This window comes from Hypanus sabinus, chromosome 1 (assembly GCF_030144855.1).
Source record: "Hypanus sabinus isolate sHypSab1 chromosome 1, sHypSab1.hap1, whole genome shotgun sequence".
NCBI lineage: Eukaryota > Metazoa > Chordata > Chondrichthyes > Myliobatiformes > Dasyatidae > Hypanus > Hypanus sabinus.
The window spans coordinates 79,192,040-79,264,128 of record NC_082706.1 but is presented as its reverse complement, the minus strand read 5'-3'; the positions used below and the strand labels follow the sequence as shown (position 1 = coordinate 79,264,128).

At 41.7% G+C, this 72,089-nt stretch overlaps 1 protein-coding gene across 1 annotated transcript; it reads left to right on the top strand.

The window, feature by feature from the left end:
* The first annotated feature begins 12,583 nt into the window (after positions 1–12,583).
* LOC132402448 (dendritic cell-specific transmembrane protein) lies at positions 12,584–71,848 on the top strand. Its single transcript, XM_059985329.1, has 4 exons — positions 12,584–12,805; positions 35,157–36,203; positions 48,232–48,564; positions 71,741–71,848. Exons 1-4 carry the CDS (start codon positions 12,584–12,586, stop codon positions 71,846–71,848), a joined length of 1,710 nt encoding a protein of 569 aa, XP_059841312.1.
* The last annotated feature ends 241 nt before the right edge of the window (positions 71,849–72,089 follow it).

The window sequence follows — 72,089 nt, the reverse complement described above, 5'->3', positions numbered from 1 at the left end:
ACATAAATGCTTAGCAAGTCTATGCTGGGTCTCACAGATATGCAAGAGGCCACATTGGAAGCACCAGACACAGTATATGATCCCAACAGACTCACAGGTAAAGTGTTGCCTCATCTGGAAGGACTGTTTAGTGCCCAAGGCTACCCCTTTTGTTTGAAGGAAGTGGGAGGAGAAATTATTAGAATGAGGACAAGATCTGCTAGGGAGAGGAAAGTGGTGGTGGAGGGGAACTGTTTGGGTCTAGTGTCCAGCAAGAAATGGAGAGCTTCGAGGCCTTCCTGATGGAGGTGTATCGGGAATGGACATCCATGGTAAAAATAAGATGATGGGGGCCAGAGAACCTGAAATCATTGAAAAGATCCAGAGCGTGTGAGTGTCACGATGTAGGTAGCAAGGGACTGAACGAGGGGGATAAAACAGAGTTAAGGTTTCCTGATATGAGTTCTGTGGGACAGGAACAAGCTGAAACAATGGGTCTATATGGACGAGCAGGTTTGTGGATCTTGGGTAAGAGGTAGAAATAGGAGGTGTAGGGTGTGGGGACTTTGAGGTTGGTGTCAGTGCATGGGAGATTGCCAGACTCAATAGGTTGATGATGGTGTGGGAGATGATGGCCTGGTGTTCCTTAGTGGGGTCCTGCTTTGATTAATGACCATTAGTATCCTGTATGTTTTCCTATCCATTTTGTCTGCCTACGTTACCACCTTCAAGAATCTATGGATTTGTACTCCAAGGTCTCTGTTCCTGAATAATCCTCAAACCCACAGCATTCATGGTGCATATCCTTACCTCATTAGTGCTCCCAAACTGTATTACATCAGATTTATCTAGATTTAATTCCATCAGACATTTTACAGCCCATTTCACCAAAATATCAACTTCTCCCTGCAGCCTCACTATCTCCTACACCATAAGTATCTCTGTCAATCTTTGCATCATCCTGATCTTGGCTTCTACATCTGCTGTAATGGTATTGGATCTGCTGACCACAAAGTTCTAAATTCAACTGAAGACCTTAAACCTAATTGGATATAAATAGCTACAAGTATTCTCATTAAGGTAACTACCTAATCTTCAAATTTTATTTTCCTCTTTGTTCTCCATGGCAAGTTTAGCTGCCAATGTCCATTATTCGAACAGTGGGTCGCTTCTCCTTACCAAGGAGAAGATAGTTCCAGTTAACAAAATGGTTTAAAATACAGTTCATTTATTTTCAGTGATTTTCATTTAAATCCATACATTCTCAAAACACAATTAAAATTCACAGTGGATTTTTATCTTCAATGTTTCCAAATTCTCAGAGAGGATTTCTATCTTATAAAACATTTCCAAACTGCAAGCCATTTCTAAATCACAACCCATCTCCAAAGCACAAAGCATTTCTAAATTTCAAAGGATTTAGGATCATGCATTCCTTAAACATAAAGCATTTCTTAAGCATAAAGGATTGCTCAGAAACAGAGGATTAAGGACTACAAATTTCAAAACCACAGGTACAATTCCGATAAACTAAAAAGACATACCAAAGAGTTGCAGACATTGAAGCTGGAAGTCTGGATTCTTATTCTCCCTGTTGTTTTCATAGCTTCTGGATGTTCTTTACCCCATTCTAACAAGCCTGAACTTCCCTCTGCATTCATTCCCTTTTCCCCCCTTCACAACCATATATTTCCTCAGATATGCTTTTAACACAGTCTCAAAGGATTTTTGGAGGTACATAACTCAACTAAGGCCATAAATGCTGTGAAGCTAAATTCTTTGAGTGCATAAACCTCCTAAGCATAAAAATATTAGTTATTGATATGCTAAAAGATATTATCGATCTGTTCAGCATGCTTCCTGGAACTAAACAACTTAAGAGTCAGCTTGTCTGTTTAGAACAACTCAAATCAAACAATCTATTGTCTTATACTGCATCTTGAGCAATAATAAACCAGAAGTAGTGAGCTAGCATCTTTTCTCATGGAGTGTTTGCTATCTGCAAACCTTGTCTCCAAGGCTGTTTTTTAACTTCAAGCTGATCACTGCTTTCTATTTACATTTCAAGAACTGAAGACTGACTTCCATTTATGAACAAAAGCTACACAAAGCAATATAGTTTAAAGTTTACTCACATCTGTTTTTGATTTTACAATTGGCAAGGAGTGGGTATCTATAACATTACATGCATTTGTACATCCAAGTCATTCATTTGTATTACAAACAACAGGAGTCCCAACACTTCTCCTTGTGAGGCATCACTACTCATAGGTATCAAATCACAAAACAACCCTCTACCATCACTCTCTGTTTCCTGCTTTGGAATTTTGGATCTAGACTCCAATGTGTCCTGTATCTCATGGACAATAACATTTTGACATTGTTAAAAGCTTTACAAAAGTTCACGTAATTGGGCTAATTCCAAGAAATTACATCTAATCAATACACTTTGGTAACTCTTCTAAGAATTCTGTTAAGTTGTTCAGACAGATCTGTCCTTGACAAAGCTATGTTGGTGATCTCTGATTAGTCCTGACTTACTGACTGATTATTAATCTTCTCCACTTGCAGGCAGATTTCAGAGAGTAATTTCTCGTGACCTCTCTTTCCTCCCTAATTTCCTTATTAACCACCACCCTATATTTTTTATACTCCTGATAGGATTTTCCCTCCCATTAGCCATGACATATGTTTCATTTCTTCTTTTTATCCTACCTTCCGTCTCCCTTGATATCCAAGGGTTTTTATTTTTGTTTCCTCGGACCATTACCTTTACAAGAACATGTTGGCCTTACACTCTTGCTATTTCTCCTTTGAATAAATCCCACTGTGCAATGTAGGCTTACCTGCTTGACTGAAAGAGTGCAGCCCCAGCAACATTTAAGAAATTTGATCCAATTGAAGAATGTTGGCACCAGAATGTGGTGACAATTGGGAGGTGCACTGCACATCATTGGTTATGTTGGTTGTTAATGCAAATGATGTACTTCACTATATATTTTGATGTGCAGTACATATGATAAATAAATCTGAATTGAAAAATCTTGAAAAATGTTTTTTTCTACATTCTCTCCACTATTGGTGCACCATAGTTGTGACATGTTATGTCAGCGCAAAAATGAATCACAGAGGATTCTTTGATCATACTTCATGCACTCCTAAAGAACATCTAAATATATTCCAGTAAAAGATCTGCATGCCCTTATATCAAACTTACATTCAATTAACATCACATCATTTGTAACAAATTCTTCTGCCTCTAAACAGGCCCCAGTTGTCCAGCAAAGAAAAAAACAGTACTGAGTATCTTTATTGCTTTTCATATCCTTGAGGCTGCCAAGGAATGCTTCAGTCAAAAGGTCACTTTAGAAGTGGAATTGCTGTCCTATGGTGAATTCAGCAGCTAGTTTGTGCACAACAGGTCCAGATAGAAGTTTTTGTTGGCAATAATTCAAATTCAAGTTTGACTATCATTCGACTATACATGAATACAGCTGAATGAAGCAGCATTCCCCTGGGGCCAAGGTGCAAAACATACACACAAGATTGGGGGATTGCTTTGTTAAACATCTTAGCTGTGAAGGCTACAGAAGGCAGACTCTCACAGTGGCCACCCATTTTCATTTGGCTGTTGTTTCTCATTCTGACATGTTTGTCCGTGGCCTCTTCTATTGTCATGATGAGGCCAAACTCAGGAAGGAGGAGCAATATCTCATTTTCTGCTTGAGTAGCCTTCAACCTGTTAGCAGAAACATCAATTTTTCTAAATTCCAGTAACTTTTCCTCCCCCCCCCCCCCCCACTTCCTCTCAGCTTGTCAAGTCCACTTTGGAAAAAAACAAATGCAGAGTGGTTGACTACTTTGCTCTAACTGCTGGGTGTCCCTCAGCTTCTAGTTGCCTGCTGCTTTAACTCGCTACGATACCAAAGGCTGATGCAACTTTCTATCAGTGTACAGAGCACTCTGACTGGCTGCAACACCATCTGATATGGAAGCTCCAATGCACAGGATTGCGAGAGGCTGTAGAGGGTTGCAGACTCAGGTGGCTGCATCACGGGCATGACTCTCCCAGTGTCAAGGTCCCTCAGGAAGGAGACATCAATCATTAAGGACCCAACCATCTGGGACATGCCCTTCTCTTGTTACTACCATCAAGGAGGAGGTACTGGAGTCTGAAGACCCACATTCAACAATTCAGAAACAGCCTCTTCTAGTCCACCAGCAGATTTCTGAAAAGTCCATAAACCCATGAACACTACCTGATTATTTCTTGTTATTCACGACTTACTGATTTTGGAATTTATGGTAATTTTATACCTTTGTGCTGTACTGCTGCCACAGAACATCAAATTTCAAATCATTTAAAACATTGAAAACAAACCTTTCTGTTGATTCTGACCCAGCTCCAAATGATCAATAAAAGCTTGACAATCCGTACCTGAATTTACATCTTGGTATTTAGCGGTCTTTGGGATTCAATGAGGATTCAACAATTTTTTTTCTGTTATAATGTCACAAATCTATAATATTGTGGCGACCCACTTCCCAGCGCATTCGAACCAGCTCACAAAGTGGCACACACCAACATTGAGGCCAGTCCCAAAGAGGGCGCCAAGCTTGCTTTACCAGCAAGGGGAAAAGCCCGCACGCGGGACGGGACTGTGAATACGTGCCCCCTACAGTATTCCCACCCGGGGAGGGCGAGATCAGGATGGTTTTAAAGTGAGGCCGTGAAGTTTGAATAAACCTCTTTTGCAACTGCAGCTCACTGACTACGTGTCATTATTTCAGCGCTGCATGTAGCACACCGCTACAATTGGTGACCCCGATGGCCCAAACGATATCTGGACCGGAGATGAACGACGCCGCATCTGTTCATGCAGTTTCGTTAAAACTGCCAAGCTTCTGGACGCTGTGACCTCACCTATGGTTCCAGCAAGCAGAAGCCCAATTCCACATTCGGCAGATAACCTCGGATGCCACACGTTACTACTACGTGGTGAGCTCCCTCAACCAGGAGACAGCCACCCAGGTTGAGGAGTTCATACAGTTGCCCCCAGAGGTTGGCAAGTACACGGAATTTAAAGCCTTGCTCATAAGGACTTTTGGACTCTCATGGCGCGAGCGAGCTGTCCGCTTACCTGGATGGTTTGGGGGACAGGCCACCGTCAGTTTTGATGAACGAGATGCTCTCCCTGATCGAAGGTCACAAGCCCTGCCTCATGTTTGAGCAGGCATTCCTGGAACAGCTGCCCGAGGACATACGCCTGCTGCTGTCCAAAGTGGATTTCAGCGACCCCCGGAAGGTGGAGGCCCAGGCGGACATGCTGCGGAACGCCAAGAAGGTGAATGGGGCATCCGTCGCACAGATCACCAGGCCACGCTCCCAGCAGCAAACCAGACCAGGTCCGGCCGCAGAGCCCGCTAACCCCAGAGGCAGGGGTGGGGAGACCTACAAACAATGGTGCTTCCACCACCAGCAGTTGGGCGCAGAAGCCTGCCACTGTAGCTCGCCCTGCAAGTTCCCGGGAAACGCCAGGGCCAGCCGCCGCTAATGGCTACGGCGGCTTGCCATCAGGATAGCCTCCTGTATGTGTGGGACAAGCAGTTGGGACGCTGCTTTTTGGTCGACACTGGAGCCGACATCAGCGTCTTACCTCCGACAAGTTACAACACCCGCAACAGAGAACCGGGTCCCACCCTGAGGGCTGCAAACGGCAGCACCGTAAGGACCTACGACACCCGTACGGTGTGGCTACAGTTCGGCTCCAGCTGGTTCACACTGGCCGCCGTAGCCCAACCGCTCCGGGGACCGGATTTTACTGGTCGACCTGCCAAGGCAGAGACTGGTCTACGCCGAGACCTTTCAAACATTCTCCCTGGGTGAAGCCCAGTTGCCGGCCCCACACCTGGACTCTATCATGCTGTCTGACAACGACTTCACCAGAGTCCTGGCGGATTTCCCATCGGTTCTGGCACCACAGTTCATGGCAGTCCTGCCCAGACACGACGAACAGCACCACATCCTGACCCTGGGACCATCCCTCCACGCCCGTGCTCGAAGGCTTTCCCCAGACAAGCTCCTACTGGCGAAGGAGGAGTTCAAGAGGATGGAGGAATTGGAGATCATCCGGCGGTCCGACAGCCCATGGGCCTCCCCCCGGCACATGGTGCCCAAAGCGACAGGGGGCTGGAGACTGTGCGGCGACTACCGCAGGCTGAACTAGGCTACGACGCCAGACCGCTACCCTGTGCCGCACATTCAGGACTTTGCAGCAAACCTGCATGGCACACGGATCTTCTCCAAGGTAGACCTTGTCCGGGGAGACCATCAAATCCCGATGCATCTGGACGATGTCCCAAAAACGGCTCTCATCACCCCGTTCGGCATATTGAGTTCCTCCGCATGCCGTTCGGCCTAAAGAATGCCGCACAGACATTTCAGCGGTTAATGGACACGGTGGGACGTGACCTGGACTTCGCTTTCATCTACTTGAACGACATCCTCATAGCCAGCAGCAGTCGTCAGGATCATCTGTCCCACCTCCGTCAACTCTACGCCCGTCTTAGTGAATACGGCCTGACAATCAACCCGGCCAAATGCCAGTTCAGGCTCGACACCATCGACTTCCTGGCCCACAGGATTACTAAAGACGGGGCAACCCCTCTGCCCGCGAAGGTAGACGCAGTCTACCTTCCCCCGACCCAACACAATCAAAAGCCTTCAGGAATTCATGGGTATGGTGAATTTCTACCACCGCTTCCTCCCCTCAGCTGCCTGAATCATGCCGCATCTGTTCATGCAGTTTTGTTAAAACCTGAAGTACATTACCTGGGACGAGGAGTCCGCTTTCATTAAAACCAAAGAAGCCTTGGCAAACGCCGTGATGTAAGTGCACCCCAGAATGGACGTCCCTACCGCCCTCACAGTGGACTCATCTAACACGGCAGTCGGTGGGGTACTGGAGCAACTCATCGCGGGTCGCTGGTAACCCCTGGTGGTTTTCAGCAAGCACCTACGACCACCCGAGCTCAAATACAGTGCTTTCAACCGGGAACTGTTGGCGCTCTACCTGGCAATCCGGCATTTCAGGTACCTCTCAGAAGGTAGGCCCTTCACCGCATTCACGGACCACAAACCTCTTACCTTTGCGTTCATGAAAGCATCTGACCCCTGGTCGTCCTGCAAGCAGCAACATCTGTCCTACATCTCCAAATACACAATGGATGTCCGGCATGTCTCGGGAAAGGACAATGTCGTGGCGGACGCACTTTCCCACCCCAACATCCAGGCCCTGTCCCAGGGGGTAGACTATGAAGCGCTGGCGGAGGCGCAGCAGGCAGACAAGGAGATTCCTAGTTACAGAACCGCAGTCTCCGGTTTGCAGCTCCAGGACCTCCCCATAGGCCCAGGTGAGAGGACCTTACTCTGTGACGTCACCATCGCCCAACCCTGTCCCATTGTCCCGGCAAACTGGCGGCGGCGCGTTTTCGACTCCATTCATAACTTACCACACCCCTCCATCAGGACAACCGTCCGAATGGTCTCCAACAGGTTCGTTTGGCATGGACTCCGCAAGCAGGTCAGTGAATGGGCCAAAATGTGCATGCACTGCCAAACGGCCAAGGTGCAGCGGCACACCAAAGCCCTGCCGCAGCAGTTCCACCCCACCCACTGGCATTTTGACCGTATTCATGTGGATATCGTGGGCCCCCTGCCAGTGTCACGAGGAGCACAGCACCTCCTGATTGTCGTGGACCGGTTCACGAGATGGCCAGAGGCGGTCCTGGTCACCAACACCACCTCCGAATCCTGCGCCCGGGCACAGATTGCAACCTGGGTATCTCGCTTTGATGTACTGGCCCACATTACCTCCGACAGAGGCGCCCAGTTCACCTCCAGCCTGTGGTCAGCTATGGCCAGCCTTTTGGGGACTCAGCTGCACCACACCACTGTCTACCACCCACAGTCGAACGGACTAGTTGAGCGTTTCCACCATCACCTGAAGTAGGCTCTCATGGCCCGCCTATGAGGAGCTAACTGGGCGGACGAGTTTCCCTGGGTCCTACTCGGCATCCGCACGGCGCCCAAAGAGGATCTGCACACCACGTCGGCCGAGTTGGTGTACGGCACACCCCGGTCGTCCCAGGAGAGTTCATACCAGCCCCAAAGGGGCAAGAGGAAGACCCCACAGCAGTCCTGGGCAGACTACGCAAGAGGCTCAGTAACCTGGCCCCCATACCCACTTCGCAGCATGGGCAGAACCTGACCTGCGTACCCAAAGACCTGCAAAACTGTAAGTTTGTTTTTGTACGACGGGGCAGACATCGGGCACCACTACAGCGGCCCTACGAGGGGCCATTTACGATGATCAGAAACAACGGGACCATATTCGTGCTGTACATTGGGGGGAAAGAGGAGGTTTTCACAGTGGACTGGCTCAAATCGGCCCATGTGAACTTGGTGCAGCCAGTCAAGATTCAGGCACCGTGGCGCAGAGGCAGATCTCCCAAACAGAGTCCGACCCAGACTGAGGACATTGTGGGGTGTATCGCCAGTTCTTGGGGGGGGGGGGGGGTTTGTGGCGACCCACTTCCCAGCGCACTCGAACCGGCTCACAAAGAGGCACGTGCTGACATTGAGGCCGGTCCCAAAGAGGGCACCAAGCCTGCCCCACCAGCAAGAAGAAAAGCCTGCACGCGGGATGGGACTGTGAATACGTGCTCCCTACAGCATTCCCGCCCAGGGAGGGCGGGATCAGGAAGGCTTTAAAGTGAGGCCGCGAAGTTTGAATAAACCTCTTTTGTAACTGCAGCTCACCGACTACGTGACGTTATTTCAGCGCTGCGTGTAGCACACAGCTACAATATTACCTCAGTTCTTCTGTCTCCGCAGACACTGACTGGCCTGCTGGATACTGTCAGTATTCTCCTTTTGGTTTCATTTCTTTTCAACAGCTTTGAACTGCATTTCACAGCTTTAGTAATTCCCTTTAGTGGTTTTGTCTCTACAAATCTCCCTAATTGACCTATCAGCAAGATGGCTTTGTAAATTACAGAATCACCATAATGATCTCTATTAGAAAGATATGTTTAGTCTGGTCCATCTCCATCTGTATCTCGTTGTATCATTTACTGAGCTCTGACAAAGAGATCCAAAGTGAAACCTTAAGCTTCTTCTACAGTTGCTGCCTGACCAGAATCAGGTTTATTTTCATTGATTTATATGATGTGAAATTTGATGTTTTGTGGTTGCAGGACAGTGCTAATGTTTGTATTAATTACAAAATCAATAAATAGTGAATAAAAAGGAATAAAATAGATCACCCCTCACAATTTCCACCACCATCAAAGGACTGCCAGGTCCTTCTTCCCACCCTTTTCCCTTATTACCTGTAAATCTTTAGTCCTTAGCTCAGCGTATGCAGGAAGGTTAAGGCAATGGAATGCTCCTCCTGTAAGATGTGATATATCAGAGAATCTGACAGTCTCCCTGATTACGACATCTGCAGGAAGTGCACCCAATTTCAGCTCCTGATTGACAAGGTCAAGAAACTGGAGCTCCAGCTGGGCATCCATTCAGGAGGTTGAAAACCTCACGGATGAACGGAGGTGGTCATAGCCCAACTGCAGGCTTCAAATAATAGATGGGGACCAGCAGGAAAAGTCAGTGCAGGGTTCATCTATGGCCATTCCCCTCAGCAACAAATATATCTTACTATATATGTTACTAAACACAAAGTGCACTGCAGATGCTGTGGTCAAATCATGACGTACAAAAAAGCTGGATGAACTCAGCAGATCAGGCAGCATCCGTTGAAATAAGCAGTCAATGTTTCAGGTCGAAACCCTTCGTCAGGACTAAAGAAGGAGTGGGTAGGGGCCCTATAAAGAAGGTGGGGAGAGGATGGAAAACCAATCAGAGGAAAGATCAAGGGGTGGGGGAGGGGAAGCAGGGAGGGGATAGGCAGGAGAGATGAAGAAGGAATCTGAGGGGAAAGCACTATGGGTAGTAGAAGAAGGCAGAGTCATGAGAGGTGATAGGCAGCTAGAAGAGGAGACAGAGTAGAGGTGGGATGGGGAAGGGAGAGGGAGGGAATTATCAGAAGTTGGAGAATTTGATGTTCATACCAAGGGGCTGGAGACTACCCAGACGGTATATGAGGTGTTGCTCCTCCAACTGAAGTTTGGCCTCATCATGGCAGTAGAGGAGGCCATGTATGGACATGTCCGAATGGGGATGAGAGGGAGAATTGAAGTGAGTAGCAACCGGGAGATCCTGTCTGTTGTGGTGGATGGAGCAGAGGTGCTCAACGAAACGGTCCCCCAATCTGTATCGGGTCTCGCTGATGTAGAGGAGGCCACACCGGGAGCACCAAATGCAATAGGTGACCCCAACAGACTCACAAGTGAAGTGTTGCCTCACCTGGAAGGACTGTTTGGGGCCCTGAATGGTGGTAAGAGAGGAGGTGTTATGTTCCAGGATGTCTCAGTGGATGCAGAATATTCTCAGCCATTAATGAATTTAAGAGCATGGATCAGGACATGGACATGTTGTGGCCAGTGCAGAGACTTCATTGAGAGCGTGATATGAATGGGTACTTAATGTTTCGATGTTTTAGAAAAGATAGAGAGGGAGGTAAAAGAGGCCGAGGGGTTGCACTACCAATCAGAGAGAGTATCACAGAATGGAATAATCAGAGGGTATCTCAGAATGGAATAATGGAAGGCTCATCCACTGAGCCTATATGGGAAAAATGGTACAATCACTCTGATGGGATTGTACTTCAGACCATCCAACTGGAACATTGAGGAACAGATATGCAAGTAGATTAGGGAAACAGTAAAAATAATAGGGTTATCATGGGGGACTTCAACTTCCCTAATATAAATGAGGACCTACTGAGTGTAAGAGGCTTGGATTGGGCAGCATTTGTTAGGTGCATCTAGGAGGGTTTCTTAAATCAATTTGCAGACAGACCAGCAAGAGGAGGGGCTGTACAGGTAAAGGGGTGTTGGGTAATGAGCCTGGCCAGGTGACTGACCTTGCTGTGTTGAGCAGTTGAGTGGTTGAGCAGTGTAGGAACAGTGACCACAGCTCCATAAGTTTTAAGTTAGCTATAGATAATTGATAATAGCTGGGGTCACCTGTCTTGTAAAGACACAGCCCAGAAGCAATAGCAATAGCAAACCGCTTCTGTAGAAAAAATTGCCAGGAACAATCCTGGTCATGGAAAGACTATGACTGCCTACATCGTACAACACAGCACAAAACAAACAATAGACAAGGTTAAGTATGAACTTTGCAGGAGAGTATTAAATTGGAGCAGAGCAAAGTCCAAGACTATTAGGCAGAATCTAAGGAGAGTTAATTAGGAACAGCTACTTTTGGCCAAGTCCACATCTGACACATAGAGAGTGTTTAATGTCCAATTACACAGAGTACAGGACAGGTATGTTCCAATCAAAAGGGACAAGGGTGGCGAGGTCAGAGAACCTTGGATATCAAGAGAGGTGATGAATTTAGTCAAGAAATAGAAAAAGTATGTAACTGTTAGGAAGGTAGAATCAAACAGAGCCCTTGAGGATCATAAAGAAGCCACAAAGTAACTCAAGAAGGGAATTAGGAAAGCCAAAAGGGGCAATGAAAGGTCACTGGCAAGCAGGTTTAAAGAGAGTCCCAAGGCATTCTATACATTCATCAGAGCAAGAGGATAACTAGGGAGAGGGTGGGGCAACTCAAAGGTAAAGAGGGTAATATTTGCTTGGATTCAGTGGATGCAGGTGAGGTCCTTAATGAATACTTCTACATTGGTATTTACCAAGGAGAAGGATGTAGAGGATAGGGAGATCAGTGTCGAGAGTATTAATATGCTAGGGCATTTCAAAGTAAAGGAGGAGGTAATGTTGGTTCTTTTAAAGACCATTAAGGTGACTAAGACCCTGGTTCCTGATGGGCTATACCCCAGTTTTTGAGAGAGACAAGTGAAGAGATTGCTGGGTCATTGACCAATTTGTTTCCTCTCTAGCCATAGGGTGAGGTTCCGGAGGACTGGCAAGTAGCTAATATTCCATTATTCAAGAAAGGAACCAAGGATAATCCTGTAAGCTATAGTCCTGTGAGTCTCACAGCAATGATAGGAAAACTACTAGAGAGAATTCTTAGGTATAGGGTTTATGAGCATTTGGAAAACAATGGCCTATTTAGAGAGAGTCTGCATGGCTTTATGTGAGGCAAGTCATGTCTTACTAACTTGAATGAATTTTTTGATGTGGTAAAGAGGATGATTGATGAAGGTAGAGCTGTGGATGTTGTCTACATAGATTTTAGTAAGGTAATTAACAAGGTCCCTCATAGGAGACTCATCCAGAAGATGAAGATGCATGGGATCCATGGTGAATTGGCCATTTGGTTTTTCAGAATTGACTTGCCCATTGAAGACAGAGGGTAATGATCAGAGGAATTTACTATAGCTGGAAGTCTGTGATCTGTGCTGGGATCTCTGCATCTGTTATTATATTAATAACCTGGATGAAAATGTAGATGGGTGGGTTAGTAAGCTTACAGATAATACAAAGATTGGAGTTGTTGTGGATAATGTAGATGGTTGGCAAAGAATACAGTGGACCTGGATCAGTTGCATATATGGGTGGAATATTTGACCCAGACAAATGTGAAGTGTTGCACCTTGGTAGGTCAAACTTAAAGAGACAGTTCACTGTTAAGGGAAAGACCTTTAACTGTATCGAGGAGCAGAGGGATCTTGGGGTCCAAGTTCATAGCTCCCAGAAAGTGACTACACAGATTGACCAGGTGCTTAAGAAGGTATGTGGCATGCTTGTCTTTATTAGTCAAGGCATTGAGTTTAACAGTCAGGAAGTTATGTGGCAGCTTTATAAAACTCTTATTAGGTCACATCCGGAGTAATGCATACAGTTGTGATTACTGCATCTTAGGAAGGACCTCAATGCTCTAGAGAGGGTGCAGAAGAGGTTTACCAGGATGGTGCCTGATTTAGAGGGAGATTTGCTGATACTACACAGGAGGATTTAAACTATTCTGACAGGGGAATAGAACCCAAATCAATGATGTGGCAGATGAAAAAAAGATGATGGAGGTTAATCCAAGCAAGTTTAATAGCCAGGACAGATGGGGACAGGGCAGGGAGAAAGGAAAACTTGATGGACTAAGTTGCATTTATTTTAAAGCAAGAAGCTCTATAGGTAAAGCAGATCATCTCCAGGTATGTACAGGTACATGTGGCTATGATACTATAGCTATTACAGAAAACCATTTGAAGGATGAGCAGTACTCGCAGGTGCTCTGATATGGTATGATTGATGATGATTGATTGATGATTGATGATGATGCTCTGGTATGATTGAGGTGGATGTTCGAGAGGGGAGGGAGTTATGCATTTGATTAAGCAGAACATCACCATTATTATTCCTGAGGTGTCAACAAGTATAGATATATGAGTGGAACTCATATTCCCACTTTGATTAGACCCTTTATAGAGAAATCAGAGCAGCAAATATGTAGGGAGACAGCAGATAATAGTAATAATAAGGTTGCAATAGTAAGTGATTTTAATTTCCCGGTATTAACTGGGACCACCATAGTTTTAAGAGCTTGAATGGGGCAGAATTAGTTAAATATGCCCAGGAATGCTTTCTCAAGCAACATGTAGAAGGTGTTACTAGAGAGAGAGAGCCACAGTGGGCCTTCTGTTGCAAAAAGAGGTTGGGCAAGCATCTGAAATGTCAGTGGTGGAGCACTTTGGGACCAGTGACTATGATTCTGTTGGTCTTAAAAATAGTCATAGCAAAAGAACCCAAATTTCCTCAAATCAAAACCCTAAATTGGAGCAAAACTAATTTTGATGACATTAGAAAGCAATTTGCAAGGGCTGATTGGGAGTTGTTGACTGCAGGTAAAGGAATATTTTGCAAGTGGGAGTCTTTAAACATTAGCTAGAGAGGGCCATCATTTTTCTGATTGACAACACTGGCAGGGTCAGGGAACGCTGATGACAATGGATATTGAGCGTCACGATAGGCACTGGCAATATCGGAACCCAAGTGCAGTCAAATGATAGACTCTGATTCAGAGATGACGATGAGGGTTTATTCATAATAATTCCAAAAGAACATTGGTGGCTTGGCTGAACAACACTATGGTATACAACATCCTCAAAACTAGTACCCTGTAATTAGTGCTAATTGGCACCCATGTGGCGACCCATTTCCTGGCACATCCGAACCGGCTCACAATTAGATAGCCTACGGGAGTTTGCGAGCACAGAGCTTTGGAGCCTCTGCGCCACGGGGGGGCAGGTTGAGGGAGGCTTAAAAGTGAGGCTGAGGATTTCGAATAAAGTTTTTTCCTGCGACTGCAGTTACCGACTCCGTGTCGTAATTTTAGCGCTGTGTGTAGCACACCGCTACACCCACTTAAATAATACGATTAACGTGAAATCCCCAAGCCAATCAAATAAACTTAACAAGCTTAAATAGAAGAAATCAGGAGACCGTATTATCAAGAGTGAGTCACTCAAGAAACTCTAAACAACCGATTCAGGTGCTGTAAAAGCCTCAGAGCCCAACTCTTTCCAGCACCCCACACAAGCCTAAGAACTCATTACATTGAGGAGAAAGGAGAGTATGTGTTACGAGTGAGCAGCTGGGATGAAGCAAATCTGGATGTAAGGGGTGTAAGAGAAAACTTAAGAGGGAGATCAGAGGGATAAAAAGAGGATATGAGATAATTTGGTAAAGAAGAATCCTAACCGATTCCATTAGTGTATTAACAGCAAAGAAGGAGAGTCTAAGAACTACAGGAGGTGACCAAAGTCTTAAATAAGTAGTTGTCATTTGTATTTACTGTGGCGAAGGTCATGGAAGCTAGTGAATTCAGGAAAGAGAATATTGATTTCTTGAATTCAAAAGAGGACATCCTGGAAGTCTTACAGCATATAAAGTTGTATAAATTATGGGATTACTGAAAGACTACTGATCAATCCACTACTGAAGAAAGCCATGGAGGCTCAGACACTGTATATTTAGGAGTGAAATCAATAGGTTTTACCCATATTTAGTACATTAAGTGGTGTAGTTATAGGGAAGCAATATTGTAAAAGATCTTGAACAGCAGATCAGGCATAAGGGGTAAATTGTCTCCTCCGTCTTCAGTTTACTATGTTCTTGACCCAGTGAACTCTTAAGATGGTTGGAAAAAAACTACTTCTTGGTAAATATATATATTTCTGCAGCCTGGTAGAAATAATTTTCAGATTCTGTCTTTATTATGGTCCTGTCGGTTCTCTTGGGATCATTAATTATGCCATAAGTGCTATTCAAATTCAAGCTGTGGCAGCAGTTATGTATAGAGAGCCTGTGTTTAATTTCTATAGTGTTTCTTCATATTTTAAGGTGACATAGAGGAAGGCCAGTCAGCTCATTTAGTCTGTGTCAGTTTTCAAACAATCCAATCAATCCCTTACTCCCATTATTTGCTAGTAACTATTCACAACAATATCAAGTCACATAATAGCTGGGACCTTGACTAGAAGCAGATGCAATAGTAAATCTAAAGCAAAATGCATTTATACCTAAGGTATAAATTCCAACATACAATGTTGTCACTTTATTAGGTACCTCCTGTACATTGGACAAGGTGCTACACGTGAGGCTGCTAGACAAGATAACAGCCCATGGTGTTGCAGGAAAAATACCAGCATGGATAGAAGATTGGCTGACCAGTAGAAATAAAGCAGCTTGTCTTTAGACGTAAGAACTCTATGTACCACCTTGAATTGTAATAAAGAATGACGAGCACATAATGATGAAGAATTAACCAATTTTAAAATAGTCTTCTAGTTCTCTTCAGATATGAGAATCTGTAAATCCTTCTCCCAGTGTCCTTTAATTTTATCTAAAGAAGCCTTTTTCAGTCCCAATAGCAGACCATAAATGTGAGATATTGAACCGTTTTCAAAGAGCTTCTGATTAAAAATTGTAACTATTATACTTTTATCTGGGTTTGTAGGAAATGTATGATATTCTAATGTTATGGGGACACTTTCTGAGTTATTTTCATAATTTTTGAACTGTTATTAAAGGATGGTTCTGAGCCATCATTATTATAATATTATATGGTAAGGTTTTTTTTCTCTTTTCTTTTTCACCAGCCAGCTCATTTTGGTAGTGGGGTAGATTTCTTTTAATAAAATACAATCATTCTACTTTATTTCATTTTATAATTCAATCTTTTTTTCTACATGATTGATTTGGAATATGGGATAACTGTGATCATTTAAATGTTATGTAATTCATATTACTTGTATCCTTATGAACTTTGTATTTATATCTGTGCAATTAATATAATATTAATAAAAATACTGAAAGAGAAATAAAGCAGCTTTTTCGGGTTGGCTGCCAGTCACTAGTGATGTTCCATAGGGGTCAGTATTTTCCACCGCTTCTTTTCACAATGTATGTCAATTATATGGATGCCAGGTTTGTGGCCAAGTTTGCAGATTATATGAAAATAGGTGGAGGCAGGAAGTGTAGAAGAAGCAGATTGTCTGCAGAAGGACTTAGATAGATTAGGAGAAGGTATAAAGAAGTGGCAGATAGAATACAGTACAGGGAATGTGTTGACATGCACTTTTGTAGAAGGAATAAAGGAATTTTCTAAACAGGGAGAGAATCAGAAATCAGAGGTGCAAAGGGACTTGGGAGTCCTTGTACAAGGTTCCCTAATGGTTAACTTACAGGTTGAGTCAGTGGTAAGGAAGGCAAATGCAATGTTACCATTCATTTTGAGAAGACTAGGATATAAAAGCATGGATTTAATGCTGAGGCTTTTCTAGGCACTGGTCAGATGGCACTTGGAGTACAGTGGGCAGTGTTGAACCCCTTATTTAAGAGAAGATATGCTGGCATTGGAGAGGATCCAGAAGAGGTTCACAAGAATGATTCAAGGAATGGAAGATTTAACACAAGAGGAGTGTTTGATGGCTCTGGGCCTGTACCACTGAAGTTTAGAAGAATGAGATGCGATCTCATTGAAACCTATCAAATATTGAAAGGCCTAGACAGAGTGGAGATGGAGAGGATGTTACTTATAGTGAGTGGGGCAGTCTAGGACCAGAAAGGACAGCCTCAGAACAGAGGAATGTTCCTTTAGAACAGAGATGACATGGAATTTCTTTAGTTTAAAGGGTGGTGAATCTGCAGAATTCATTGCCACAAATGGCAGTGGAGGCCAAGTGATTTGGTATATTTAACGCAGACGTTGATATTACTAAGGCTGTCAAAGGTTTCAAGGAGAAGGTAGGAGAATGGGATTGAGAGAGATAATAAATCAGCTTTAATGGCATTACAGAGCAGACTCAATGGGCCAAATGGCCTATTCTGCTCCTATGTCATGGTCTTACATGAATGGCTGATTAGATATTTGCATTAGCGAGTAGGTGTACAGATGTACCTAATAAAGTGGCCAATATGTGCATATTCGATGCCATGAATTTAAAAGTCATACCCATATTTACTATATACCTTTGCCAACATTGAATGTTTGTCCTGGGTATGCATTTGATTCTTTTGAAACACACATTTCTAAGCAACTTCAACACGACGTCAGTTGATTAATGTTATGGCCAAATATAATTACATTACGTTAGAGGGCTTTCCCAGCACAGGAAGTTAAGCATCTGAGCTGGTATATGTGGATGGCTCAGGACTAATTTAACTGGCAACATTTGTTTCTGATTTACATGTTTACCAATTATACCAAGTATATTCATTCACTGATACTAGATTACCTATTACTGTATTCCCTCCTTTTGTATCCCACACAACTGGTTCAGTTTTTCTATCGATACCATCATCATGTCGCCATTCCTTACTTTTAATTCAAAAACAACCTGCACTATCACTCTCTGACCCCTATCACCAAGACAATATTGTATCAAAATTGGCAAGCTCACTTTGGATCCCATGCGATCTAACCTTCCTAAGCAGCCTACCACGTGGCACCTTGTCAAAGGCCTTGCTGTGGTCCATGTTGACAACATCTACTGCCTTATCTTTGTAATCATCATGCTTACCTCTTCAAATTTGTAAAACATAATTTCCCACACACAAAAACATGTGGAATAGTCCTGATTATTCAGTCTTTGCCTTTTTAATTGTAAGTAAATCCTGTTTCTCAGAATCCCTTCCAGTAACTTTCCCTCAATTGATGTTAGGTTAATTGGCCTTTCTTTCTCTTATACAAAAGCACAGCATTAGCCATTTTCCAATCTTCTGTTATCTTATCCATAGCTAACGATAATAGAAATATCTTTGCCAGGACTTGGCACATTTTCCCCTAGCTTGCTATATTGTACTAAAGTTTTGGTTTATAAAGATTAGCTTTGTTTGTCACATGCACATTGAACCATTGAAACATATAGTGAAATGCATCGATCTGTGTCAATGACCAACACGGTCTGAGGAGTGGGCTAGACAGTCCATAAGTATCTCCATGTTTCCAATGCCAGCATAGCATACCCACAAATCACTAACCTTATAAACTGTACGTCTTTGGAATGTGGCAGAAAACTGGAACATCCAGAGGAAACCCATGTGTTCACAGGGCAAACCTACAAACCCCTTACAAACCTCAGCGGGAATAGAACCACCATCAGTGATCACAGGTGCTATACAGAAATTGCGCTAGCCACTTTGCTGCCACCCACACCCTCCTGAGTACACTTGATCATATCCTGGGGATTTATCCACCTTTATCACCTCTACATGCTGTAAAACTCCCAGGACGTCCTCTTTTGTAATGTGAATATGGTGCAAGACATCACTATTCTCTTTCCTGAATTCACTAGCTTCCATGACCTTCTCCATAGTAAGTACAATTGACAACTATTTATTTAAGACCTTGGTCATCTCCTGTGGTTCCTAGACTCTCCTTATAAACTTTTTTGCTATTATTACCCTACCACCATCAGGCTTCAGAACCAATGTAGAGAACTTCACTTACCTCAACTCTGAACTGCTTCAACAACCTAGGGATTTACTTTCAGGAACTCAAACTCGTGTTCTCAGTATTATTTATTTATTTTATATTTGTGTTCATTGGTTGTTTGTCTTGAGCTTAGGTATAAGTTTTTTTTTATAAATTCTACTGTATGTCTTTATTTTCCTGCAAATGCCTGCAAGAAATGCAGTATATGGTGACATATATGCATTTTGATAGTAAATTTACTTTGACTTTGAAAATTTATCAGAAGAGGTAAGCATATTAATGCATTACATGACTAACAAATAAAATTTTCCCCACCATTAACCATTCAGCCAATGCAATTTGATGATAGAAATAATAGAGAACCATAGAAAAGTAGAAAGAACACTAATCATGTCAGGCAATATCTGTGCGGATAGAAAAAGAGATATTTCTGATCCAAGACTTATTTTCAAATCCTGGCAGTGATATAGTTGATCAAAAACAAGATGAGAAAGAGAAGCCATTGAGACTGAACTAGGTAAAACAAGTAGAAATCCCTGCAGAAGGAGATTTCTTCAAGGTGGACATTCCTAGAAGAGAAATGGCAGTCTATTATCATTAATCTAAAAACCAAAAAATAAACTGCTGAATCTTTCACTGTTCCTCTTTCATGAACTGCTGCTTGACTTTTTTCAAATTCCAAGTGCCTACAAATAATGCGCATTCTGCTAATATCAGAAACAAGGTTTAAATGCTTTAGATAATTCTGTATTCCAAAAATGTTGAAGTTCTTGAAAAAGTGTTCACAGAAATCTACATTACATTTTCAAGAACTGAAAGTAGCAGCTACAATGTAAGCAAGCTGACTGATGAGGTCTGAAATTTGCAGAGTGTAGACTAAAGAAATTTGTACTGTTTTGATTGTTGTATTTTGCTTTTGAAGACTAAGTGGATAAATTAACTGACTTTGGGTATACTTATTATAGACTGTGGACAAAGATTTTATAGTCATTAAAACAATTATTGCCATTAGATTTCTGGTGGAGAAAACTTTGTGCAGAGAACCCAAGCAACAAAAAGGGGTATGATGTAGGGGAGAGAGAATAAGTCAGGGATTCAGAGTTTAGGACCCTCACTAATTAGTTGTGAGCTCTTTTCTACCAAGAGCACTTAAGCATTATACTTAACCTCTTTCCAGGTGTCAGGTAGGTGCAAGCACACAGTGCAGCTAGATTTCATTAATAATCTCCAGAGGTAACAAACCTATTTTTCTGTCCTATTTCATCATAGTAATTTACACTCATCAGTGTGAATTAATCTTTTCAATATGCTTGCACTGTACTCAGTCTGTGTTCATTAATTTGAACTTAAAGCAAAATTAAAGCTATGTTACATGTGGAGAATTTTCTTCTGATGTATATTCATATCTCTAATCATTGACCATAAGAAATAATAAGTGGAGAAAGCCTTTTGATATTTTGTGTCCATTTTGCTGTTCAATAAGATCATTGCCAATATTTACTTCAATACCACATTTCTGAACTAACTACAACCATTAAACCTTGACATAAAAGTTACCTGTGAAACACTTATTGACATGTTAGATCACTTGGAAGGAAGCAGTATATAATTTTGTTTGCTTTATAATGCATAAACCAGAAAGTATGCAGCGGCCTATGCACAAACCACGGGATACATGCTTTTGAGTGGATGCATTATATTAGTCACAGAATCGATCAATACAAACGTTTGCATGGATTCACAGTATTACAGGAAATATATTACTGGACCACTTTACAGAAAACTGATCAATAAATGAATGGATATGATTCTCTTATATAGATTACAAACTGGAGTTCTGATGAATTTCTCCTGATGATCCGCTCTTTCAGTCGGTGATCCATGGAAACCAGGGAATACTGCCTTATAATATTTTAATGCAATGGAAGACAACTGGAAATTAGTGGTACATTGTCTAAGATCAGCAACATAAATCCAAGTAACATGTGCAAGGAAACTATTATTTCTTCAACTTGCAGGACATACACGTTATTAGGTACTTCCTTTTGTGATCTGCTACAGTATACACTTCAATGTTAGTACATAGAGTGATTCCCTTCTGCACACTATTCTTGTAACATGTGGTTATTTGAGTTACTGTCACCTTCCCGTCAGTTTGAACCAGTCTGGCCATTCTAGTCCAACCTCTCTCACTAATAAGGTGTTTCCACTCGCTGATTTTCTTTTGCATCATTCTCTATAAACTCTAAAGACTGTTGTGTGTGAAAACCCTAGGAGATTAACAGTTCCTGAAATACTCAAATTACCCTTTCTGGTACCAGCTATTATGCTACAGCAAAAGTCAGTTAGATCAATCTCTGAATGAAGAAGTCTTTTTCACGTTCCTCTTATCACATTTAATGGATAGCTTCAGGTTCTAGTCTCACCTAACCTCAGTAGAAAAAGCCTGTTTTCATTTTCCCTCTCTATACTCCTCATAATTCTGTATACATCTATCAATCATATGCTCCAAGGAATAAAGTCCTAACCTACTTAGGCTTTCTCCATAACTCAGGTCAAGTCCCAGCAACATACTTGCAAATTTTCTCTGCACTCTTTCAATCTTTATGGTATCCTTCCTGTAGGTAGGTGACCAGAACTGCACACAATACTTCAAATTAGGCCTCACCAACATCTTATACAACTTCAACATTACATACCAACTGCTGTACGCAGTACTTTGATTTATGAAGGCCAATGTGCCTAAAACTCTCACCTTAGAGATCTCTTGGAATTCTTTGAAGAAATAACAAGCAGGATAGACAAAGGAGAATCACTGACATTGTGTGCTTGGGTTTTCAGAAGGCCTTTGAAAAGGCTGCTTAACAAGCTACTAGCCTATGGTACTACAGGAAAGATTCTAGCATCGATAAAGTAGAGGCTGATTGGCAGGAAGCAAAGAGTGGAAATGAAAGGAGGCTTTTCTAGTTGGCTGCCGGTGACAATTGGTGTTCCACAGAGATCTGTGTTGTGACTGATTCTTTTTACATTTCATGTCTATCATTTAGATGATGGAATTCATAGCTTTGTTGCAAAGGTTGCAGACAATTTGAAGATAGGTAGAGGGGCAGATAGTTTTGAGGAAGTAGAGAAGCTACAGAAGGATTTAGACAGATTAGGAAAATTGACAAGGAAATGGCAGATGCAATACAGTGTCAGAATGGTAGAAGAAATTAAAAAGCTATTTTCTAAATGGAGAGAAAATGCAAAAAAAAAAACTGAGGTGCAAAGGGTCTTGGAGTCCTTGTGTAGGATTCCCTAAAGGTTAATTTGCAGGTTGAGTCAGTGATGAGGAGGGCAAATGTGATGTCAGCATTCATTTCCAGAGGACTAGAATATAAAAGCAAGGGTGTCATGTTGAGACTATAAAGCACTGGTGAGGCCTCACTTGGAGTATTGTGAGCAGGTTGGGACCCCTTATCTTAGAAAGGACGTACTGAAACTGTAGAGGGTAAAAAGGAGGGTCACAAAAATGATTCAAGGATTGAATGGCTTGACATACAAAGAGCATTTGATGGCTCTGGGCCTGTATTCACTAAAGTTCGGAAAAATAAGGGTAACCTCATTGAAACCTATTGAATGGTTAAAGGCCTTGACAGAGTGGATGTGGAGAGGATGTTGTCTATATGGAAGAGTCTGAGACCAGTGATCACAGCCTCAGACCAGAAGGATGTCCTTTTAGAATGGAAATGAAGAGGAATTTCATTAGCCAGACACTGTCATGGTCCAGTCCATGAGGTCTGCACTCATGGTCCATGGTCCAGTCCGTGGTTTCTGTATTCTGGTTGTTTCTGTTTCTCCCTTTGTTCCATTAGGCATCTTGATTGAAGCAGCTGATCTTCATTTCGGGCTTGCAATATAAATAGCTCAGGGGTTCAGCTATTCCTTTGCTTGACCATCCTCATAAGACTCTCCGTCAGAAACCCCATCGGAAACCCACATCAAGAAGCTCGGCATCAGAAAACCACACCAAGAGACTCCATACCAAAAACACGTGGCCTCAGCCAATGCATAAGTCTGGACCAACATCGAAGATACTGAGTATCATGGACTCTAGGTTGCATCTGTGTCCTGTGTCCAAGAAGGGTCCCAGCCCCATGTCAAAGAAGGGTCCCTGTTCTGTGTCCAAGGGTCCCAGCCCTATCTCCAAGGAGGGTCCCGGCCCTGTGCCCAAGGAGGGTCCCGGCCCTGTGCCCAAGGAGGGTCCCGGCCCTGTGCCCAAGAAGGGTCCTGGCCCTGTGTTCAAGAAGGATCACAGCTCTGTGTCCTGTGTTCAAGAAGGGTCCTGGCCCCATGCTCAAGAAAGGTCCCATCCCCATGTCCAAGAAGGGACCCCGTCCAGTGTCCTGTGTCCAAGAAGGGTCACAGCCCTGTGAATTGTGTCCAAGAAGGGTCCCAGCCCTGTGAACTGTGTCCAAGAAGGGTCCTGGCCCTGTGAACTGTGTCCACGAAGGGTCCTGGCCCCGTGCCCAAGAAGGGTCCTGGCCCCATGCTCAAGAAGGGTCACATCCCCATGTCCAAGAAGGGTCCTGGCCCTATGCCCTGTGTTCAAGAAGGGTCACAGCCCTGTGACCTGTGTCCAAGAAGGGTCCTGGCCCTGTGCCCAAGAAGGGTCACAGCCCTGTGACCTGTGTCCAAGAAGGGTCCTGGCCCCATGCCCTGTGTCCAAGAAGGGTCCCAGTCCCATGTCCAAGAAGGGTCCCAGCCCCATGCCCAAGAAGGGTCCCAGTCCCATGCCCAAGAAGGGTCCCAGCCCCATGCCCAAGAAGGGTCCCAGCCCCATGCCCAAGAAGGGTCCCAGTCCCATGCCCAAGAAGGGTCCCAGCCCCATGCCCAAGAAGGGTCCCAGTCCCATGCCCAAGAAGGGTCCCAGTCCCATGTCCAAGAAGGGTCCCAGTCCCATGCCCAAGAAGGGTCCCAGTCCCATGCCCAAGAAGGGTCCCAGCCCCATGCCCAAGAAGGGTCCCAGTCCCATGCCCAAGAAGGGTCCCAGCAACCATGCCCAAGAAGGGTCCTGGCCCTGTGTCCCAGAAGGGCCCCAGCCCTGTGTCCTGTGTCCAAAAGGGTCTGGGCCCTGTGCCCTGTGTCCAATAAGGTTCCCGGCTTTGTGATCTGTGTCCAAGAAAGGTCAAGGTTCTGTGTCCTGTGTCCAAGAAAGGTCAAGGTTCTGTGTCCTGTGTCAAAGAAGAGTCCAGGCTCTGAGTTTCTGAGTCCATGAATAGTCTCAGCTCAGTGCCCTGTGTCCAAGAAGAGTTCCAGCTTTGTGTCTTGTGTCCAAGATGGGTCCCCGCCCTTGTCCTGTGTCCAAGAAGTGTCCCGGCCCTGTATCCTGTATCCAAAAAAGTCCAGGCTCTGAGTTCTGTGTCCAATAAGAGTCCTGGCTCTGTGTCCAGTGTCCAATAAGAGTCCTGGCTCTGTGTCCAGTGTCCAAGAAGGGTCCTGGCCCTGTGTCCAATAAGAGTCCTGGCTCTGTGTCCAGTGTCCAAGAAGGGTTCCAGCCCTGTGTCCAATAAGAGTCCTGGCTCTGTGTCCAGTGTCCAAGAAGGGTTCCAGCCCTGTGTCCAATAAGAGTCCTGGCTCTGTGTCCAGTGTCCAAGAAGGGTCCTGGCCCTGTGTCCAATAAGAGTCCTGGCTCTGTGTCCAGTGTCCAATAAGAGTCCTGGCTCTGTGTCCAGTGTCCAATAAGAGTCCTGGCTCTGTGTCCAGTGTCCAAGAAGGGTCCTGGCCCTGTGTCCAATAAGAGTCCTGGCTCTGTGTCCAGTGTCCAATAAGAGTCCTGGCTCTGTGTCCAGTGTCCAATAAGAGTACTGGCTCTGTGTCCAGTGTCCAAGAAGGGTCCTGGCCCTGTGTCCAATAAGAGTCCTGGCTCTGTGTCCAGTGTCCAATAAGAGTCCTGGCTCTGTGTCCAGTGTCCAATAAGAGTCCTGGCTCTGTGTCCAGTGTCCAAGAAGGGTCCTGGCCCTGTGTCCAATAAGAGTCCTGGCTCTGTGTCCAGTGTCCAAGAAGTGTTTGTGTATACTTAAGGCAGAGGTTGATAGATTCTTGACTGGTGACATCAGAAATACCTGAGAGCATGATAATAGCAAAGGTTATTAGGCCAGATAGCGGTATGCAGATGCAGTATTTAAGTCTTGGGCTCCAGAACAAGATGCACTTTTGGACAAGTTGTTCTGGCACGGCTTTAATAGCACCAACTGTCCAATAACACAGGGTAAGTTGCATCCAGCAAATTCAGCGCACTCTCAATTATTAGTAAAACATCAGGTGAATTCACAACAATGCTGTCCAGCATCATTCATTCTTTAATAATCTGTTCACTGACACCCAGTTAGATTTTACCAGGAATCATTTTGACCAGACCTCATTACAGCTTCCACTGACACATAGACTGAAGAAATGAGTCCCAGAGGTCCACTGAGAATATCAAGGCATTTCCCTGAATATGATACTAGTACAAATGAGTATAGGGGAGGAAATCTCTCCACTGCCTAAAGTCTTTCCTTTCATCAAAACAGATAGTTATACTTCACTTTTTATACTTGCCAGATGTCAATCAACCCAGCCACAGAATATCACTGCTGGAGTTACTCAGGACAGATAACTGGTGATCATTTTTATCAGCTTTGTCAATAACATTCTTTCCATCAAACGGTCAGTGGTGTATGTTTTCTAATGAATACCTCATGCCCAATCGCTTTCTAAATTCCTCAGATGAAGTCCGGTCAGTAAATAGTTTTGGGCCCCATATCTCAGAAATGATGTGTTGTCAGTAGACAGAGTCCAGAAGAAGTTCACAGGGATTATTCCAGGAATTAAGGGGTTAACATATGAGGAGCATTTGACAGTTTGGGCCTGTACTTGTTGGAATTTAGAAGAGTGCAGGGGGATCTCATTGAAACCTACTGAATATTGAAAGAACTAGATTGGGTGGATGTGGAGAGGATGTTTCCTATGATAGGGGTATCTAGAACTAAAGGACACAGCTTCAAAATTGAGGGGTGACCTTTCAGAACAGAGGCAAGGAGGAATATTTTTAGTCAGAAAGTAGTGAATGCTTTGCCGTGCAGGCTGTCCGTGGGTATTTTTAAGGCGGAAGTTGATAGTTTCCTGATCGGTCAAGGCATCAAAAGATATGGTGAGAAGGCACAGGTATATGGGGTTGATTGGGATCTGGGATCAGCCATGATGGAATGGCCGATGGGCTGAAGGGCCTAATTCTGTTCCTATGTCTTGTGGTCTAACATTTGGCTAAAAATGCTGCCAAACTCTTGTGTTCTCTCAGGTAACTGTACTCAAAAAATTGCATTCTTCAATCAATTTTCCTGTCATGTCAGTGAACATCTGGCTTGTAGGGTGAAGTGTGCAATTTCTATAAATATATATTTCAGCTCTAGGTCCTCAGAAATTCACCAGATTGGCATATGAACAATGTTGTGGCCCAAATATTTTTTGAGAATTATCTATTCATGCAAAGGATTATCTTCTTGGATGAGCAGACCTAACACAAGATGGTGTTCATTCCTCTGTAGTTTGAATTTGTTCCTCAGCAGTCTTTCACAACCAAGTGGATTAACTTCTGCAATCGTTGTGGGTTTTCTATTTGTGTGTCTGTGTACTTCTGGTTTTTATTAATCCTTTGTTAGTAATTGAAGTCAAGAACATTACATTGTAAGGATAATCGTCATGCAAGTTGAGAACAACTCTGGTGGTACACAATATCACAAGTGCTGTGGCTTTAGAACACAGTCGTTATGATCCCACTGGTGCATACAAATTCCTCTTAATAGGTGAAAATATAGTAAAGCATTGCTTTCAGATGCATCCAGCTGGAGGAGAAGAGTACTGAAAATAATCATCTGACTATCAGAAATATAGTATGATGATAGCTGGGACCACAGCTGCTTACAATTTATGTCAACGCTTTAGATGAAGGCATTGAGAATAACATCAGCAAGTTTGCTGATGATACTAAGCTGGGTGGCAGTGTGACATGTGATGAGGATGTTAGGAGAATTCAGGGTGACTTGGATAGGCTGGGTGAGTGGGCAGATACTTGGCAGATGACGCTTAATGTGAGTAAGTGTGAGGTTATCCACTTTGGGAGTAAGAACAGGAAGGCAGATTATTATCTAACCGATGTAGAGTTAGGCAAGGGAGAAATACAAAGAGATCTAGGAGTCCTTGTTCATCAGTCACTGAAGGTGAATGAGCAAGTGCAGCAGGCAGTGAAGAAGGCTAATGGAATGTTGGCCTTTATTACAAAGGGAATTGAGAACAAGAGCAAGGAAATCCTCTTGCATTTGTACAGAGCCCTGGTGAGACCACACCTGGAGTATTGTGTACAGTTTTGGTCTCCAGGGTTAAGGAAGGACATCTTGACTGTAGAGGAAGTGCAGCGTAGATTCATGAGATTAATTCCTGGGATGTCTGGACTGTCTTACGCAGAGAGATTGGGCTTGTACACGCTGGAATTAAGGAGATTGAGAGGGGATCTGATTGAAACATATAAGGTTATTAAGGGATTGGACAAGATAGAGGCAGGAAATATGTTCCAGATGCTGTGAGAGTCCAGTACCAGAGGGCATGGTTTGAGAATAAGGGGCAGGTCATTTAGGACAGAGTTAAGGAAAAACTTCTTCTCCCAGAGAGTTGTGGGGGTCTGGAATGCACTGCCTCGGAAGGTAGAGGAGGCCAATTCTCTGGATGCTTTCAAGAAGGAGCTAGATAGATATCTTATGGATAGGGGAATCAAGGGATATGGGGACAAGGCAGGAACCGGGTATTGATAGTAGATGATCAGCCATGATCTCAAAATGGCGGTGCAGGCTCGAAGGGCTGAATGGTCTACTTCTGCACCTATTGTCTATTGTCTATTGATAGAAAGGGAATATCTCACAAGCAATATTTGAGCCAGCCATTATTGGAAATATCTATGGTAACCTTTTTTAATTGTCCCAGAACAGCACATTTGACTTTACAATCAGCTGGCCTGTTTCAAAATAGGATCCTTCTATCTCTGAAATAGGTTTCATGCTTCTTAATCTCATCTATATAGTCTTGCAACTTTAATTTTTGTAAGGACCATCCCATTTTAAGCTGGATACAGATTGCTTCTGGACAGATAGTGTCATATATCTATGATAAATTAAACTCCCAGAACTATATGCCCACATCAGGAATGAAAGCCTGGGATAGGGACATACCTGACTTCGACTGGGATGCGATTTGGGATAATGCTGCCGGTGCTTCGAAAAACCCAAAGCATCGGTATATACACCTGAAATTTTGTCATAGAGCATAATTAACACCGAGAATTAGACATCAAGTGGGACTGGTTCCTGACCCATATTGCTCATTTTGCCCTGACAGAACCATTGGCTCTTTTATACATGTTGTATGGGAATGTCCAGGGGTTTTTGGTTTGTGGGGGAAGGTTATCAGTACTCTTACAGAACTAATGGGGGTATAATTACCAATGGACCCCGCTGTACATCTTCTAAATGGTGACTCCCACCTTTCCCTTATGGAAAAAAAAAACACGCAAAGTCTGGCTGTAGGCCTGACTGCAGCTAAGAAGATTGTAGTCCAGCGTTGGAAACCTCCCCATGATATTCCATATACTCACTGGCTTCGGAGCTTTTTGGACTTTTATCAGTAAGAGTAAATGATGCATGACCAAACACCATCTTAATGTGGACAAATTTGACATCTAACTTAAAAGATCTTTTGTTAAAATAGGAATGCTTTGTCTATGTATGCACTACTATTCAGTTGGTTGGTGGAGGGGAGAGGGATGGGGGGAGAGGGGGAGGGAGTGGGGTGGGAAGGAGGAAGAGGTGGAGGAGGGATAGTGATGAAGGCTGGGGGGTAGCTGGGTTAAACAGTCAAAATGTAATTGGCAACTGATTGTATTGAGTGCAATTTGTTGGTGTTGCAATAAAAAACTTAGTGAAAAAAAAATTATGATGCTTAGAAGCACAACCTATCCTGATACAGTTTTCAGTTCCACAATATTGCATTGCTGTCAGTCACAATGAAAGTTCATTGATTTCCTTTTGTCCAATTAATTTTGCAATCACCTGATAATCAACATCATTTCTACTATGGTTCGGGTCTAATATGCCAGACTCAGAAGTCTAGGCTTATACAAGATTCACTCAACTGTTGCAGTGCACTCTACTTTTTTGAACACTGAGCAGCAATTACATCTAGACATCTGTAGAAGTGAGTATTTTATAATGATTTGAATTGTCAAATATTACTTATGATATCTTCAGAATTCTTTTTATTTTTCTTCAGCCTTTTGTCCCTAGGATCTTTTCCAGGCTAAATTGTCTCCACAATTATGTATTATTTTACTGTCTAAACATGTTTTTCAAAGTATTTTGTAGTCAAACAATTTTCAATAGGGTTTCCAGACAACTGAGTGTTACATTTTCCGACTGGAAGTCAGTGATTATTGGTTTACAAGAAGATTGCATGCTATCTTGTTCCACTTAATTGACTCTCTATCTGTTAAGAATTTCATGTATTACTTTGTTTCTTTCTAAAAATCAATGTTTATAAATATTATTCATAATTTCAGCATATTTAGTTATTACCATAATTCACCATTTTCTGCAATGTATTTGTTTAAGTAGATGAATCAAGTCAATTAGAAGATATTCATCAGTGTTTTAAAGGAGTGAATGAAAGTGAATCTGAGGTGTTTAAACTGAGTAAATATTTTACCAACAACACACAAAATGCTGGTAGAACACAGCAGGCTAGGCAGCATCTATAGGGAGAAGCGCTGTCGACATTTCAGGCCGAGACGTCGACAGCACTTCTCCCTATAGATGCTGCCTAGCCTGCTGTGTTCCACCAGCATTTTGCGTGTGTAGTTGTTTGAATTTCGAGCATCTGCAGATTTCCTCGTGTTTGCTCTTTAAATATTTTACCAGCCACTTTATGACCAATTCAGACACTGTTTGGTTCTCACACACAACCATACTTAGATGTATGCGCGTGTGTCCCTGAAGAAAGATCACATAGATACAGTTGGAGATCAGAATCAGGTTTAATATCACCAGCATGTGTTGTGAAATTTGTTCACTTGGGGCGGCAGTACAATACAATACATAATAATAGAAAAAGAAAATGTGTTTTACAGTAAATTTATACATAATTTAATTAAATAAGTGGGGAAAATCAGAAATAAAAATGTAATAAGGTAGTGTTCATGGGTTCGGTGTCCACTCAGAAATCAATGGCAGAGGGGAAGAAGCTGTTTCTGAATCACTGAGTTGTGTGCCTTCAGTCTTCTGTGCTCCCTTCCTAATAGTAGCAACGAGAAGAAGGCACGTCCCGAGTGATGGGGTCCTTAATTATGGACGCCGCCTTTTTGAAGCATGCTCCTTGAAGATGTCGGCTACTGCCCGTGATGGAGCTGACTAATTTAAAAACTCTCTGTAGTTTACTTGACCCTGTACAGTAGCCCCCCACCCTCACCCCCATACCAGACAGTGATGCAGCCATTTAGAATGCTCTCCACCGTGCATTTTAGAAATTTGCAAGTGTTTTGGTGACATACTAAGTCTCTTCAAACTCCTAATGAAATATATCTGCTGGGACTGATGAACTCCATGCGTGTTCTGGATAGAGATGACTGGGCTATGATTTGAAACTACTGTTTGCATGTAGTGTAAATCATAGAATATTAAGTGTGTAATAATGTGATGCTGTAATCACTGAATAAGCCTCCTCTAGAAAAGGAGAAAAAACATACTTTTATGTACTCCAGTGAAAATAAATCAAACAAAAATTTTTCAGGACACAAGCTTTTGATTGTGGTAGATGAAAAGCTGAATATTTTTCGTGCAGTATTGTGATTGTACCATTTGTAGTCGGGAAGACTTAAGGATAGAGTGGAGGTCGTTGAAGTGTGAATATACCACACTCAAATTAGCTTCTTAAACTTTTCTTATTTATAGATTTTTTATAAATACCTTTTTAATGTCAACCCCAATGACCAATTGTGATGAAGAAACTCCAGCATATATTGGCTTTTGTTTAAAAATCTATTTCTTTTCTCCGCATTCCTTCCTGTCAGACTTTGTTTACTTCCCAATATTATCCATGCAAGCTATAGTGGAAACGTTTTCCAACAGATGTACCTCTTTGGAACCTATGTCAAGGACAACTGCAGTAGTCAAACCAGTGGCATAAAGATTGACTCTGCTATTAACAGGGTAGGGAAAAGCAGCAAAGAGGTACTTGATAGTCAGAGAGACAGATAAATGTGAGAAAGCTTCTGAGATGTCTTTGAATTGATAGAGACCATTCTCAAAGAGCAGGGTGAGCAAACAGAGGTTGTTGTCCATGTTGGTATCAACAAAGGAAGAAAGTGAATAGCAAAAGGAATTTAGTGAGTCAAATAGGAAGTTGAAAAACAGCATCTCAAGAGTTGTAATTTCAGGATTGCTCCTTATGGCATTTGCTAGTGAGTATTTTGATCAAGTTTCTGAGGATATCGCTAAGAAAATTGATGAAGGCCAAGTGGCAGAGGCAGCTTACAAGGATTTCAGAAAGGTGTTTGACAATATTCCACGTGGCAGACTGATCCAGTAGGTTAAGGCCCAAGGGTCTGTGATACAGTATATTGGAAAACTGGATCCAAAGTTGACTGGTCGGTAGAAGGTAGAGCATTGTGGTGGACTGGTCTTTATTTCTGACAAATATAACAAATGTACATGGTGGATTGAATGTGGAACTTTTGTTTGAGAAATTTAAGTGACTTGGATTGAACATACTGTAGGTGGTCTGATTAGTAAATCTGCAGAAAACAATAAAATTGTCGAACTAATGGATGGTGAATGTAAGGATACAGTTGGATGTAGATCAACTGGAACAGTGGAGCAGTGGGAGATGGAATTTAATCCAGACAAGCATGAAGTAATGCACTTTGCTCAAATTCTACCAGGGTGTTAATGGCAAGGATCTCAGGAATGCCGATGTAAGAAAGAATATTGGTGGAAGTATGCACGTCAAAGTCAAAGTTGGGTTTATTGTCATATGTGCAGGTTCGTGTATGCAAGATGCAATGAAAATATTACTTGCAGCAACATTACAGTGACATAGAATCAGATAGACAACATTCACAAGGAAAACATAAATTATATACAACTTCGACAAAAAAATGGTCCTTTTCAATGCAAAGTGGTCAAAGTAGTTATGGAGGAGGAGGAAACTAGCATCACTGGCATTTAGAGCAGCAGTGAAGGTCCTCCATCTCTGGGGTGTTCAGGGCTTCCTTCGTGTCAGTATTTACCTCTTGGTTTTCACTACTGTCAGTCATGCAAGTCCCAGGTGGAAACTCAGGAATATCATCACACTCAGACGTAGAAAGAATTGTTTCCATAACAATTTTGTTTTCCCAGTCAGGAATGTTAGCCTGAGCGGTACACCCGAACATGGAGGACCAATGGACCACTCTTAGTCTGGCTTTTAACCTATTTGCCATGGGAGACCCTATCAAAAGCCAAAGCATAAAGCCCTGACTCCAGACGACATAGCTCTCTAAGTCATTGAAGCATACAAGCTCCAGACCATAGCAAGGTAGTGATGCTTTTGGAGGCAATGTAGTTATAGTGTTGCCATACTGTAGTGCTTAGGGTTATGCAGGTTGGTTCAAGACCAAGTGATTGAAAGGAAGTTGCTGTTCTAAAATGTGGTGATGTGGAGATCTTCAATGGTGCATGTTGTCTTCTTGAGGCATTTACTCGTGTAGATGTTACCAATGGTGGGGATGAATTTGCCCATGACCTAATAGGCTGAGCCCATTCATACCTTGCTGAAAATGACAACAAAGGTAGATAGGGGTAGTGAAGAAGACATCTGATACACATACCTCTGTAGGCTAAGATATAGAGCATAATAGTTGGAATGGTACGTTGCAGCTCTATGAAACATTGCTTAGACTGCGTCTAGAGTTTTGTGTATATTTTTGGTTGTCACACTTTAAGAAGGATATGGTAGCAAAGGAGAGTGCAGAAGAGATTCATCAGAATATTGCCTGGAAAGGAAGTCTGCTCTTAGGAGAAGAAATTGATCTCACTAGAATGTAGGAGGCTGAAAGCTGAATTTATAAAGGTTTATAAAATTATGTTAGTCATGCATAGAATGAATAATCAGAATCCCTTTTCCCAGGTCCGGGGAGTCTAGAACTAGTGGCCATAGGTTTAAAGTAGAAAGGAGATCTGATGGGTATGTTTTTCATACAGAGGGTGGTGAATATGTGGGCCAAGCTGCCAGAGGTGGAGGAAAGAACAAATACAATTTTCAAGATTCAAGTTTGTTTAATGCCATTTCCTGTATTCACATGTAAGGAGGATGAAATAATTGTTACTTCAGATCCAATGCAACACAAAAAAACACAATAACAAAAAACACAATAAATGCAAGTATGTAAGGCAGTGTATATACATAAATTGATTGTATCTCCATGAAGTGTTTCCAGACTTGCAGTCCCATCTGGCTGCATCTGGTGGTAATGCATATGAGACCATCAATACTTATAGGTTAGAGGGCATTAATAACAGAAGAGGATGACCACATCAGATCCATGTGTACCTCAGAAATAATGTTAACATGACTCACTAAATATACATGAATTTGATTAATTTTTTTATTGTTGGTTTGCCTTTCTACTTTAAACCTATGGCCTCACCAGTCAGATTAATTCATGGAGTCAAAAAGATCAGATATTTTAAAAATCCTTTTGCATTTGCTTTAAATATAATGCTATACTTCTGTCCTTATCTCATCATAGTTCCTCACCCGCTATAGAACACTCACCTCACTTATCACCCATCAACATCCACACATTGCGATGTGATGAAAGATAACATGCTTTTGTGGAACCCACAGTTTTCTATTCCCAGATTCTACAAGTTGTGAGGTGGATAACAGTAACTAACCAGTTCTAGTTGATTATCTCATGGGCAACTGCTAATCAGTTGCTGATACAGGCTTGTTACATTATAAGAAAATCAAAGTGAGACTAAACTAAACCATTAAATGATTGAATGATGAAGTCATCTCCTTTCTCACCAAAATCTACACTGAGTAAAGTACTGCACTTTTACAGGTTTCATGTCAAAAAATTGTGGACTATCCCTTTAAAATCTGCCTGCAAAAATCACACCTGCTATGTTTCATTGTGCCAAAAGCAAGAACTTGCTGTACATTAGCGGGAACGCCAATGTCAGTTTTAAAACAGTTTTATACCAGGAGCCTTATGCTAGGAAGCCTCTGAATCTCACAGTTGAAGCTCATTTTCCTTTTGATACTTTCATAGTGCTGGAGTGACATACAATGCTATTTCTTCCCCAACAAAAATACATGGAGCAATTTTCAGGATAGCATGAAAAATTAAAAGTCATAGGTTACCAATAAGGGTGAAGGTAGGTGAAAAACTAAAAAAAAAGGCTGGCTTTAAAGTTGAATGATTCTGGAATTTTCTCCTAGACTTTACGGAGAATGGTGTGAAAAACAAGAAAACATCCAGTGAGTGGCAGTTCTGTACACAAAAATGCCTTGTTAAAGAGAGAAATCAGAAGAAACCAGGCATGTTCAAGCTGACTGAAAGCCAACAGTAACTCACATTACCATCCATTACAACAGTGGTGTACATAAGAGCATCTCTGAACACACAACACATTGAACCTTGAAGTAAATGGAATTCAGCAGCAGAAAACCATGAGCATACACTTAGTGGTCACTTTATTAGGTTCAGGAGGTAACTAACAAAGTAGCCATTGAGTTTATTGGTTATATTTATTGAAATCACTAGTTTTATTTCATTGCTAGTGTTTTTGATAATAACTCGTTATGACAGGATGAACACAAAAAATACATACCCTTTTCCTGCATGTTCCTAACTGTTAATTCAAAAATCCTCTTTCAACTAACTAGTAGCTGAATGCAAGCTGGGGAGAATGTCTTTCTATTTCTGTTGTTTTTTACTCTATGTTATCACACCCCTTAACAAGATATTAATACTTTCAGTTGTGCTTTTTAATTGATACTTAATTTCTTGATATTTTATTTGATCTCAATTTTTTCATTGCAGGGAGCAATATCCATCATCAATAAAATGGCTGTTCTCAAGATAGCTGCTCAGTTTTTTGAAGATCTCTTTGAGGCATTTGCTTCAGAAAGGAAATCTGGTTTGAAGAACATTCTGTACCTGATCTCACTTTGTCTTGTGTTAGGCATGGGAGCTGGTGGAATTGTTTATATTTGCCTGAAAACACTAGAGTGCAATTTCTCAGTGGCTCTAGCAGTATTTGGAACCCTTTCTGTGGTTATTCCTGGAGCTATGTTTTTTTCCAAGTATCTCAGATGCTTCATCCTGATATTCCTTATTTCATGTGGAACCAAGAAAGGCCGCAATGCCCTGATAACACTTGGTACCAGTACAGTGCTCTTTAATTGCGCCCAAAATAGCTTTCACAATTTAAAGGAATTAGTAGGGAACTTAAATTGTTTCTTGATTGGAATGCTCCCCTCTATCAAATATCTTTTGTCAAGGTACAAAGAAGTCATGGAATGGATCAGCAAACATAAAGTATCAAAAAACATTTTTGTACATATTGCAGATGATCTTAAGATTTATCATACAGTTAATGAAGATGCTATAAGAATAAAACTCAATGAAACTAGTATAAACATAGAGAACCAGGCTAAGAACATCATTTCAATGTTAAGCTTATTTTCCAGTGTTTGTAAACTTTCAATAGCTCTCATTTGTCTTTGGCTTGCTGTATTATTCACTTGGTTCTACATCAGAAGATTTTTAACTGATATCAAGTTTGAAAATAATTTTATTACAAATCAATTCCTGAAATTTGATGAAAAGCAGAAAGAAGCAGGAAAACCCCATTTGCTCCAACTAACTAAAAAAGAGAATAAAAACTTCATTAGAATCCCGGCACTATGTTTATCCAAAATGGAACTAAGAATCATGGCAAGATTCTTGGCTCCTGTCTTGAGTCACCTGTGTATTTGGATAATTCTCATAATGCTAGATTATGGAGTATATTTGCTTACAGATTCAATACGACATCACATAGACCATCTGCCTACAATAAACATTACAATGAAAGCAAAATTTTCTGTAAGTATACATACTTTTACTTTAACACAGAACAATTTTTGGTTAATTTTTGCATGGTACATTGAACTAAGGTATTTTACGCACTACACACAATATGCTGGAGGTTAGACAGCATCTACGGAAAAGAATAAACAGTCAATGTTTCAGGCCAAGACCCTTCTTCAGGACTGAGAAGGAAGGGGGGGGAGATGCCAGAATAAAAAGGTAGGGGCAGAGAAAAGGGGCTAGCTGGAAGATGATAGGTGAAGCCAGGTGGGTGGGAAAAGTCAAGGGCTGGAGAAGAAAGAATCTGATAGGAGAGGAGAGTAAACTGTAAGGAAAAGGGAAGGAGCAAGGAACCCAGGGGGAAGAGTTAGGTAGGTGAGAAGAAGTAAAATGACAGAGTGGGGAACAGATGTAGTGGGAGTTTGCTTACTGGAAGGAGAAATCAATATTCATGCCATCAGTTTGGTGGATACCTAGATGGAATATAAGCTATTTTAAAACCATGAAAGCATTTTTAAATGGGCATTGCAAGATGCAAAGGCAAGATTCTCTTCCCCTACTGTCATTAGTCTATCCATTCATTAAAGTGAGATTGGAAGGACATAACCTCTTCGCAGGGTCTGTGGCAAATGGTGGGTGAACCATGACAACACTGGCCAGAATGATCACTTCATTCTCTGTGTGGAGACAAGTTCCAGTTTTCATACAAATAAAACACCTTGTGTTATGTAGCATTATTATCATGCTAAATGGGATCGAATCAGAACAAATCTGACAGCTCGAAACTAAGCATCTGTAAGGCACTGTAAACAAAAAGCAGCAGTAGATAGGTGCACCACCGTAATTTGTAAGCTTGTGACTCCTTATATCTCTCAATCTACCATTACCATCTAATCTGAAATTCAGCCTTGTTAAATGGGCTGTACAGACCTAAGCAGTCTTGAAACCAGCTGGTCAGGTCAAAGCTCTGCATCCTCCCTCATCCGGTCATTCAAAAAGGAATGCACTCTTCTCATTGTTACCATCAGAGAGAGATACATGAGCCTGAAGACAAACACTCAACATTTTAGGAACAGCTTCTTTTCCTCCACTATCATATTTCAGAATGGACAATGAATTATGAACAACACTGTACCTTACTATTTTTGTTCTCTTTTTGCACTGCATATTTATTTTTATTTATACTGTACATTTCCCATTAGAATTTATAGCGTATTTTACGTATTACACTGTATTTCTGCTGCAAAACAACAAATTCCATGACATATGTCAGTGATAATGAATCTGACTCTGATTCAGCATCTAGGGAGACAACAGAATTAAGGTTTGTATAATAGTTCATGGACAATAAAGAAAGGAGGTGTAGGCAGTGTGGCCATTGTGTGAGTGAGGTAGTGTTAGAGTGGTCCAGCATTGACTCAACAGGCTTAAGAGAGAACAGGCAGATGTTATAAGTAAGTTTCTAGTAAGCTTTTTATTCCATTAGTACATGACTAGAGCTATGGGAACTCTGGGAGACCTCCAATCTCCCTCATAACTGCATCTGCACAAAATGCTTCGAGCTACAGCTCCTTAGAGACTGCTAACGAACTACAACAGTAGCTCAATGCACTCCGTGCAGATGCAGCTCTTTATACAGATGACCTTTGCCTCATGGGAAAATGAGGAGGTGATAGATAGGAGCTTGTGGTGAACTACATATACCTGTCTGGACATGCCCCCTGCTGACTGCTCCTGTGGCTCCTCCCACAGACCCCTGTATAAAGGCAATCAAGGTCTGAGCCCGGCCTCTCAGTCTCCAGGATGTAGTATGGTGGTCACTCACTGCTTGTTCCTTCTTCCAGTCAATAAAAGCCGATATCTCGCCTTACGTCTCAGAGTGAGTTATTGATAGTGCATCAGAGCTACAGGGAGGTGGTTACCCCTAAGTTGCAGGAGGCAGGACCCTGGGTCTGTCAAGAGAACAAAAGGGAATAGACAGCCAGTGCAGAGAGCCCCTGTGGCCATTCCCCTCAATAATACTATTGGGGGAGGAGGTTATGAGCTACCAGGGGAGAGCCACAGCAAACGATTCTCTGGTGCTGAGTCTGGCTTTGTGGCTCAGAAGGGAAGGGAGAGAAGAGGAGTGCAGTAGTTACAGGGGATCTATAATTAGCAGAGCAGGAAGCAGATTCTGTATACATGAAAGAGACCCAGATGGGATGTTGCCTCCCAGGTGCTAGGGTTAGGGATGTCTCGGATTGGGTTCATGGCATTCTAAAGCGGAAGGGTAAACAGCTGGTACATATTGGTACCAATGACATTTGTATGTTGGAAAAGGAAGGAGGTCCTGAAGAGAGAATATAGGGGGTGAGCAGAAAGCCAAATAGCAAGACCTCCAGGATAATAATCTCAGGATTGCTCCCTCTGCCACGAGGGTAAGAATAGGATGGTTTGGCACATGCATATGTTTCTGAGGAACTAGTGCAGGGGGCAGGGCTTCTGGGTCATTGCGATCTCTTCTGGGGAAGATATGACCTGTACAAAAAGTACAGGTTACACTGAACCCAAGGGGGAAAATATCTTTGCCAGCATGTTTGCCAGAGCAATTGGAGAGGGCTTAAACCAATTTGGCAGGGGTATGGGAACCAGACTGATAGAGCTGAGGATAGGATAGTTGGTATACAAGTCAATGCAGTGTGTAGTGAGACTGTGAAGAAGGACAGGCAGATGATAGAGCAAAATTGAGTCAGCGGGATGAATTAAAGTGCAACAGAGGTTCACAATCAAAAATGGTGATGAATACACAATTGAAGGTTTTATTTTTGGAAGCATACAGTATGCAGAATAAGGTAGATTATCCTCTAATGCAGTTAGAGATTGGGAGGTATGATGTTATGGGCATCTCTGAGTTGTGGCTGAAAGATCATAGTTAGGAGCTTAACATCCAAGGATGTATCAAAAAGACAGGCAGGTAGGCAGAGGGAGTGACTCAGTAAAAAAATTAAATCAAATCCATGAAAAGAGGTGACATATAATCAGAAGATGTGGAATCTTTGTGGGTACAGTTGTCTGCAAGAGTAGAAAGACCCTGATGCAAATTATATACTGTCCTCTGAACAGTTGCCACAATGTGGGCTATAAATTACAATGAAAGACAGAAAAGGCATGTAAAAAGGGCAATGTTGCAATAATGGGAGATTTTAATATGCAGGTAGATTGGGAAAATCAGGTTGATGCTGGATTACAAGAAAGGGAATTTGTAGAATGCCTAAGACAGCTTGTGGTTGAGCCCACTAGTCCAGAGCAACTCTGCATTGGGTGTCATGTAATGAAACAGATTTGATTAGGGAACTTAAGGTAAAGGAACCTTTAGGAGGTGTGATCATAATATGGTAGAATTCACCCAGCAATCTGAGAAGGAGAAGCTAAAATCAGATGTATCAGTATTGCAGTGGAGTAAAGGGAATTACAGAGGCACAAGAGAGGAGCTGGCCAAAGCTGATTAGAAGGGGTCACTAGTCTGGATGACACCAGAACACCAGTGGCTGGTGTTTCTGAATGATATTTGGAAGGCACAGGAAAGGTACACCCCAAAGATGAAGAAATATTTTAGAGTGAGGATGACACAAACATGGCTAACAAGGGATGTCAAAGATAGCATGAAAGCAAAAGAAAGGACATATAATATAGCAAAAAAGATTGGGAAAGTAGAGGATTGAGAAGCTTTTAAAAACCTACAGAAGTAACTGAAAACACTATAGAGAAAAGATGAAATCTGAAGGTAAGCCAGCCAATAATATAAAAGAGGACTCAAAAACTGTTTCAGATATATAAAGAGTAAAAGAGAGATGAGAATGCATATTAGGCCACTGGAGAAATAGTAATGGGGAGGGGGCAAAGAAGATGTAGATGAACTGAATACTCTAAGTATTTTGCATCATTCTTTACTGTGGAAGATCCCAGCAAAATGCCATGAATGCAAGAGTGTCGGGGGCAGAAGTGAGTGTCGATGCTCTTACTAAGGAGAAGATGCTTGGGAAGCTGAAAAGTCTGAAGGTGGATATATCACCTGCATCATATGGACTACACCCCAGAGATCTAAAGGAGGTAGCTGAAGAGATCATGGAGGCATTAGTAATGATCTTTCAAGAATTCCTAGATTCTTGAATCATTCTGAAGGACTGGAAAATTGCACATGTCACTCTACTCTTTAAGAAGGAAGGGAGATTGTAAAGAGGAAATGATAAGCCAGTTAGCTTGACTTTAATTGGAAATATGGTGGAGTCTACTACTCAGGATGAGGTTTTGGAGTACTTAGAGGCACATAATAAAATAGGCCAAAATCAGCATAGTTTTCTAAAGAAGAAATCCTGTCTTACAAATCTGTTGAATTCTTTGAGGAAATAACAGGCAGGATTGACAAAGGAGAGTCAGTGGATGTTGTTATTTGGATTTTCAGAAGGCCTTTACAAGCTGCTTACATGAGATTCTTAACAAGATAAGTGCTCATAGTATTACAGGTAAGGTACTAGCAAGGACAGAAGACTGGCTGACTGGCAGGAGGCAGAGAATGGGAATAAAGGGGGCTGTTCTGGTTAGCTGCAAATGACTAGTGGGTGTCACAGGGGTCATGTTGGGACTGCTTCTTTTCACATTATACTGGATGTCAATGATTTGGATAAAGGAATAGATGGCTTTGTGGCCGAGTTTGCAGATGATATGAAGGTGTGTGGAGGGGCAGGTAGTGTTGAGGAAGCAGGGTGTCTGCAGAAGGACTTGGACAGACTGGGAGAATGGGCAAAGAAGTGGCAGCTGGAATATAGTAGTGTAAAAGAAATGTATAGTCATGCACTTTTGCAGAAGGAATAAAGGCATGGACTATTTTCTAAACAGGGAGATAACTCAACAATCAGAAGTTCAAAGAGACTTTGGTGTCTTCATGAAGGACTCCCTAAAGGTTAACTTGCAAGTGGAGTAGGGGGTGAGGAAGGCAAATAAAATGTTTGCATTCATTTCAAGAACACGAGAATACAAAAGCAGGGGTGTAATGCTAAGGCTTTATAAGGCATTGGGCGACTGCATTTGGAGTATTGTGAGCAGTTTTGGGCCTCTTATCTAAGAAAAGATGTGCTGTTGTTGGAAAGGGCCTGGAGAAGGTTCATGAGAATGATCCCAGGAAAGAAAGGGTTAACATATGAGGAGCATTTGTTGGCTCTGGGCCTGTGCTCACTGGAGTTCAGAAGAATGAAGGTGGATATCATTGAAGCCCATCGAATATTGCAAGGCGTAGACAGAGTGGATGTGGAGAGGGTGTTTCCTATAGTAGGGGAGCCTAGGACCAGAGGACACAGTCTCAGAATTGAGGAATGTCTATTTAGAACAGAGATGAGGAAACATTTCTCTAGGCAGAGCATAGTGAATTTGTGGAATTCATTGCCACAGTCGGCTGTGCAGGCCAAATCATTTGGTACATTTAAGGTGGAGGTTAATAGGTTATTGATTAATCAATGCCTCAAAGGTTATATGGAGAAGGCAGGAGAATGGGGTTGAGAGGGACAATAAATCAGCCATGATGGAATGGTGAAGCAGATTCAATGGACCGAATAGCCTAAATCTGCTCCCATGTCTTATGGTCTTAAAGCAATATCCCATCTACAGCAAGAAGAACAGCTAAACCACTACAATAGAGCTGCAACCTTAGCTTCTACCTGGCAATGTAGAAATTATCAGCTGCCCAAACACGGCACAATATAAGCTCAACCATTGAAGCCTGACATTGGAAGATATCCTTGATTGCAATATCAAGTGGTACTTACTCACCAATACCCAGCTCATCAAAACTTCGTTTTGGCTTCCTAAGAATCATTTGTTTCCAACCCACATCACAGTTGTGGTCTAACACGGACTACATGTCTAAACTGCAGGGCTGAGGTGAAATGTAGTTGCCCTTGACATCAAGTCAGTTTTTGACCAAATCAAGCATCAAAGAATTCTGTGGGGTCAAAAGATATTGAGAGGACAATACTCAAGTAGCCAGGCGGCATACCTTGCACAAACCAAGATAGCGGTTATTGGAGGAGAATCATTCTAGCTACAAGTAACTTTTAGAGTTTCCTAGGCACAACTGTCATCGTTGTTTCATTTATGGCCTTTCTTCCACCATAAGGTCAGAAGTGGAGATGTTTGCTTAAGAATGCACAACATTCAATTCCATGCATAACTACAGAATATAAAACTATCCATTTCAATTAAAGCAAAGCCAAGTCAAGATTCAGATAGAGGCTAGTAAGTGGCAAGTAACATACCACTGCTTTATCTGTAACATACCTGTGCTTTTTCTCTTTCAACATCACCTCCCAGCTCCTCACGTCATTTCCCCCCTCCCTACCCACCTACCTTCCCCTCACCTGCTTTCACCTATTGCTTACCAGTTGTACCCCTTCCCCTTCCCCCAGATCCTGTCTTCTTTTCCCTTCCTTTCCAGTCCTGATGAAGTGCCTCAGCCCGAAAGTTGACAGTTCATTCCTCTCTATGGATGCTGCCTGAGCTGCTGAGTTCCTCCAGCATGTTGCATGTGTTACCTGACAGTGTTGATCTCTAACAACCTTAAACAATATTTAGTGGCAGATATCATTGCAAAATTTCACCACCATTACCATCCATCATTGAACAGAAACTCAACTGGACAAGGCACGTGATTGGCCGTGTTGTTCAAAGGTCAGGTTGTGTGCCACCCCCAAAACCTTTCCATGATCTACAATGCAGGAGCACGATAGAATACTTACCACTTGTTGAGATGGATATGCAGTAACATTACTGAATAGCTTGGCAATCCAGGACAAAGCAACCAGCAAGATGGTACATTGTCAGCCACCCTAAGCATTTATTCCCTTTTCAACTGTGGCTGCAGTGCATGCCACCTATAAAATGTACAGCAGTTACTTTCCAAGGCTTCTCCATTCGCATAGAACATAGAATAAGACAGCACAGAAACAGGCCCTACAGCCCACAATATTGTGCTGAACCAGCCTAAACGCAAATCATAAGACCCAAACGCTAAACTCTCCAACCTACATAATGTTCATATCCCTCCATCTTCTTCACATTTGTGTGCCTATCTAAAAGTCTCTTAACAGCCTCTAATGTATTTGCCTCTGCCACCATACCAAGCAGTGCATTCCAGACATCCACGATTCTCTAAGTAAAACACCTATCCCTCACATCCCCTGTGAACCAGCCCCCTCTCACTTTCAATGCACATCCTCTGGACCTGCCCTGGAAAGCAGATACTTCCTGTCCACTCTATCTATGTCACTCTAGTCTTGTAAACCTCTCCCCTCAGCCTCCATAACTCATGATAGCACATGCCCTCTAAACCAGGCAGCATCCTGGTAAATCTCTTCTGCACCCTCTCCGACGTCTCAACATCCTTCCTAGAATGTGTCTAAGTTCTGCCATCCCAAAATCTCTGAGCTCCACCACTAGGAAGACAAGAGAGGCCAGTGCATGAGACCAGACCACCTGCTGGTTCCCCGCCATGGAACATTAGCAATTGGTCACCAAGATTTCCTCAAGGGCATATTTGGATGGAAATTTGCCCACAATCCTACGTGCCAAAAACTGATTTTATTTCGTAAAAAATTACGCGTTTACAAGTGTATCGGTCATCAGTTTTATATCATTTATATTTTAAAATGTGAATTAGAAGAGTAGTTACAGTTTAACTTTTGGTTATGTAAGGCTTTTCTATATCGCTAATATTGATTTTAAAACAACAGCAATTATAATGTAATTGATGGCTGAAAAGATCTCCTTAGAATTGCAGAATAATAAGATATAACAAGATGTAGAAAGGGAAGCAATTTTATAAAAGAATTACAGAAAGATGCATAAACAATGCAAAAAATAATTGAAATATAATGAAATGGCAGTAAAATTAAACAAATAATTTGTGACTGTTTTTAAGATGACACATAAACCCTCTTAAAAGTGGTTGAGGTGATGGCATGAGCAAAATAATAAAAAAAAAATCAGGTAAATTAAGGAGTCTGAAAGTTAGTAAATCCCTAGCATCTGATGGACTGAAAACTGAAGCTGTGGAGGTAGCTGTGGAGGTAATGAATGCAATTTATAAACTCAAAAGATTCGGCAGATGCTGAAAATGAAGATGATGAAAAATACACCCTCGGTCATCTATAAATTTGCTAATCAGTGGTAAAATCTCAGATGGAGACAAGAGGGCGTGCAGGAGCGAGATATACCATTTAGTGGAGCGGTGTCGCAGAAACAACCTGGCATTCAACATCCGTAAGATGAAAGAGCTGATTGTGGACTTCAGGAAGGGTAAGGTGAAGGAACACATACTAATCCTCATAGAGGGATCAGAAGTGGAGAGAGTGAGCAGTTTCAAGTTCCTGGGTGTCAAGTTCTCTGAGGATCCAGCCTGGTCCCAACACATCAATACAGCTATAAGGAAGGCAAGACAGCAGCTATATTTCATTAGGAGTTTGAAAAGATTTGATATGTCAGCAGAAACACTGAAAAACTTCTATAGATGTACTATGGAGAGCATTCTGACTGTCTGATATGGGGTGGGGGGGACGCGGAAAGAACAGGATGGAAAGAAACTACAGAGGGTCCTAAATTTAGTCGGCTCCAACTTAAGTACCAGCCTACAATGTACCCAGGACACCTTCAAGGAGCAATGTCTCAGAAAGGCAGCCTCCATTATTAAGGACACGCAGCCCATGGGGCATATCCATTTCTCATTGTTCCCGTCAGGTAGGAGGTACTGAAGGCTGAAGGCACACACTCAGCAATTCAGAAACAGCTTCTTCCCCTCTGCCATCTGATTCCTAAATGGACATTGAACCCATGAACACTACCTCACTTTTTAAATATATATTATTTCTGTTGTTGCATGATTCTTAATCTATTCAATACAGTATATATATACAATAATTGATTTATTTATCTATTTGCTTTTCTTCTATATTATGTATTGCATTGAACTGCTGCTGCTAAGTTAACAAATTTTATGTCCCATGCCACCAATAATAAGCCTGATACTGATTCTGAAAATGCTGGAGGAATCAGAATCACTGACTTAATTACTTACCACCATTTGTCTTTGGCATGTAGGGCAAAAATGATGGTCCTCCATCCGTCTGTCCATGATGTTGCACACAGATATAGAAGGATTCTTCGTTGCTGACTCCATAGAGAGGAGATGAACCCCTGAAACTGGAGGACTGGTGGACCACTGTTAGTCTGGCCTCTACTCTTTGTCTTGTTTAGCATGGGTGTCCCTACCAAGAGCTAAAGTAAAAGGCTCTGACTCTAGTCAATATAGCTCTCCAGGTCACTGAGCACACAAGCCTCTAAACCCTATGACACAGTAGTTATCCTCTTGGAGGAATCAGAATGTGGTTTAATATCACTGGCACACAGTATGTCATTAAATACATTGCTTTGCAGCAGCAGTACATTGCAATACACAATAAAAACCTATAAATTCCAATATACACATGTACATATATACATACATACATATATATAGATAGCTAGATACATATTTTATATTAATTAATTAAGTAGTGCAAAAGGAGAGTAAGAAAAGAATAAATAGTGAGATAGTATACATGGGTTCATAATCCTTTCAGAAAACTGATGGTGGTGGGGAAGAAGCTATTCTTAAAACATTAAGTGTGTGTGTTCAGGCTCCCATACCTCCTCCTTGTAACAATGAGAAGTGGAACTCAGCAGGTCAGGCAGCAGATATGGAGGAGGAATGAAGAGCCAACGTTTTGGGCTGAGTCCCTTTATTAGCACATCTTTACTTCCTCTCCATAGATTCAACTTAGTATTTTTGTGTAAATAGTTGCCACAGATTGGAAAGTAGTTCATGTAATCCTGCTGTTTAAGAAAGGAGGAAGAAATCAGTCAGACCAGTTGACCAGATAAATGAAGAGGCGAGCGAAGGTGAAGTGATTTTGAGAGAGGAACCATGCAGGTACACTGTGAAATATCGACGTACTTGGAGATGGAGCTGTGTTTGTTGGAGTGAACAATTCGGAGGGGAGCAGCTGAGGCAGAAGAATTCAGTTGCCCGTCCAACTAACCTAGGTGCGAGGTTGGAGCAGCTTCTTCAGCAGCAAAATCTAGGCATGAAGCAAATCGCTGGGCAGTGTGTTCTAACTCAAAGCAATCCGTCGCAGCGGAGCCCAAGTCCTAATGTGAGGTACGATTCACTGTTCAGACAATTTAAACACCATCTCAGATAGACTGGGGGACACTCCCTCCACAATGCTGAGGGTGTGAGACTGCCCCGGCTGCAGTGATTTGCCCCGCTAATATGATGAACTGAGTATCGAGGCTTTGGGTTACTCCAGGGATTTGGATCTAAGGATTTGATTTGGTTCAGAATGTTGTTGCTGTTGCTCGCTCCTATTGTTTGCATGACTTGTGATTTTTCCCCCTTTCTCTGTACAATGGGGGTTGGTCTTTTTTTTAATTGTTTTTTTTCAGGTTTCTTGCTTTGCATCTGCATATAAGCAGCTTGTATAATTTATACATACTTTGATAATAAATATACTTTGAATCCTGAATTTTGAACATCACTGACAGGGTACAAAATGCTAAAATATATAATTAAGGAAATGGCAACTGGGCCCTTTGAAAAATGGTGAAATATTTGGACAGAGTTAATTAGGATTCATCAATGAAGACATATTTGACAAACCTAATAGATCTTTTTTGAAATCGTAACCAGCAGAATAAAGGAGAAATGAAAGACGTGATGCATTTGGACTGCTAGAGCACTTAATAAGTTGTGGATAATAAGATTATTAAACAAAAGTAGGGCATATGGGATTGTGGGGTGCTGTATACTGATGAGAATTGAGGTTTCATTAATGAACTGAAAACAGAGAGGAAATAATTGAGTCCAGAAGATCATACGACATACTACCTCACCAGCATCATTTTCCAGTGGCTCAGTATCAACTCTCACCTCCCTTTTACTCTTTATATAAATGAAAAAACTTTTAGTATCCTGCTTTATATTATTGGCTAGTCTTCCCTCATATTTCATCTTTTCTGTTCCTATAACTTTTTTGATTATCTTTTGTTGAATTTTAAAAGCTTCCCAGTCATCCAACTTCCCACTCACTGTTGCTACCTTTTATGCCCTTTCATTGGTTTTATACAGTCTTTAACTTCCTTTGTCAGCTACAGTTGCCTACCCTTGCCATCTGAGAACTTCTTCCTCTGTGGGACGTTTCTACCCTGCGCCTTGTAAACTATTCCTAGAAACTTCAGCCATCTCTGCTCTGCTGTCATCCCCGCCAGTATCCTCCTCCAATCCACCTGGGCAAGCTCTTCTCTCATGCCGCTGTAATTCCCTTTATTCCGTTGCAATACTGATACAGGTGACTTAAGCTCCTCCTTCTAAAAATTACAGTATGAATTCAATCATATTATGATCACTATCTCCTCAGGGTTCCTTCACATTAAGCTCCCTAATAAGATCTGGGTTATTACACAACACCCAATCTAAGATAGACTTTTCCCGAGTAGACTCAAGCACAAGCTGCTCTAAAAAGCCATCTCTCAGGCATTCAACAAATTCCCTCTCTTGCAATTTGACACCAACCTGATTTTCCAATCCTGTGAGTCATCTTTGGGTTGGGGCACTGCGTATAATGGGTGTCCTGGGGATCAGCTGTTCACAACAGATTTCAAAGATTGGAAGAACTGAGATTTCAGACTTAGGTCTGCTCTAGCCTTCAAACCATTCCACCTATCCCATCATCCTATGACACCCACCATCCTGAATCTGCAGACCAACACTTAGCTGACTTTCTTTGTAAGATCGCCTTCATCAAAACATTTGTTCATTGATGCTTTGGGCAATGTGTACTATTGAAGTTTAAAATAATGGAACTCCAAAGAAATTTTGCATTGGCCTGCCACATTCTAACACACCTTAAACTCAACCTATCGGTTACTGGACCATCCTTTTTTTGCATTAAGTAGTTATCTCTTTGTTTTTTTTTAACAGAAATATACCACAACCCTTTATATTTTCAAAACCACTGAGGAAGATGAAGAGACCTTTTCATCTGACATTCACTTATCTAAAGATGCCTGCATCCTTAAACCAACGGATTCCATGAGCAAGTTATGGATTCTACTTGTTGTACTATTAGCCATCTTATTATTACTCACTTTACTTTCGGCAAAGCTTACAATATTGAAAATTTTCATTTTGTCATCATTTTATAAAGAGACTGAGGAGAAACGTGTGCGATTTTTGCATGAAAAAATTTTACAGAAAAGACGCTTGGTCAAATTATTCAATATAGAGGAAGTACAGTATCCTGCAGCTAACATGGTAAGAAGCAAATTATAACATAAATCTAAATATTATATATCTTTTTAATTTTTTATTGAGTTTTCAAATGATTACAGAAAGAAAAAAAAATTAACTACCCTTCCCCCCTCCCCTTAACATCCCTATATAAGGAAAGAAAAAAGAAAGAGTGCCTGAATATAGGAAGATCCCCACTTGCTCCGTGGAGTTCATAATAACTTTAGTACATATATTTATTTATTTCCCCAAATAACCAATTATTTTATCTTCGTAGCTCCTATATATTTAATCCTGTCTTTTGTAAATAAGGGTGCCAATTTTTCAAAAATGTTTCATATTTATCTCTTAAATTATAAGTATTTTTTCAAATGGAATACAGCTGGAAATTTCATTCTTCCAATGATCTATAGAAGTATGAATCCGATTTCCAAGTAACTACAATAGCCTTTTTGGCTACTGCCAGTGCAATTTTTATGAATTTTTTCTGATATTTATTCAATTTGGGTTTCGGTTTTATCCCTTCAATATCACCTAATAAAAATAATATTGGGTTATGCACAAGTTGTGCTCCAATAATTTGTTCCAGTAAAACTCTTAAAATTGTCCAAAAAGGTTGAATTTTAGAACAAGACCAAGTAGAATGTTAAAAAGTACCGATTTCTTGGTTACATCGGAAACACTGATCAGATAAATTTGGGTTTAATTTATTTATTTTTTGTGGTGTAATATATAATTGATGTAAAAAATTATATTGCTCTAATCTTAACCGGACATTTGTTGTATTTGTCATACTATCAAGACATAGTCTTGACCAATTTGTTTCTTCAATTTTAATATTCAAGTCAGTTTACCATTTTTGTCTTGACTTACGGATTCCTTGTTTAATTGCCTGTTTTTGAATCAAACTATACCTACAAGAAATAAATATTTTAGTTTTTCCTTTTTGAATTAAAGTTTCTATTTCATTAGATTTCGGCAATAACATTTTTCTCTTAAATAAGCCCTTAATTGGAAGTAACAAAAAAGAGTGTTGTTTGATATTTTATATTTATTCTTTAATTGATCAAATGACATTAATATACCTCCTTCAAAACAATCTCCTATATATCTAATCCCTTTTTGAAACTAATTATATAAAAGTTGATTATTCATTGTAAAAAGAGTAAGTCTATTTTGAATTAAAGATCTCTTTGCTAATAAAGAATTCCTTATTTCATCATCAACATTTATTTTATTCCATAAATCAATCAAACATTTTAATATAGGAGATTCTTTCTTTTCCCGTATCCATTTAGCTTCCCATTTATATATAAAATCTTCTGGTGTATTTTCTCCTATTTTATCTAGTTTTATTCTAATCCATGCCGGTTTATCTTTATCAAAAAAGATGCAATAAATCTAAGTTGATTTGCTTTATGATAATTCTTAAAATTTGGAAGTTGTAACCCTCCTAGATCAAATTTCCTTGTCAATTTTTCCAACGATATTCTTGACATCTTACCTTTCCAAAGGAACTTCCTCACATATTTATGTAACCCGTGAAAAAAACCTCTGGGGTAGTTGTATTGGTAGTGATTGGAATAAGTATTGTAATCTAGGGAATATATTCATTTTTACGGCATTTACTCTACCTACTAATTTTATTGGTAATATCATCCATTTATCAAGATCTTCTTGATTTTTTTTCAATAATGGTAAATAATTTAATTTATATAAGTTCTTTATATCATTATCAACTCTTATACCTAAATATTTTATACCATTTATCGGCCATCTACATCGAGTTATTAATCAACATTGACTATAATCTCCATTAGTAAGAGGTAAAATTTCACTTTTATCCCAATTTATTTTGTAGCCTGATACTTTCCCATATTCTTCTAATCTAGAGGATAATTTACGCAATGAATACAATGGGTTTGTTAAATAAAGCAGAACATCATCAGCAAATAAGTTAATCTTGTATTCCTCCTGGTTAACTCTGAAACCCTTAATATCTGAGTCCATTCTAATTAATTCAGCTAATGGTTCTATCGCCAACACAAATAAAGCAGGTGATAATGGACAACCTTGCCTAGTTGACCTTGTTAACTGAAATGGTGTTGAAATTTGACCATTTGTCACTACTTTAGCTTTGGGATTAGTACTTAAGGTTTTAATCCATTTTATAAAAGATACTCCTAATCCATCTTTTTCCAATACCTTAAATAAAAAATCCCATTCCAATCTATCAAATGTTTTTTCTGCATCTAAAGCAACAGCCACACTCATTTCCTCCCTCTTTTGTGCCAAATGAATTATGCTAAATAACCGGGTTACATTATCTGCCGATTGTCTGTTTTTAATAAATCCTGTTTGATCCATATGTATTAATTTTGGTAAGTATTTAGATAATCTGTTAGATAAAATTTTTGCTATTATTTTATAGTCAGTGTTTAACAAAGAAATAGGTCTATATGATGTTGGCTTTAAAAGATCTCTGTCTTTTTTTGGCAATACTATTAAAATAGCTGTTGAAAAAGATTCTGGAAGTTTATGTGTTCTTTCCGCTTGATGTATTAACTCCATAAAAGGAGGAATTTCTGTCACAATGGTCACCTATGTCCTTGGTAGGTCGTATTAATGTTGTTAAAATGTATGTTCTCCCTAAATTTTTATATTTATTTCAATCAATACCAATTTTTATTCCTTAAAACCTTTTTTGATTGTTTAGACTCTATTATTTTGTCATATCTGTGGAAGAATAAGCGTTCTAGAATTAATAAAGTTTATCTTCAAAAATATAAAAACGAAGGTGGCATGGCCTTACCTAACTTTTTTCTATATTATTGGGCAGCTAACATACGTTGTATTACCTTTTGGTCTTTTTTTCATAGCCAACCTGAGTGCCCTAATTGGGTGGCAATGGAGTTGAGTTCCACTAAAGATTTATCTATTTCTGCACTTCTTGGCTCTGTACTCCCTTGTAGTTTGTCTAGACTAGTTGTTAATCCTCTTGTTAGACACACTTTGCGAATATGGGCTTAGTTTAGGAAATTTTATGGTTTTTATGGTTTTTCCCTTTCTAGTCCTATCTTACATAATCACCTTTTTTTTTACCTACTGTGTATGATTCAACATTCTATGATTGGTATAGGAAGGGCATTAGACATTTTGAAGATCTTTTTATCGATAATCGCTTCGCATCTTTTCAACAGCTCTCTGCTAAGTTCAATCTGCCTAATGCCCATTTTTTAGATATCTCCAAATTAGACACTTTATTAATCCTTTAATTCCTAACTTCCCTGAAATGCCCGAGAAAAATTTTATGGATTTATTTCTTTCTATTAATCCACTGGGTAAAGGTTTAATATCATTTACTCATGATAAATTAGCATTCTTACGGTGTGCCCCTGTGGATAAAATTAGAATGGCTTGGGAGTATGATTTAAATATCTCTTTATCTGATGAGATTTGGGACTCGATTCTCTAATCGGTTAATTCAACCTCTCTTTGTGCTTACCATTGCCTTTTACAGTTTAAGATTGTTCATAGAGCCCATATGTCTAAATCTAAATTCTCGATTTTACCCTAATATTAGTCCTCTTTGTAATAAATGCAAAAGGGGCGAGGCTTCTCTTATTCATATGTATTGGTCCTGTCCTGGCTTAGAGAAATTTTGGAAAGACGTTTTTATAACTTTATCCTGTATTTTGATTCACCACTTAGAACCTAATCCTTTAACTGCTCTGTTTGGTTTTTTTTGGGTGAGACAGATATACGTTTGAGTTCGACTAAGTGTCGAATATTATCTTTTGCTTCTCTCCTGGCTAGACGTCTAATCCTCCTTAGATGGAGAGATGTTGCCCCGCCCACACATGCTCAATGGCTTAATGATATTATGTCCTGTTTAGACCTTGAAAAAATTCATTATTCAATTCTTAATTCGGATATAAGTTTTCATAAGGTCTGGGGACCTTTTATTGAGTACTTTCATAACCTTCCTCTTAATTAAGGTTTTTTTTCAGTCCCTTACTTTCAGCTCTTTTTTTTTGGTAGTAGGCATTATTATCTTCTGTTTTCAAGTGTATTTACAGTTTTGGGGGTTTGAATGTCCTGATCTATATTCTCTATATTGTGTTGTGGTTGGTCTGGAGCTTTTTTTGTTGTGGGGCTTGGGGAGGATACTAACTTTACATGACTTCAATTTGGGTGCTTTCTCAATTATCTTTTTTGTATTACATTATTATTGTATGTTTATTTTTGCACTATTAATTTTTTTATTTTGGTTTGGGGTTTTTTCTTATCTGTAGTGTTGTAGAAAATGCATAAAAAACCAATAAAAAAGGAGGAATTAATAAATCTTTAAACTTTTTATAAAATTCAGGTGGAAAACCATCTTCTCCTGGGGATTTATTACTTTGAAATGATCCTGGAGCTTCTTCGACCTCTTTTAATGTAAAAGGCATATCTAATCCCTTCTGTTCTTCCGAATTCAATTTTGGAAGAGTTATTTGTGATAAAAACCTTTCTATCTTGACATTATCATTTTGTGATTCTGATTTATACAGTTCGGAATAAAAATTCTTAAAAGTTTCATTAATTTCTAAAGGTTTATAAGTAATTTTATTTACTCTTGTACGAATTGCATTTATCGTTTTAGAAGTCTGGTCTGTTTTTAACTGGCAAGCAAGAACCTTATGTGATCTTTCACCTAGTTCATAATATCTCTGTTTAGTTCTCATAATTGCTTTTTCTGTTCGATATATCTGAAGTGTATTAAATTGTAACTTCTTGTTAACAAGTTGTCTTCGTTTTTCTTCTGTCATATATCTTTGAGATTCTTTTTCTAATTTTGTAATCTCTTTTTCCAATTGATCTATATCATATATTCCTTCTTAATTTTAGAAGTATAACTTATTATCTGACTTCTCAAATATGCCCTCATTGCTTCCCACAATATAAATTTATCATCAACTGAATGTGAATTTGTATCTAAAAAAAACTGAATCTGCTTTTTCATAAAATCACAAAAATCTTGATGTTTTAATAATATTGAATTAAATCTCCATCTATAAATCAATTCCTCTTTATCTATCATTATCATTGTCATTATCAAAGGAGAATGATCTGACAATATTCTTGCTTTATATTCCATATTTTACACTCCGTCTTGAATATTCGTTGTTAATAGGAAAAAGTCTATCCTTGAATAAGTTTTGTGTCTATTTGAATAAAATGAATAATCTCTTTCTTTTGGGTTAATTCTTCTCCATATATCAATCAAATTTAAATCTTTCATCAATGATAAAGTTAATTTTGCTGCTTTTGATTTTGTGACAACCTTTGTTGATCTATCTAAAACTGGATCGAGACAAAAGTTAAAATCTCCACCTATTAATATTTAGTCATGTGCATTAGCCAAATTCAAAAAGAGCTCTTGTATAAATTTTACATCATTTTCATTTGGTGCATAAATATTCATAAGAGTCCATAGTTCTGAAAAAAATTGACAATGTATAATTACACATCTCCCCGCTGAATCAATTAATACGTTTTGTATTTTAATTGGTAAAGTTTTATTAACCAAAATTGCAACTCCTCTCGCCTTTGAGTTAAATGAAGCCACATTAACATTTCCAACCCAATCTTTTTTTTAATTTCTGATGTTCTATCTCTGTTAAGTGTGTTTCTTGTAAAAAAGCTATATCTATTTTCATTTTCTTAATGTATGTTAAGATTCTTTTTCTTTTCACCGGTCCATTAAGCCCATTAACATTAAAACTTTAAAAATTCAGTAAATTAGTCATTATTTTGAATTGGGTTACTCCAATCTATAATAATACCTAATCTTTCAACTTTCGTGGTACCTTGGGGAGTCTTTTTAAAATTCTCCATGTTGCTATGTGTGTCCCCACCGATCATCCAGGCAAAGAAAGAAAGATAGGAGAAAAATAGATTATAAAGAAAAAACAAAATATCCCCCTACTAATGTTGTGGATAAAAAAGAACACATTACCCCCCTCTGTTGTACGGGTCATGGCAATCACCATGATTACACATGTGATTCCCGTAGCAATCAATCCAAAGATCCCCCAGAACATGAAAAAGTATATATATGAGAAGAAAAAAATATTACTACTCTCAATTAATATTTCTCAAATTTTGCCTTTCTCCCCCTGTATCATTCTTAAATGTCCATCAATTCCATTCACTGTCCCTGTCTTCATCTTTAATCCATTACTATTTGTAATCTCTATGTGTAGTTAGTGAATATTTGGGAGTTTTTCTGTGAACTCTTCCGCGTCTCAATAATTGGTAAAAAATCTTCTTTTTCCATCCTCCAAAAAAATTATCAGTGTTGCTGGGTGACACATTATGAATTTATAACCCTTTTCCCATAAAGCTTTTTTCACTGGGTTAAATTCCTTCTTTCTCTTCAAAAGGTTATAACTTATATAATGATAGAAAAGAATTGTTTTCCCTTCTATCATCAATGGCCCATTTCTCTTTCTGGCACATTGGGCAGCCGCCTTCAGGATCTTTTCTTTGTCTTGGTATCTTAAGCATTTTATCAAAATTGATCATGGATTTTGATCAGCTTGAGATCTTGACCTTAAGGCTCTATGAGCCCTTTCAATTTCAATTAGAGTTCCTTCTTCCATTTCCAAGTTTTCAGGGATCCATTTTTGAAAAAAATTTATTGGATCTTCTCCTTCTATATCTTCTTTAAGTCCAACAATCTTAATATTGTTTTGTCTGCTAAAATTTTCAAGCTTATCCACTTTTTCCAACAATTGTTTTCTTTCTGATGTCCAGGCAGAGCTATTATCTTCCATTTTATTCATTCTTTCAACCATGTCTTCCATTGTAACTTCCAAGTCTGTAATTCTCTTTTCCATTTTATCCTGTCTCTTTATCATTTTATCAAACATAATCTGCATATTTTTCATATCTTTTTTGATTTCTTTTAATGTGTTTAATTTTTCTAATTTACACATTATTTGCATCAAAGTTTTTTCTATATTTCCGGAAAAACTTTTACCTCCATTTTCATCTGATTTATCCAGAGAATCTGAATCTACCTCAGATTCACTTTCACTTCCGGTTTCAATTGTAACTAGGATTTGTAGTTCAGGTTGCTTGCGTTTGCGCATGCTCCTTCCTTCACGTTTGCGCAGTTCTTATTGGTCTTTTTCTTTAGAAATGGTTGATGTTGCCGTAGTTTCCTGTTCTGTATCGCCGATGATATAATGTACCTGAGCCCGCGGTTCTCTGGCAGCAGTGGGCCTTGATTCTGTTCCAACTTGCGCTGTCTTCAGGGTAATAGTTTCCTTCTGCTTCTGTTTATGAGACATAGTTTGAAACAATCTGGAGTAGTTTATAAGTAACTTTTAGAAAGTATTTACTAACTTGTCTTCACTTAAACATTAACTTACTGATTTTTTACGGGAGAGCTGGATTCCCATGTCTCGATCCTACGCCATCACGTGACGTCCCCAATCTAAATATTATATTATCAGACATTAATATATTTACATACATTTTATAAACATTAGTTACATCTAGACCTTTTTTATATATTTACAATGCTTTCTTTTGAATTTCCTTCTCTCCCAAAGAATACTTTTCCTTTAAAGTTATTGCCAAGTATCTAAAACGAACTGTTGATGTATTGCTCCCACTCCCCTCTTCTTCTATTCCCCACTCTGAGCTCTTATCTCTTCTCACCTGCCTATCACTTCCCTCTGGGTCCTTCCTCCTTCCCTTTCCCCTGTGGTCCACTCTCCTCTCTCATTAGATTCCTTCTTCTCCAGCCCTTGACCTTTCCCATCCACCTGGCTTCACCTATCACCTTCTAGTTGTCCTCTTTTCCCTCCCCCACCTTTTTATTCTGGTGCCTTCCACCTTCTTTTTCAGTCCTGAAGAAAGTTCTTGGATGAAACATTGACTGTTTACTCTTTTCCATAGGTGCGGCCTGACCCACAGGTCTCCCCCAGCATTCTGTGTATGTTGCTTTGGATTTCCATCAATTGCAAACTTTCTAGTGTTTTTAATGAGTTTTGCCCATTTAGTTGGATAAGTGATGAGAAACGTTACTTCCATTGTCACTTACTGAGATACCATTCTAGTTATGAATCTTCTATCAAAATGGGCACCTGCTTTTGTGGCCAAAATATCCTCATGTTTTGATTAACAGTGAAGTACATCAGTACATAACTGCCCTTCCTTCCTAAGACTCTGACAGCAACCCCCCAAACTTTTCAATGAACAATAAAAAGCTAAACTGCTGGAGAAAGTCAATGGTCTCCGGCAGCATCTGTGGAGGGAAATAGACAGTCAACATTTCAAGTCAAAACCCTTCAGCTGGAAAATCCAGATGAAGCATCTCAACCCAAAAACATCAACTATCTAATTCCTTCCATAGATGCTGTTTGACACATTGAAGTTCCACAAATCAACAATCTGTTTAATTAGAAAAGAGAGTGGCAGCAAGCACATAGGAGCACCTTCAAATTCTGATTTCCTTCCTGTTATGTATTATCTTAACACAGAAATCTATTGCTGTATTCTTATTGTTATTTGGTCCAGATCCTTGAATTCCATTCCAAACCAAATTGTAAGAGTACCTTAACATATGAAACATCTACAGGCTAATTGCCAAACTCGGAGAACACCGCAACATCAAAGAACCTTAATTAGTGGTGATACAGCAGATTCCTCATGTCTGATTGGAAACATGCACCAACAACTGATGTTTATATAGTGGCTCTGAAGCAGTAAAAATTTCCAAGAACTTCTAAACACTTTAGAGAAGGCCAACAAGTCAATCGTTTACACTAAAAAGAAAGATAAAGTAGAAGCTGAAACATGGAAATATCTTTTTAAGGAACAGGAAGACCTATGAGTACAAAAGAAGGAAGAATACCACAATTAGAAGTTGAGGAAGGAAAATCTATAAGTAGATGACAAGATATTAAACAAGCATTTTGATGATGACTTCACTGTAGAAAGTAGCAAAAGACCCACAATATGATGAAAATAAGAGGCAAGTTGGAGGGAAGACATTGTCACTGGAGAAATATAATTGAGTAAAATCAAAAGGCATGAAAGCTGACCTGAGCTCCTTCCTAGTGCAGATAAGTAATCTGTAGCTGTGAATTTCTGGGATTCTGAAAGGATCCCAATAATTGGAACACTATAAATGTAACTGTTCTGTTGTAGAAAAGAGTTAGAGAGAAAATAAGGAGCTAGATATGTGTTAGAGTAACATCTGCAATTGAGATATTCTGTAGTTTATTATTATAGAACTAGTAACAAGACTCTGAGAAAATAGTAAGAAGACTAGGCAGTCAACATGCTTGTTAGAATGGCACAGTATATTTGACACATATGTTAGGGATATTTGGGGATGCAACTTTCAGTGTGGATAATGAGAAAAATGTTGTTATGGTATAGTTGGAGTTCTAAAAGGCAGTTGACAAAGAGCCACAAAAGATATATGTAACGAGTCAAAAGCTGTGATATTGACAGAAAGATAATATTGAAGTACTATGGTGATTTCTGCTTCCGCTGTTTAAAACTTACATTAAGGACATGAGGAGGAATTTCTTCAGCCAAAGGGTGATGAATCTGTGGAAGTTATTGTCATGGAAGGCTGAGAAGATCATTACCTTAAACAGCTGTGATGTTTCTGCTGCTGGACCGTCAAGTCATCAGCCGGGTCCATCCATCTTCAGACGTTTCATCTCCTAACCTGGAACATCCTCGGGATGGTGTGACAGCAGAAGGTGATCAATCTTCTACCCCGACGATCAGACTTCCAGCTATCGTCCCTTCGCAGCCAAAGCCAACTGGATGCTCTCTCTGCTGCTTGAGCCATGGTATTAACAGCTCTCTTCCTGGTTCTCCCTCGTGTCCCTAAAGCTGCCATCATCTTCCAGCATGACATGGCAGGAAATCCTCTTGCCCTGACTTCGGCAGGGAAGTTCCACGTTTGCCAGTCTTGCTGTCTGCAGTCTGCCACGAGGTCACAATACCTCGCAACCTTTTAGCATCGGATCTCCCATGGTACTGTTAGCTCTATCACCATGAGCTTCTTTGCACTCTCTGACAATAGTTGAAGTGTGGTCTCTACTATTCGTGGAAACACCAGCTTCTTTTCAAGATCAAGCTTCATCTCCCAGTCCTTTGCCTTGCTGAGGATACCGTCTCTACGCTTGTTTGTTGCTGCAGCATGTTCCCCGGTCCTGAAGAAGCTGATGAAGCAATTTGGTTGGCTGTCCTTTTAGAGGTCCTTCTTCCTCTCTGTCTCCAAAGTGTGGGCAAGTGCTCTCAAAACCTGGTCATGTCTCCCTCTGTACCATCGCTGTGAAAGGGCAAACTGGCATGAAGAAAGAATATGCTCCAGGTTGGCTGGTTTCTGACACATATTTCATGTCAGGTCTTCTTTTATTGGCAGTTCCGCAGGTTTGTTGGAGTTGGTACTACATCGTACACAGCCCTCAGCAAGAACTGGAGTTGGAAAGAACCGAAGCAAGAGGCTGAGAGTGAAGGAGTAAAGGCATCTCGGAGAGAAGTCATTTTTTTACTGCTCAGGGAAAAGAGGCTAGACTGTGCAGGCATGTGACGTAGAGCATCAAAGGTTTAAAAAGAAGAGGAATTTTTCAACGGTCTTTTTAAATTGAAGCAAGAGGCTGAGAGTGAAGGAGTAAAGGCATCTCAGAGAGAAGCCATTTTTTTACTATTTGGGGAAAAGAAGCTAGACTGCACAGGCGTGTGATGTAGAGCATCAAAGGTTTAAAAAAAGACCACCATATCCAGCGGGCAGTGGAGTGAGAGGGAGCTGAGTTGGATGGCTTTGGCTCAACAGGCTTCAACGTGAGCAGGCAGAGGCGAGGGGAGGTTCCGGTAAGTTTTGTTTTGTTTGTTTAGAGTAGAGAGAATGCCAGGCAGGATGTTGGAATGCTCCTCTTGCAGGATGTGGGAAGACAGGGAGACCTCTGTTGTCCCTGACAATGACACCTGCAAGAAGTGCATCCAGTTGCAGCTCCTAACAAACCGTGTTAGGGAACTGGAGCATGAGCTGGATGACCTCCAAATCATTTGGGAGAATGAGGAGTTTATGGATAGTAGCTACAGAGAGGCAGTTATGCCAAAGGAGCAGCGCACAGATAATTGGGTTACCGTCAGGAGAGGGAAGGGGAAAGGGCAGGCAGAGCAGGGCTCCCCTGTGGCCATTCTCCTCAACAACAGGTATACTGATTTGGATACTGTTGGAGGGGGGATGATTTACCTGGGACAAGCTGCGGCAGCTGAAACTCTGGCACTGAGTCTGGTTCTGCAGTGCAGAAGGGAGGGGGGAAGAAGAGGAGAGCGGTAGTGATAGGGGGCTCGATAGTTAGAGGTACAGACAGGAGGTTCTGTGGTCGTGACAGAGACTCCCGGATGGTTTGTTGCCTCCCGGGTGCCAGGGTCAGGGATGTCTCTGATCACATGCACAGCATTCTGAAGTGAGAGGGTGATCAGCCAGATGTCATGGTACACATCGGTACCGATGACGGAGGAAGAAAGAGTGAGGAGGTCCTGAAGAGTGAGTATAGGGAGCTTGGTAGGAAGTTAAAAAGCAGGACCTCGAGGGTGGTAATCTCAGGATTGCTACCTGTGCCACGTGCCAGTGAGGGTAAGAGTAGGAGGCTCTGGAAGATGAACAGAGGAACTGGTGAGGAACTGGTGTAGGGGGCAGGGTTTCAGATTTCAGGATCATTGGGACCTCTGCTGGGGCAGGTGGGACCTGTACAAGAGAGACGGGTTACACCTGAACTACAAGGGGACCAATATCCTTACAGGGAGGTTTTGCTAGTGCTATTGTGGGGGGGGGGGGTGTTAACCTAGATCTGCAGGGGGATGGGAACCAGAGTGCCAGAGCAGATAGTGCAGCAGGGGTAAAAATAAATGATGTTACAAGTTCAGTTCATGCAAATTCACAAATAGAAGGGTTGTGTGTGGTGGTAATAATCTTCTGAGGTGTGTCTATTTCAATGCAGGGAGTATTGTGGGGAAGGCTGATGAGCTGTGGCCGTGGATTGACAAGTGGAATGATGACATCGCAGCCATTAGTGAAACTTGGTTACAGGAGGGGCAGGACTGGCAGCTTATTGCCAGGGTTCCGAAGTTTCAGACGTGATAGAGGCAGAGGGATGAAGGCTGGGGGGGGTGGCTTTGCTAGTCAGGGAAAATGTTACAGCAGTGCTCAGGCAGGACAGATTAGAGGGTTTGTCTACCGAGGCCATATGGGTGGAGCTGAGAAACAGGAAAGGTATGACCACATTAATGGTGTATTATAGAGCACCCAACAGTCAGCGAGAATTGGAGGAGCAAATCTGCAGAGAGATAACAGCCAACTGCAGGAAACATAAAGTTGTGATAGGAGGGGGTGATGCACCATCAATCTCTGAGATGTAAAGGTGAGATATCGGCTTTTATTGACTGGAAGAAGGAACAAGCAGTGGTTGACCACCATACTACATCCTGGAGACTGAGAGGCCGGGCTCAGGCCTTGATTGCCTTTATACAGGGATCTGTGGGAGGAGCCACAGGAGCAGTCAGCGGGGGGGGGGGGGGGGGGGGCCTGTCCAAACAGGTGTATGTAGTTCACCACATTCACCCCCCTCTTTGTTTTAAAAGAGAGTCCCCACGGGGCGAAGTTTCTGACAAGTATATTTACAGGTTAAGTCTATCAGGTGGTCAAATCTGTTGCTGCGATCTATGTAGCACCGGTAGTGATTGCACAGGTGCCGGTGGTGATTGCATCGGAGTCGGTGGTTGTGCTGGTTCCAGCCTGACTGGAGGTGTCAGCCCACTAGGTATCAGTGATCCCTCACGCGTGTGCGAGGCGCCTGGTATATACGCGTATGAGATGCCCGGTATAGGAGTGTCATGAAGAGTCTGTGTAAGGCTCGGTGTGCGCGGTGTCGCCTCGGGTACAGGGTTCATAGTTACTGTGGAGTGTTCGGGGTAGTGGTCTGCTGCTCCTGAGGGCGCCAGGTCGCGGATGGAGACTGTGTCCTCCCGCCCATCAGGTAAGACCATGTAGGCATACTGGGGGTTCGCATGTAGAAGGTGAACCCTCTCAACCAGCGGGGAGTATTTATTACTCCTCACATGTTTCCGGAGCAGCACTGGCCCTGGGGACGTCAGCCAAGCTGGTAGGGTGGTCCCAGTGGCAGACTTCCTGGAAAAAGAGAACAGGCGCTCATGAGGGGTGGCATTGGTGGATGTACATAACAGGGAGCGGATAGAGTGGAGTGCCTCAGGGAGGACCTCCTGCCATCGAGAGACTGGCAACCCTTTTGACTTAAGGGCTAAAAGTGTGGCCTTCCACACTGTGGCATTCTCCCTCTCCACCTGTCCATTTTCCCGGGGATTATAACTCGTGGTCCGACTAGTAGCAATGCCCCTAGTTAGCAGGTACCGGCACAGCTCGTCACTCGTAAAGGAGGACCCTCTATCACTGTGGATATAGCAGGAATATCCGAACAGAGTGAAGAGCTGGCGCAGGGCTTTTATGATGGATGTGGTAGTGGTGTCAGGGCAGGGGATGGCAAAGGGGAACCGCGAGTACTTGTCGATAATGTTGAGGAAGTAGACATTGCGGTCGATGGAGGGAAGGGGGCCCTTAAAGTCAACACTCAGTCGCTCAAAGGGGCAGGTGGCCTTGATAAGTTGCGCCGTTTCAGGACGGTAGAAGCGCAGTTTGCACTCAGCGCAGATTTGGCAGTCCCTGGTCATCGTCCTGATGTCCTCCAGGGAGTACGGCAGGTTCCAGGCTTTCACGAAATGGTAAAATCGGGTGACCCCTGGATGGCAAAGATGTGCATGGAGGGCGTATAGCTGGTCGAGCTGTGCGCTGGCACACATTCCCCGGGATAGGGCATCAGGGGGCTCATTGAGCCTTCCAGGCCGGTACAGGATATCATAGTTGTAGGTGGAGAGTTCTATTCTCCACCGCAAAATCTTATCATTTTTGATTTTGCCCCGCTGTTGGTTGCTGAACATGAACGCAACAGAGCGCTGGTTGGTCAGCAAGGTGAACCTTTTGCCGGCGAGATAGTGCCTCCAGTGCCTAATAGCTTCCACTATGGCCTGGGCTTCTTTCTCCACCGCGAAGTGCCGAATTTCAGGGCCTTGAAGGGTACGAGAAAAGAATGCTACTGGCCTGCCTGCCTGATTGAGGGTAGCAGCAAGCCCGAAATCGGAGGTGTCACTCTCTACTTGGAAGGGAATGGTCTCGTCCACCGCATGCATCGTTGCTTTGGCAATGTCCTCTTTAATGCAGCTGAAGGCCGCGCAGGCCTCGGCAGAGAGGGGAAAAGTGGTAGACTTGACTAGGGGGCGGGCCTTGTCTGCGTAATGGGGGACCCATTGGGCGTAATAGGAAAAAAAACCCAGGCACCGTCTGAGGGCTTTGAGAGTGGTGGGAAGAGGGAGTTCTAACAGGGAGCACATACGGTCAGGATCAGGGCCAATGACCCTGTTTTCCACGACATACCCAAGGATAGCGAGTCGGGTGGTTCTGAACACTCACTTGTCCCTGTTATAAGTAAGGTTCAGAGCTTTGGCCACTTGGAAAAATCGTTAGAGGTTGGTGTTGTGATCCGGCCAGTTGTGACCACAGATGGTGATGTTATCCAGATAGGGAAATGTGGCCTTCAGTTGGCACTGGTCCACCATCCGGTCCATTTCCCTCTGGAAGACTGAGACACCAATCGTGACATCAAAGGGGACGCGCAGGAAGTGATAGAGCCTGCCGCCCGCCTTGAAGGAGGTGTAGGGGTGGTCCTCTGGGAAGATGGGGAGCTGGTGATAAGCAGATTTCAGATCTATTGTCGAGTACACCTTGTACTGAGCTATCTGGTTGACCATATCCACGATGCGGGGTAGGGGTACGCGTCAAGCTGCGTGAACCTATTGATGGTTTGACGACCATTCTATTTTTCTTCCCGGTCCGAACAACAACCACCTGGGCCCTCCAAGGGCTTGTGCTTGGCTCAATGATCCCCTCCCCGAGCAGCCGCTGCATCTCTGACTGAATGAAGGCCCTGTCCCCCGCGCTGTACCTCCTGCTTTTAGTTGCCACAGGTTTACAGTTGGGGGTCAGGTTGGCGAACAGCGGTGGGGGAGGGATCTTGAGGGTGGAGAGGCTGCAAGTGGTGTCAGTAGCGCAGCTGTCGGCATGGTGCTTGGTGGGATGTACGGGTGGGTGTGTGTGTGTGTGGTCTGTAGTGGGGTATATGGCGAGGTCCCACAAAACTGAGGATTCCTGACAGTGAGTGGTGGGAGGGGCCCATCATATGCCATAGTCACACTTTCGAGGTGGCTCTGGAAGTCCAGCCCCAATAGCACAGGCGCGCACAGTTGAGGCATGACCAGCAGCTCAAAGTCCCGATATTCTGTGCCCTGCACCACCAATGTCGCTACAGAACCCACCCGGATGTCTGTGGAATGCGACCCAGAAGCCAAGGTGACCCTCTGGCTTACCGGCCATGTCACGAGTCCACAGCGTTGCACCGTGTCCGGGTCAATAAAACTCTCAGTACTGCCCGTGTCAAACAGGCAGCTAGTCCTGTGCCCCTCCACCAGGATGTCCATCATTGACCTTGCAAGCTGGTGTGGGGCACTTTGGTCGAGGGTTACGGTGGCCTGAGTTGAACCGCCATCTTGGTGCCCGGTAAGCACCGGTGGGCAGGGCATGTTGACGCCGACAAAGATGGCCACCCACATCCGGGCATGCAAGATGGCGGCCCCCATGCCTCGCGCGAGGCAGGCAGGCAAGATGGCAGCCCCCATGCCTCACATGCAGCGCTGCCCGACCCCACTCGTGGTTTAGACTTACAGACCTTGGCGAAATGGCCCTTTCCCGCAGCTAGAGCAGGTCGCTTCTCAGGCCGGGCAGCGTTTTCGGGGGTGCTTTTTGAGTCCGCAGAAGTAACACTGCGCGGGCTTTTGACTGGCCGCAGCTGTGGTCGGGTTTGGGGAGTTCATGGAATCGCAACTGGCAGTGGCGTTGGCGAATTCACTCGCGGGAACCGGCGGCGGTGGGGTCTGAGGCATCCACGGAACCGGCAGGGGATTGCGCGGCTGGACAGCATCAGCGTTGTGCAGAGCAGCCTCCAGCGTGTCTGCCATCTTGATCGCTGAGCGTAAGGTAAGATCGGCATTTTCCAGCAGCCGCTGTAACAAATGCGTCTCGTTCCAAGAGTTCCGCATGCTGTTCCACCATGAGAGTTTTGCAGTCACAAGTTCGGATGAGTGTCTGTAGGGCTCGGAGAAACTGGGTGCTCGATTCTCCAGGCCGCTGTCGTCGCATAGCTAAGCGATGTCTTGCATAGACGGTGTTCACTGGCCGCAGGTACTGTCTTTTGAGGGCATCCAGTGTCCCTTCGTAGGTCGACAGGCCCCTGATAAGTGAGTAAACTTTCAGGGTGACCCTCAAGAGGAGAATCCGGTGCATAACAGCGGGTTCAGTTGCACTAACCTCCTCCAAGTATGATTGGAAGCATGCAAGCCAGAGTTCAAAGGCAAGAGCTGCTTCAGGGTCTTGGGGGTCCAAATCCAATCTTTCCGGACGTAAAACGCTTTCCATGTTTTAAAACTTCCAGTCAATAAAATTGATGCACCATCAATAACTTTCTCTGAGACGTGAAGGCGAGATATCGGCTTTTATTGACTGGAAGAAGAAACAAGCAGTGGTTGACCACCATACTACATCCTGGAGACTGAGAGGCCGGGCTCAGGCCTCAATTGCCTTTATACCGGGGTCTGTGGGAGGAGCCACAGGAGCAGTCAGCAGGGGGCATGTCCAGACAGGTATATGTAGTTCACCACAAGGGGATTTTAATTTTCCATATATTGATTGGGACTCCCATACTGTTAAAGGTCAAAACGGGTTAGAGTCTGTGAAATGTGTTCAGGAAAGTTTTCTAAATCAATATAAAGAGGTACCAACTAGAGAGGATGCAATATTATATCTCCTATTACGAAATGAGTTAGGACAGGTGACGGAAGTGTTTGTAGGGAAACACTTTGGTTCCAGTGATCATAACACCATTAGTTTCAACTTGATCATGGATAAATATAGATCTGGTCCTCAGGTTGAGGTTCTAAACTGGAAAAAGGTCAAATTTGAAGAAATGAGAAAGGATCTAAAAAGCATTAATTGGGTCAGGTTGTTCTCTGGCAAGGATGTGAATGGTAAGTGGGAGGCCTTCAAAGGAGAAATTTTGAGAGTGCAGAGTTTGTATGTTCCTGTCAGGATTAAAGGCAAAGTGTATAAGAATAAGGAACCTTGATTCTCTAGGGATATTGGAACTCTGATAAAGAAGAGAGAGATGTATGACATGTATAGGAAACAGGGAGCAAATAAGGTGCTTGAGGAGTATAAAAAGTGCAAAATAATACTTAAGAAAGAAATCTGGCAGGTTAAAAGAAGACATGAGATTGTTTTGGCAGTCAAGGTAAAGGATAATCCAAAGAGTTTCTACAGGTATATTAAGAGCAAAAGGATAGTGAGGGATATAATTGATCCTCTTGAAGATCAGAGTGATCGGCTATGTATGGAACCAAAAGAAATGGTGGAGATCTTAAATGGGTTTTTTGCATCTACAAACGTTTGTACATTGACTAAGGAAACTGGCATGGAGTCAATGGAAATAAGGCAAACAAGTAGTGAGGTCATGAAACCTATACAGATTGAAGAACCGGAGGTGCTTGCTATCTTGAGGCAAATCAGTGTAGATAAATACCCAGGACCTGACAGGATATTCCCTCGGATCTTGAAGGAGACTAGTGTTGAAAATGCAGGGGCCCTGGCAGGTATACTTTAAATGTCAGTTCTACGGGCAACGTACTAGAGGATTGCAGGATAGCTCATATTGATCCGTTGTTTAAAAAAGGCTCTAAAAGTAAATTACTGGAAGGAGTACTAAGAGATAGGGTCTACAAGTGTTTGAATAGACAAGGACTTATTAGGGAGAGTCAACATGGCTTTGTGCACAGTAGGTCATGTTAACAAATCTATTAGACTTTTCGAGAAAGATACAAGGAAAGTGGATGAAGGGAAAGCAGTGGATGTTGTCTACATGGACTTCAGTAAGGCCTTTGACAAGGTCCTGCATGGGAGGTTAGTTAGGAAGATTCAGTCGCTAGGTATACATGGTGAGGTAATAAATTGGATTAGACATTAGCTCAATGAGAGAAGCCAGAGATTGCTTCTCTGAATGGAGGGCTGTGACTAGTGGTGTGCCACAGGGATCAGTGCTGGGTCCATTGTTATTTGTCTTCTATATCATTGATCTAGATGATAAGGTGGTACATTGGATCAGCAAATTTGCTGATGATACAAAGATTGGAGGTGTAGTGGACAGTGAGGAACATTTTCAAAACTTGCAGAGGGATTGGACCAGCTGGAAAAATGGATTGAAAAATGGCAGATGGAGTTTAATACAGGCAAGTGTGAGGTTTTGCACTTTAGAAGGACAAACCAAGGTAGAACATACAAGGTAAATGGTAGGGCTCTGAGGAGTGCAGTAGAACAGAGGGATCTGGGAATACAGATACAAAATTCCCTAAAAGTGGCGTCACAGGTAGATAGGGTAGTAAAGAGAGCTTCTGGTACATAGGGCTTTATAAATCAAAGAATTGAGTATAAGAGTTGGAATGTTATGGTGAGGTTGTATAAGACATTGGTGAGGCCGAATTTGGAGTATTGTGTGCAGTTTCAGTCACCAAATTACAAGAAGGATATTAAAGGTTGAAAGAGTGCAGAGAAGGTTTAAAAGGATGTTGCCCAGACTTGAGAAACTGAGTTACAGAGAAAGGTTGAATAGGTTAGGACTTTATTCCCTGGAGTGTAGAAGAATGAGGGGAAATTTGATAGAGGTGTATAAAATGATGATGGGTATAGATAGAGTGAGTGCAAGCAGGCTTTTTCCACTGAGGCGAGGGGAGAAAAAAACCAGAAGACATGGGTTAAGGGTGAAGGGGGAAAAGTTTAAAGGGAACATTGGGGGGGCTTCTTCACACAGAGAGTGGTGGGAGTGTGGAATGAGCTGCCAGATGAAGTGGTAAATGCAGGCTCACTTTTAACATTTCAGAAAAACTTGGACAGGTACATGGATGAGTGGTGTATGGAGGGATATGGACCGGGTGCACGTCAGTGGGATTAGTTAGAAAAATGGTTCGGCACAGCCAAAAAGGGCCAAAAGACCTGTTTCTGCTGTAATGTTCTATGGGTCTATGTATATTTCCATATATCATCCTATGTCAACATTCTCTGTTCTGTTTCCCACTTTGTCCAGGTCCCTTGACTCCCCATCACCACTGCTTGCAAAATCTAGCCTCCTCCTCTTTCTTCCTTATCTTCTGCTGGACCAAGTGCCATCTGTCCTTAGGGTTATTAGGAGTATTTAAGGTAGAATCTTATAAGTTCTTGATTGTTAAAGGGTTAAAGGTTACAGGGAGAAGGCAGAAGAAAGAAACATCAGCCATGATTGAATGGCAGAGCAGACTTTGTGGACCAAATGGCCTAAACCTGCACCTACATCTTAAGGTCTTACTGAGATGGCCAAGTATGTAGCATCCATATTTACTAATGATGCATATATAGCAGATAAAGTAATTTTAAGAAGGATGAAAAATATTCCACAGGAGAATAATAGACAGGTCAGCTGAGTGGGAAAATAGAGTATATTTTGTAAAAATATGAGATTATCCACTTTAGCTGGAAGAATAGCAAAACTGAATACTACCTTAATATTGTGAGATGATCTTGCCAGTGCACAGAGGGACCCGTGTGTACTTGTAAAACAAATGTGGGAAGTTAGGATACTGATACACTGTGTAATTAAGAAGGTAAATGTAGTGTCAGCCTTTGGTGTAAGGGGAATACTGCAGGACTGTAGTGAAGTTTTGCTACAACTGTATAGGACTCAAGAGGTAGGACAGGCTGAGTACTGCATATTGGTTTGGTGTCACTAAGGAAATGAATTATTCTCAAAAGCAGTGCTAAGAAGGTTCTCTAGATTGCTTCCTGGGAAGGAGAGATAGTCCTATGGGGAAATGTTGAGTAGATAAGACCATATTTTCTCAATTTCAGAAGAATGAGCAGTGATCAAAGTGAAACATGAATCATTCTGAAGGAGAGTAGATGGTAAGAGATAGCTTCCCCTGAATGGAGAATTATTGAACAAGGGGGCATGGTTTAAGGCCAAGATATAACTCAGGACCTACAGTCCTGGCCACAGCCTCATAAATCTTTTCTGCACTCTTTCCAATTTATTTACACATAAAAGGGCATCCAAAACTGTGCACAGTTCTCCGAATGTGGCCTCACCATCGACTTACAGAACTGCAACAAAATGTCCTAACTCCTATACTCAGTACCATAACTGATGAAAGCCAGTAAGCTAAATGCCTTTTTCACCTGTGACGCAAACTTTCAATGAACTATGCACTTGTACTCCTAGGTTCCTCTGTTCCATTGCTATCCTATGAATCAGAAAATCGGGGTTATTATTACTATTACATATATTATTAGTAATAATTTATTATTACATACATACAGTATCTCATGAATTTTGTATCATGGCAGCAAAACAGTCATGATAATACAACTATTAGAGGTTACAAAAATATATGCATGCAAAGTATAGAAATAGGGCAAAGGATGGATAACAAGGTAGTGCTTGTGGGCTCATACACGCATTTAGAAATCTCATGGTGGATGAAAGAAGTTGTTCTTAAAACTTTGTGTGTGGGTCTTCAGGCTCCTGTACTTCTTCCCTAATGGTAGCCACATGATATGGTATGTCCTGTATGGTGAGGGGTTTTAATGATAATGTCCTCTTGAAGATGTCCTAGAGGTGCAGAGGATTGTGCCCATGATGGAGTTAGCAGAGTTTACAACTCTCTGCAGTCTTTTGTGATCCTGTGCATTGGAGCCTGAATACCAGACTTTGATGCAACCAGTCATAAGGTTTCCACTGTACATTTCTAGAAATTTGCTAGAGTCTTTGGTGACATATCAAATCATCTCAAACTCTTAATGAAGTATAGCCATTGGTGTGCCATCAATGCATTGGGCTCAAGGTAGATCCTCTGAGATGTTAACACCCTGAAACTTAAAACTACTCATCCTTCCTACCACTGACTGCTCACTGAATTACCGTTCATAGCGAAAATTGTATGCTGGTTTGACTTTCCAATATGCATCATGTCTCAGTTATCTATACTGAAATCCATTTTCCACTCTTCAACCCACTTCCCTAAATGATCACGATTCCCCTGTAATCTACAACAACAAAGGACCTGCATTGTGCTGTAGGTTTTCTATGTTTCTATTATCAACAACATCTAGTATTGTGTTATCCACAAATATGCTGACCAAGCCTTGTGCATTTGCATCCAAATCATTTATATAAATAATGAATGAGAAGGGTCTCAACATCAATCCTTGCAGCACACCTTTACTTCCATTCCAAGAAACAACCTTGAACCACCACCTCAGCTTCCTACTTTCAAGCCAATTTTGAATCCACCTAACAAGCTCTCCCTGGAATCCATGGAAGCCAACCTTCCAGGCCACCCTACCATGTGGGTACCTGTTGAAGGCCTTGCTGAAATCCAAACATCCTCTGCCTTACACTCAATACCTTTTTGATTTCCTCTCCTCCTAATCAGACTCTGTCCATCCAAATACCATTCCATTAGACAACAGGACAACAGTAGTCACCTTTCAGTCTTCAGGAACTTCACCAATATCTAATGATGAAGCAACTATTTCCATTAGGGCCTCTGGAATTTCCTCTCTAGCCTCCACAAAGTCTCAGGATGCACTCAATCAAGTCCCAGGGATTTATCCATCTTAATGTACTGTAAGGCTACAAATATCTCTTTCCTGATAGTATGAATATCCTCCAAAACATCTCCACTTGTTTCCCTTTACTTTTGAGCAACTACAATTTCCTCCTCAGTAAACAATGAGGGGATATATTCATTAAAAATCCCGTCCATTTCCTGCAGTTCAAGACATAGGCAACCATGGTGTTCTCTAAGAGGACCTATTCTCTCACTAGCCACTCTTTTACTCTTAATACAGATTTAGAACCTCTTAGATTTTCCATAATTTGTTTGCCAGATCTATCTCATATTTCCCCTTTATGACAAAAAACAGAACTGGCAGGGTTTTTTGATGAACACAGATGGGAAATTGGCCAGCCTAACATTACAAATAGAAAACAAAAATGCGCTCAATGCAGGCTGTAGTGGAGAGTTCAGCACTCTCCGTAGCTATTGTCTCAGGTTGAAATAGAGCATTCACAATCTTAGCCTGATAGTTAACCTAGCAGTCAACTTCATTACCCATGTGCAGTCCTACACAACAACATCTTGTACCTGTTGTGTCAAAGCCATGATTCATGATGGATAGGTAGATATTTTATTGATCCCAAAGGTAATTACAGTGTCACAGTAGCATTACAAGTGCACAGAGATACAGTAGATATTAGAAGAAAAGTAGAAAGAATAAAAAATAAGTTACCACAAACAGTCTAACAGGGGGCAGTCATCACTTCAACCACATCCTCACCATCAATAGCAACAGGCAGCAATGCAGGCTTAGAATTCCTAGAGACCATCACCATCTCCTTTGTCTTACTGAAGTTGAGCTGCAGATGATTCAGTTTGCACCATTTGACAAAGTCCCCCACCAGGGCCCCATATTCATCCTCCCGTCCTCCCTTTATACACCCAACTATTGCGGAGTATTCAGAGAAGTTCTGCAGATGACATGACTTGGTGCTGTATCTAACGTCTGCTTTCCTCCATTTTAGCTCATTGTTTCTTCTCACATCTTTTTCTTCCCTCAGACCATCAGTGTAGGGCACAGAATCTCCCACCCCTGGCCTCTCTGATTTTAATTAGAACAAAGGAATGCAGATGTTGAAACACCAGATCAAAAGAAAACTGAGAATACAAAAAAAACTTCAGAATTCTGTTTTTGTCTGTATTTTCTTCATTCTCTCCCATCATTCACCTACAAAGTTATAATGTGACAATATCTGAACAGCAAGATTTCTGAAATTATTAGTCTTTTTGAATAAATATTTGAGTAAACACAAAAGTTCTAAGCTTCATTTCTTCTATTTTGTAATCCCTACAGATTTTCTTCTGGTTTCCAATCTTTAAAATGAAACAACAACAAAATGAACTACAGAAGCAGAACAATGCGATCATACGGAACTTTGATGAAGTCCACACTGAGCTCTGACTGATGATGGTTCAAAAGTTAAGGAAAAGTCAAACATTAGTTCATGGTTGGTTATAACTTGAAGTGATTGACTTTAATCGATTATTATAAATATGCTATGCAGCCAACTGTAGAGATCTTGCTGTATTTTATGTTTTTTTTCTATTATTTTATACCATATTTGTGTTACCAGTGGAATTCATTAAGTACCTTGGCTGAGGTCACAGTATCAAAAATGGTGTCACGTTGGACAGAGGAAACG

Bases quoted from the DNA above. Each gene is read 5' to 3' on its own strand.
- LOC132402448 (XM_059985329.1), top strand. From the start codon at position 12,584: ATGGTTGGCAAAGAATACAGTGGACCTGGATCAGTTGCATATATGGGT. The intron at 12,806-35,156 runs GTATGTGGCATG...TTTTCATTGCAG, and splicing joins TTGACCAGGTGCTTAAGAAG to GGAGCAATATCCATCATCAA. The intron at 48,565-71,740 runs GTAAGAAGCAAA...TAATCCCTACAG, and splicing joins AGTATCCTGCAGCTAACATG to ATTTTCTTCTGGTTTCCAAT.